Source organism: Carcharodon carcharias, chromosome 14 (assembly GCF_017639515.1).
Source record: "Carcharodon carcharias isolate sCarCar2 chromosome 14, sCarCar2.pri, whole genome shotgun sequence".
Lineage (NCBI taxonomy): Eukaryota > Metazoa > Chordata > Chondrichthyes > Lamniformes > Lamnidae > Carcharodon > Carcharodon carcharias.
In genome coordinates this window covers 95,302,067-95,374,155 of record NC_054480.1, presented here as the reverse complement: position 1 = coordinate 95,374,155, position 72,089 = coordinate 95,302,067, and the positions used below count along the sequence as shown (strand labels likewise).

Sequence of the window (72,089 nt, the reverse complement as noted above, 5' to 3'; positions counted from 1 at the left end):
AGTTCTTTTTAAGGCACTAAAAAGACAATAAAAGGTTCTGATGAAGGGCCATCAATCAAAACTTGATCTCAGTGGGCGGATTGTCCCAGATTTGCACCCAGTAGTTGGTGGGAGAAGGGGCATTTTATCCGCTGGTCACAATGGCAGGTTTTCACACCATATCATCTCAATCCTGCTTCATTGATCATGCATTCCCAAGAAGCACGCTGTTGCGCTGGCGGGTGGCCTCCAATTTGCCCTCTACGCTGTCACCTCGCCGTTTCCTCACGCTGGACGCCATGTTTGAAGTGTAGCCCTGAGCACACCTGTCAGTGCTTCCAGCCCAGGTCTGCTGCACAGAAGACTTGGGCTTGAAAGGAAAGAAGGCTGCAGCCCACCTGATTTAGTAACGCATCCCTAGGATACCTTCTGGGCATCGTTGGAGACCCAATGTCCTCTACCCCCTGCTCTGGCAGCAGGAGGCCCATCAGTCTCACCACTCCAGCTTGGGAGGTGTTGGCAGAGGTGGTCAGTGCCAATGCTGCACAGAAGAGGTCATCCATCCAATGCAGAAAGAGGATGAATGATCTCATCCGTGCCGCCAGGGTAAGGCAACCATCTCATCACTCTAAACTCACACACTCACAATCCCATCAAACATTCACTGGTATCTCACTCACTGCCAGCTCAAGGGACATCACCACTCGTTCTCTTACACACACCCTCACATCTCCATCTGGCCTCATCTCCTCTGGACACTGCCTCCTCAGCCATCTTGAGGACACTTGCACAGATCAACCTGTGCCCCCTCACACACACCCTGACACACACTCCTCCCCCAGTACAATCCTCGTCCTGAAGCCTCTTCCTTTGCCTGAGGCCACTTCCTCCCTTCCCCAAACAAGACCTAGTCATGCAGTTGTTGAAAAGCCACCCCCGCCTTATGGCTGGTCTGGTAGGTAGAAACCTGCCCGTGAGTCCCCTTAAAAGTGATGTGGTGTTGTCTGTGAAGGCTGGCGCTGATGACCATGAGTGCTACCTGAAGCAAGGCAGGCAAACAAACCTCGAGGTCCCAACCGAAGTGCAGCTCACCAGGTGCACATCACTTGTGTTCAGTTGTGAAACACACCGACATGCCCGGATGATGCAGTGTAGGGGATGATTCCGGAATGATATACAGATGTATTAAAATGAAGCTCCTGACATCCAGCAGTGGGAAGGTCAGCCCACCATTGACAGGCGGAGAATACGAGCACAAACTGGTTTCACGACGTTGTGAAGCCGATTTTTGGCCTTCCCGCCGTATCGGCTGCTCACCCCTGCCATGATGCCCGACGCCAGCAGGCACAGAAAATTCTGCCCTGTTTTTCTCTCTCCACAGATGCTGCCAAACCTGCTGAGTTTTTCCAGCATTTTATTTTTTGTTTATTTCAGATTTACAGCATCTGCAGTATTTTGCTTTTGTGTGTAACAAAATATTAATTTTTCCAAAGACTCTGAATGATGAATAATTGATCAATCTGTCTCAGTAATTAATAAACATCGCCTTCCCACTGTATTGGGTGGGGCAGGGGGGAGGGGGGGTCCCGGGGAGTGGGGGGTCCCTGCTCTTGAATATTCAGTATGGAGTTAGGTAGGCCCTCCTCACAGCTTGTGAAAAGTGGAGGTGTAAAAACAGAGACACAGGCAGTCAGTCTGTATTTAAAGTAGCAACTGTATGGAGCAGATTGAATAGGCTCAGAATTTTAGCATATGTGAGCTATTTTCCTTAAGTCAAGCAAATTGACCCACTGATGTGGGGAAGTGTATGTTCAGTATTTTGTGTCATTATGGAGGGAGAAGTTATACTGATTGAATGAAGTGATTCAGATCATAATTATTGTTTCTGAAATAAACTGCTTCATAATTCTTAATTCACCAGCTGTTTTTTGAAGAAGATTGACTTTAATGGAAATTAAAATGGGGAGAGCTATAAAAGTAGGCTCCTGGTTGAATGTCACCCATTTTACACAATCTCTCAAAGTCAGATCAACCCTACTGTGAAAAACAAGGACCTGGATTTTGAGCCCAAGTCAGGTAGCAGGAGCCGGGAAATCTCCACCCTCAGGAGAAACTCACCTGGGCTCTTTGCTCCCGGGTAGCTGCCAGCTCGGATTCAGATCAGAGGCGGTCACAGAAGGTGCTGAGTGCTGAGGTGGGCTCTTTAAAAGCTTCAAATCTCTGGGAATTTGTCCCAGTTGTTTTGTTAAATTTAGTACCTCTAACCATCACCCCTTACACTCCCTCAACCCCACATACATGCCAGCTCACTCAGTTTCCATCATGGGAAGACCTCAGGAGCCATGTTGAGATACAATAAATTTTTAAATATCTATTATAGATTTTACCATGGTAAAAAAATCTTCCATTCATGAAAGCCATTCAAAACATTTAAACTTCTCAAGTACTTAATCCCTTAATAAAAATGACAGACTTGTATTCATAACTCCACATCATAAACATCTAATCCTTTAATAAAGTCTTTGATCTGTTAATAAAACTGAATTTATACTGCCCTCCCCACCCCTCTCACCCTGCTGGGCTCATTGTAGATTGTGGAAATTTGCCAAGGGTAATGATATAATGATAGCCCTTGAGGTAATGTCGACAAACAGCTTTGTAATTGCCAGAATGTTTTTTTTCAACTCTCACTGACACAGACAGCTTTTTTTTTTAAACTGAAGGGCTAGGGATTTAAACAATTTCACAGCTTGAGTTTTCTTAACCTCGCACTGACACATTCTGTTAATTGGATCCCAAGCCAGATGGTGAAATATGAAACTAGACAAGAATCCTTTGTTTCAAAGTTGGTTTATTTACAGAATGAAACATTACATATATCTTCCTCTTACCTACCCAGTGTCCCACAAGTCTTTCTCTTATACTCTTTTGAGTATCAAATAAACAAATAAACTAATTAACTAACCACTTAAAGAGGCACTGTAACAAAAGACAAAGACTACAAAGGAAACTTATCAGATTGAAATGACCTTACTGGGGCTGATGATGGACTCCAGTCCTTGCAGCACCTATTGGTTGTGGAAGGCTTCAAGTGTACTGGTGGGCACTGCATGTTCCCTCTCCTTGGACCTGGGCACAAACATAGCTGCAGAGGGAAGGCAGGCAAACAGCCAGGTCTAACAACCCTGTGCATGGCCCGCTGCCTGGACCTGTTGATGACCACCTTGGTCAGACCAGGGGCAGGCTATGAGGAGGTATTCTTTTCTTTATACTCGTTTGAGTATCCCAATAAAGAATAAACTGATCAACAAATTAACTAATAAACAGGTTGACAGCCCCTTAAAGGAGCATCTTTCCTTATAGGTGGTCAAAGTACTTAATCAATCGATGCCTTTCACATGTGTATCATAAGCCTTGATAATACATTTGACATACCGTTGACACAGGCTGGCTGTTTTTCAATTTTTACAAGGCTGGGGATTTAAATTACTGCACAGTTTGACAGTGCTACAGCCCTTCAAGAGCATTTACATTTATTTTGAAAATTCGTAACCCCCGCTCTATGGGACAAGGCCCTTGGTGCAGTGAAAATGGGGCTGTTTGAACTCACTGCTGTGTTTGGGTTTCCCCCATGTATGAGTCATGCCCTACCCCCTTTTCTCAAACCAGCAAAAACAGGAATGGTTAGAAATGGGGGCTGGATATTGGATACGGGTGCCGCCTGGGATTTTTAATGAGCTACGGAGTCTATACAACTCCAAGAAAATCCAGGCCATGATAGGCAGCTTGTATTTCAACACATTGTTACATCTCCTGACATAAAAGGTCCTGGATATATGACAGGAATAAGGAGATATTGAATGGCAGAAAGCAGGTTCCTTAGGAAATGGGGGAAAGAGTTACTATTGATAGATTCAAATCCAAATTAGATAGATTATTGCAGAAAATAACATTTTGGGAGATAGAATATGGGTAATTTGGGACATGGGGCAGAATTGTTCGCTGAGCGGGTGGGCGTGTGCCTGATCCGCTCCAGCGTAAATGACATGCGATATTTCACTCGGCAGTCACTCGCGGGAGTCAGAGCCGCACCCGCCATTAATTATCAGGCCAATTAAGGCCCTTGACAACCCAATTGATGGGAATTTAATGTTGCCCGTGCGAGCTTTCGCTCATCACATGAACAAAATAGGCTGGCGGGCAGCCCACAACTTGCAAAACCTCAGGCGGGAGAAAGGGTCAGCAGCATTGTCAATGTGAATAGTGAAGAGTTTTGGAGATAACTTGTTGCTGATAGCTTATGAGGCTTGGTAGTTTAATCTCTGATCAGGGCTTCATTCTTAGCATTTCGAGGCTTAATTTCTGGACTCATTGGTGTCTGCTAGGCCCCCTGAGGATTCAGACCATGTGGACCCTTCCAGGTATCAGACAGCCTTCCCTTACCCTGGGAATGGGGATTGTGGTCTCTGCTGGGGGCACTTCCTCTGAGGAGGAACAGAGGTGCAGAAGGGGGAGGAAGCCAGGTGTCCAAATGCAGTTTCCAGGGAAGGGACCAATGGGAGGAGAGGCACAGGCACAAGGGGAGCAGGGCCAGCAGGAAGCCCAAGGTGGAAGGGGCCCTAGAAGGTGCCACTATCCTGCTGCCAGGATTTACAGGGCTGTCTGATACCTGGAAGGGTCCACATGGTCTGAATCCTCAGGGGGCCTAGCAGACACCAATGAGTCCAGAAATTAAGCCTCGAAATGCTAAGAATGAAGCCCTGATCAGAGATTAAACTACCAAGCCTCATAAGCTATCAGCAAATTGTGGGCAAATTGTGCAGCTACCTCAATATGTCTGAGGTGCAATGCCAAAGGAGGCTCCGCCTCTCAAGGGAAACTGTGACCTCCATCTGTCAGATGATTGGGCCTGAGATCAGCTCAGGCTGTGTGTGTGGAAACCCCATGTCAGTGGCTCTGAAGGTTACAGTGGCCCTCAACTTCTATGCCTCTGGCTCTTTCCAGGGCTCAGTGGGGGATCTGTGTGGAGTCTCCCAATCAGCTGTCCACAGTTGCTTCGAGCTCTGTTCAGGCAGGTATTGACTTTCCTTCATTTCCATGTGGACGAGACCAGCCAGGCAGAGCGAACCAGACGGTTTGCAGCGATTGGTGGGTTCCCCCGTGCCCAGGGAACAATAGACTGCACACATGTGGCCATCAAGGCGCCAGCAGATGAGTCCAGTGCCTTCGTCAACAGGAAGGGATTTCACTCCATGAAGATGCAGATAGTGTGTGACTACAGGATGCAGATTCTGCAAGTCTGTGCAAGGTACCCAGGCAGCTCCCACGATGCCTACATCCTCAGACACTCCCAGGTGCTGAGGCTCTTCAGTGCTCCAGCCTGACTGGATAGATGGCTGCTGGGTGACAAGGGCTATCTGCTGAAAAGGTGGCTCATGATGCCTCTCTGCCACCCAAGAACAGAGGCAGAGAAACTTTATAATAAGAATCATGCCTCCACAAGAGCATTGGTAGAAAGAACCATAGGTCTTCTCAAGATGCGCTTCTGATGCCTGGACTTTTCAGGGGGAGCACTCCAGTACCCCCCAGATCGTGTGTCACTGATAGTGGTTACATGCTGCGCTCTCCACAATCTGGCACTGGCAAGGGGGACCCACTGGAGGAGGAGGATGTTGATGCAGCTGCACAGGCCGCAGAGGTTGAATCCAGAAGAGGAGCACAGTAAGGAGAACGCTGAAGGCATGGAGGCAGACCACGGTAACCTCCAGGGAGGCAGGGACATCAGGGACGCCTTCGAACACTCCTTCAGCAAGGCTGGCAAATAAGAACTACCATCTCATGCTAGGGCTGCCTCCCCCATCCTGGATCACAGAAATGACCCTTTCCTTGGCCCCCAAGATACGTTCAGTGCCTCTGCAATAAAGATTCAAGACACCCACATCCAGCATTACATACTGGCCTTCTCTGCACCCACAAAATAAATGAAACATACTCAGGCCAATAACACAAAAGTGAACTTAATTGAATGTTTGAGCTCACATAGTCTTTAACAGAAAGAAACCGGTGTTGGTGGTCACATCATTAAAAAAACAAAATGGGGGAACAACTGATCACCCGTGACCAATCCCTTTTGTGCTTAATGTGCTTTAAATTTACGTTTGCGGGTGCTAAATCCAGGTTTTTCCTCCTCGCTGGCACCAGCATTGGAGATAGCCTGCTGACCCTGCTGTCTTGTTGGCCTTGATAACCTTGGCAGGCGTCCTCTGGCCAGTGGAACCCATGCTGGCACCGCCTGGGAGGGAACAGCCAGTGCTATGGCTGGCATCTCCCCAGTCGCCACAGTCTCATCAGATGCCATGGTCATTGGCAGAGGGGCCGAGGAGCTGCTTCCCTCATCCAGAGCGCCCTGAGAGGAACCCGCAGAGATGACAAGCAGTTCATGCGCCAACGTGAGGTTGCTTTGGACCTCCCTACTCATCATTGATGGACGGGCACCTAGCTGGGATGCTGGGTGCCCAATCCATCCCCCACACTGACCCTGATCAGCTGGTGTCATTGCCGGTGTGAGGGCTTGCAGGCCCAAGCACATCCCCAGAAACACCTGATTCTGCTCCTGGAGCAGCCCCTCCATGAGATTTGCCACTCTGTCCATGGAGGGGGCAGTGCGCTTGGCCATGAGGGTCTACGCAGTGCTCATGCTCTGCAAGGACTCCTCCACAACGGAGACCATGGCACTCATACTTTCATGGATCTCCGCCAGATCTTCACAAACACCTTGCTGGATTACCAGCACCTGCTGCCTCAGGAACGATTCCAGAGACACGTCATCAGCCTTTAACTGAGCATCATCTTGGTCCCCAGCAGTCCTCCAACTGCCGGCACCCTAGGCATTCTCTACCTCCGCCTGCAGCTCAAGCGAGTGTGAAGTGCCTTCTCCAATTTGCACCGAGATACCAGCCGCTGAACTAATGCCCACCAAGGCGCTGGTATTTGTGCTTCTGAGAGCAGGTGCTTGAGGAGCATGGTGGCCTTCCAGTGTCAGGGGTGGCCCTTCAGGGTCCGGAGGGTGAACGCCTGCTGGTGAACTTAAAAGGGAGAAGAAGGACATGTCATTAGTTAAGTCATCACCCTGTGCACGCCAGGCACCCTGGTGAGACAACATCGATCTGCCCACTTGATGAGGGCAAAATTCTGCTCATTACATGTGGTCAGTGCAGTAGTCTTGGGAGAGTTGCCACCACTGGCAGGTTTCCTCACCTAATGTCTGTCTCTGTAAACTCATTGGATTAATTGATAGAGATTGATGATATGATTGATCAGCAATTCATTTTTGTTGTTTCATGTAATGGCCAGAATAGTCGAAGATGATGCCTAAGTCTTTTTCTGTTTAGTAATTTCTCGGTACCCATGTGCCAGTGTGAGTCAAACCCTGTTGGGTAACCACTACCCAACCCCTTCTTGCTCAAGGGCAGCCTGCGCAGTTTAAGCTGCCCAAGCTACTCATTTTCTTTCCAACCTCCCCCATTCTGCAGAGGCAGAATGAATCCCTTAAGTGGAAGATTATTGTCCACTTGAACTCTTCAATAGGGCTAAGTGTGGGTGGGCTGCCTGGCACCTTACCCACCCCCTGTGATATTGGGGACAGGTCAGGGTGGGTGGAATTATTCTATGTGCCCATGGAATACTTCCAGGAACAGCAGTGAGTATGAAAACATCAGTATACTTCAAAAAACAATTCAATGCTGAATAGGGATGTCTAGACCTTTTGGTGGATTTGCAAAGATGGGATGAAAGAGGAACAAGTCTTGCATTTCAGCAATGAAAACAGAAAAAGCTGGAAATACTCAGCAGGTCTGTCAGTGTCTGTGAAGAGAGAAACAGGGTTAATGGTTCAGGTCTGTGACCTTTCATCAGAACTGGATTTCTGTGCATTCCTGTGTTGCATTTCACAGACACAGGCTGTCAGAAGCACTGTTTTAAGTGTAGTCACTGTTGTAATGTAGAAACACAACAGCAATTTGTGCAGAGTAAGATCCCACGGCAGCAAGAGGACATTGATATGATCTCTGTTTAGTGAAGCTGGTTGAAGGATAAACATTGGTCAGGACAAAAAGGAGAACTCACCTGAAAGTGTAAATGGGGCCTCAGTTTAACATTTTATACAACAAACAGAATTGTGAGTGTTAACTGCTGAGCCACAGCTAATGTCCCACTGGATTAATGCCATCATTTTGTGCACGAGTAATTGGCTAGACTACAGTGGGTAACTCAGTTTTGAACCACTAAAGCACACAATTTCAGTGAAGGGCCATTGCAAGTTCAGTTCAGTGCCCCAGCCCTTACACCCCGTCTCGTAACTATAACTCCCGTACCCACTACTGCACCTCGATAACCTTCTGAACAAATCTGGCTGAGTTTTACTGTTTTAAACCACAATATCTTTTTACTTAAAAATAATTATTTTTGATGAGTAAAGTGAAAAGACAATGAGTGATTAGGAGACAACATATTTAAATGTTGGACAGAATATTCTGGAAGTTCTGTCTGCAGATCCATCTGGCGTTGCAGCAATCCCTGTGGGGTAGCAGGGTTAAGCAGTGTTGCTGGGGAACAGATGTGTTGCTGCGATGACATTGCTGATTAATCCTATTGTGAGGCCACAAGCTTAGGGCCCAGTTTGCTCCCCCACCCATTCCTAACCTCCAACCCAACCCTCTAACATGAAAGGCTCGGTTTCAACAGGAAAACTGTCTCCTCCAAACCACTGGTTGTTCCACATTCCCAAGGGAGCAGCTGGAAGAGTAAGTCAATGTCTTAGGAATTTTTCCAGAAACTTTCCCTTTGCCTCACTTTGTACCAATTCCCTGGAGTCTGTATAACAGACTTCCCAGAGCAGAGAACAGTCTGCTATATATAAATACACCCAAATCAGAGCCTGTGTATATTAATCACCACTCAGTCTGGCAGAGTCCTGACATTGGGGAATGCGAATGGGACCTTGTCTTTGAGTTGGACGGTTTTAAGGATTTCTCTCGACTGCAAATCCAAACCACAAGCAGCCAGGTGTTCTTGTGTGTGAGAGTCATGAATTCTCAGTAAGTCACTCAACGACTCTGGTCCTGAGGCCCTGACCAGTCAAGGCCTTCCTCGCAGGTTGAGGTGGAGTGCAAGGTCACTGTGATCTGCAATGCTAGGTCTGACACCCTTCCTCCTCCAAACTACAGGTGAGGAGTGGAGACATTGTAATAGTCTAAGGTGGCCAGATAAGCAAGACCAATGGTGATGGTAATCATGTGCTGCTAAATCTGCAGCACACATTTTTGTATCAAACCAGGCCCCTCTTTTCTTTTATGGGGATGGGGTATCACTGACAAGGCCAGTATTTGTTGCTGATCCCTAATTGCCCATGAACTGAATGGTTTGCTATGCCATTGCAGAGAGCATTTAAGAGTCAATCACATTTCTGTGGGTCTGGAGTCACATGTAGGCCAGGCAGGAAGATTTCCTTCCCGAAAGGATTTACAACAATTGATGATAGCTGTCATGGTCCCATAACTGAGACTAACCTTATATTCCAGATTATTCTAAATTCCACCAGCTATCATGGTGTGATTTGAACCCATGTCCCCCTAGATTACTAGCCCAGTGACATTACCACTACACCACCATATTCCTCACTTATTTATTTCCTTCTAGTCAGTTAGATATTTCCAGTTAACAGGCCCCTACTTTGGTTAATCAACAGCCAGAAGTTCAAGTTTTTTCTATTTGTTTATCAGAATGCTTGCCCCTCCCAGTCCTCTGGAATTCCCCTGCTCTCTCAGACTTGGGTGCAATCCAGGTATGTTTTCACATTCAGTAAAACCAGTCACTCCCTCACAGTTTGATTGTTCATTTCCCTTAAGAGGAGTTTGATTCCCTCTGCCCTGTACCTGCTAGATCAGCCCTATCAGTGGGACAACGAAGTATCTATCTGATAGGAACCTGACCTCCCTCTTCATTAATTTCCATGGAGTGAGTTATTACAAGGCAATGAGGCCGCTGTAAACTATATCCAGGGCACTGGGCTCTGTATCCAGAAAACTGGGTCCTGTATCAGTGTGGGGTATCCAGAGCCCTAGGCTCTGTTTCCAGAGTGCTGTATCCAGAGCACTGGGCTCCATATCCAGGGCACTGTATCCAGAGCACTGGGCTCTGCGAAAGCACTGGCAGTAACAAGAACAACTTGCGGTTAATCAAAATCCCTAATCAAAAAGAGGCATAAAATGAGGGAGATATTGGGAGGGGCAGCTGAAAACAGAATCCAGGTGAGTCTTAAAGAAAGAGGGGGGAGAAGGGAGGTGTTTAAGGAAGAGGGACAGAGGGCTTTAGGGAGGGGGGAGAGTAGGAGGGAAGGCAGAGGAGACTCCAATGTGTGAGGCCCAGATGGCTGGTCACCGTGGTGGGATGAAGGGAGGATGGCACATGACAGGGGGCTCACCCTCCATCCTAGTCCAGAGGACACTGTCTGTTCCAAACCCGGCAGAAGCTGTCCTCCCTACCCGTCCCAGGTCCCCTGCTTGATTTCCACCCCCAGGTGTTCTCTCTTTCCCCAGGGTGCAGGGAGAATGATACAAAAAGGGCTTCCCTCCCTCCTCCCAGAATTGAGTCTGGGAACATTTGTGTCTAAGTCCCAGGGCAGGATTTTACAGAGGTGATGGGGGTCTTGCCTACCTGCTGGTGAGTTGGCCATGCTCTCTGTTGTCTCCGAAAGGGAGGGCCAGCAGTGGGTCTTCCCTGGGATCAAAGACACAGAGGTTGAAAGGTCCGCCCACCGAAAGCTGTTGGCCAATCAGAGACCGGCAGCTGTATTGAACGGCACTGCCAACAGGGAGGCAGTGGCTGCTGCCAGTACTACGACTACCCAAGGCCTCGAATCATCGCTGGATCCGATGTCAGAGGTGAGTGATGGCGGGAGGGTGGTCACATGGTAGGGGTTTTTCAGGGGTGGGGGTGACAGCAGCAAGGGTGAGGAGACTCTTAGCAGGCCCAGCCTCCCCAATGCTTGGCCCCTTGGTCAGGCATGGAGTGCCTTTGAACAAGGGGCTACCCTCGGGAGCCCACATGCAAATATGCCAGCATTTGCTTGTCAAGCTCCCTGCATGGTGAACCCACTGGGTTAATGCCAGTGGCAGTGGGGTTAATTGATCAATTAAGGGTCTCAGCTGATGGTGGGATGCTGCCACAGGTTTAATTAGGATGGAAGCAGGAATGCGGCAACGTCCCCACCAGTCACCCTCCTGTCTGATTAAATGCCACCGAGCCACCAAACCCACCAGGGGCAGAGGGCATTAAATTCAGGCCCAAGCCCTGCAGCATTTCTCCCAGGCTCCCAAGGGGGACAGGGAAACCCTTTGCTCTTGGCATATCAGAGATCGTGAACAAGTTACCTGATTCATAAATGAATGTGAATTAAACAGTATATAATTGGTAATTGTACAGCAAACTCACTGAGAGCTAACTGAAAATGAATGGAGTATAGTCGAGTTCAGGTCAATGGGAGTTGGGGGGACAACAGAGAGCTGTTAATTTAATTACAGCACACGGAGATTATTCAGCCCATCATTTCTGTGATAACTCATCAGCAGGAGCAGGAGCTGTCCCATTGTCTGAAGAGGCTGGGAATCATTTGAAAATTTCAAAACTCAGATTGATAGTATTTTTGTCTAACAAAAATCCTAAAGAAATGGAGTCAGTGCGGGTAGATGGAGTTAGGATACATATCAGCTCTCATTGAATGGTGAAATCAAGGGGCTGAATGGCCTCCTTCTGTTGTCCCTTGTGTTAAGATACTCCATCACAAGGACAACTATGGGTAAGGAAGACCATTACAGAATGGTTACAGTACAGAAAGAGGCCATTCAGTCCAACCTGTTTGTGCTGTCTCTGTACGAGCAACTCACTGAATCCCACTCCCCTGCTCTTTCCCCAACCTTGTAAATTCTCCCTTCAGGTGCTCATACAATTCCCTTTTGAAAGCCACGCTTGAATTTATTTCCAGTACACACTTAATGTTCGCGATCCCAAAGTACTCACTGCAAAAAGCTTTTCCTCATATCATCTTTGGCAAAAGAGCCAATCAATTGAGCCCATCTTATGTCATTCTGCCAGATGACCTCTACCCTCGGGCAGATTCTATAACAGCAAAACAATACATTTCTGTCAGATTGACAGCCAAGCGGTGAAGGTGAACACTTACCTCTCATTGCCTTGGTGGTAACTATTTCATTAACTTTTTGTCTGCTTCCAGTCTTGGTATTTTGAACATATTCTGATCTGTTATCATGGTGTGTGTTTCATTCCATTGCACTCTTGTGTAGCGGGGTGGGGGGTTTGTGTGGGGCAGCGTCTAATCAGAGGCAATAAACCAGATTTTGAGACACACAGGAGGAAGAAGCAGTGTCACAGGTAAGTCAGCAAACCAGACTAGTAAATGTTTCAAATGAGTTTGTGTGACGAACTTTGTACCTTCAGGTGAGGGTCCGCTTCCTGCCAACATCACATGACTACTCGATGGGCCATGTTCGCTTCAGCATTAGCTGTGGTTAGTATTTAGGTTTATTTTTGACATTGTGCACATATTTAGCTCAGCATTAAATATACCACGTGGCTTTGTGCATCTCAGTATTTTCATTAAAGTCTTCCATCTGTTGCGAGGCATTTCCTGTATGTCTTGGTCATTGCAAGGCACAGCGACAATCAGGGTGCCTTTGATGGGGAAGTATGACATACTACCTGAATTCAGTGACTATTTCAGGAGGGAATAAAATCTCCAGGGCTGAATCCTCAGGCAGATGCTTATCCAAGGAATCGCCTTCATCAACCCAGCCCACCTGCCCAGCCACATCAGAGGGCATATCTTCTTAACACCATTTCCCAGTACAGACTTTAGACTGAATAACAGGCACCCTTAAGGCCTAGTCTATGCTCAGTGAAGATCAGGAAGGCAGCAAACTTCTTTCCAACAGAATCATTCTAACACCTCCCAAACTGCTATTCACATTCGTATGAAGCAAGACACTAAAACCATGTTCTGGCCCTCATATAAATTTTAAAACTTTGCTTTCAACACTTCAACACTATATTTTTGATAGACAAGGGACTCAAGGGTTATGGGAGGCAGACAGGAAAGTAGAGCTGAGGCCACAAACAGAGCAGCCATGATCTTATTGAATGGTGGAGCAGGCTCAAAGGGCCAAATGGCCTGCTGCTGTGTTCCTATGTTCTCCTGACTGGTTAACTATAGCCAAGGGTGCGATGGGTGGGGGAAATGTTAGGTGTGGCCGGGGAGCTGCTTCTGACTGGTGATGTGTCTCAGGGAGGGGGTTGGGTATGGCAGGAGGGTTGGGGGTGGTGGGGGTGGTGGGGGGGGTGCATTCTGCTGAAGGTGTTGCTCTTGTTACGATCCCAGCTGATGTTAATACTAGACAAGTCAGATCGCAGAGTGAAACGCGGCTTGATAGACCCTAACTTTCATTTTTTTAAACCGTGGAGCCAAGTTACTGAACAAATTCACAGGAGTCTGCTGATGAATTCTTAACAAAAAGACTAAAACATTTATTAAACAAGAAAGCTGAACGATATTACACCAGACAAAATGGTTTGGAAGATCTCAACACAAACACAGGAAAGTGATTCAACCTCACACTATTCCTTTTACCCCAACAATGTCTTTACAGACACATAAGGCAGAATTTTACACGAAGGGATTTTACGGTCCTAATGAAGTCAATGGACTTTTGAATGGCTCACCGCATTTTATGGTCCCACCCTCATTATAATGGAGTCATAAAATTCCACCCATACAAATTCAGAAAGATAAAACAACTTACAATATATATCTTATACTCTAATATTCAGGGTAAGTACGAGGTACATGCGAATTAACAGGCAAAATGTGGTCAGACAGACCACACTCCAAAGTAAATGACAGATGCACCGAAGTAGACTCCATGGATTTCTCAACAACCCATGTAGATGCTTGTCACATTGTGAGCCAACCAGGCTCACTGAAACTTTGTCTTTCTCACGAGGGTTCCCAATCTCCACATTTGAGGCACTTGCCTTGGAATTCTCTTCAAACGTCACCCCCACTTGGATGGCTTCAGGTGGATCCATCTCCAGGGTTTCAATCTCACCTTCCAAGATTCACATGATAGAATTATCGTAACTCAATGTTTGTGTTTCTTTTTGCTCTTATACCCAATCTGTAACTCAGCGAAAAATGTCTCATTTAAATCCACAGCTCAAATGTCATCCTTCTCATTAGCTGCAATCATAATTCCATCCTTAATCTCCTTTTCCAAACTCAAACATGGTAAATTCTCACTTTGAGACAATAAGGTCAAAATGGCTTCTTTGAGCACTTACAACTCATTTCTCTTCTGATCAAAATCTCTTTTAGCTGTTTCAAGGATGTTGTTGAGATGTTTTTATATTCACACAAAAGGGTTTCAAACTCTTGCTTGGTTTGATCTTTGAACATTTTAAGATTCTGTAGTTTCTCCTGAGCCTAATTCAAATGGGTTTTATTTAACTCTGCGTAAGATCAACCACTTCCTCGCTCTAGAGTTTCATGGTTTGTTCCAATATTTTAACTCTTTTACATAATTCACGAACCATACCATTCCACTCCTCTGCACATTTAAAATTTTTCTCTTACAAACTGTCCACTTGCCTGGATTCCGGCTGCTGTACCCTGTGTAACAACACTGGAAAGCACTTGTAAATCAGTGTCTCTGGCCATTGACCCTTCCAGACCATTTCAGTCACTTCCGTTGACAATTCCTAATTCTCAATTCTGTGGCACTTCAGTTGCTTCTATTCTGCCCATTATACAAACATACTTATGAACAAATGAGCAGGAGTAGGCCACTTGGCCCCTCAAGCCTGCTCTGCCATTTAATAGGATCATGGCTGATCTGATTGTAACCTCAACTCCACATTCCTGCCTACCCCTGATAACCTTTCACCCCCTTACTTATCAAGACTCTATGTCGCTCAGCCTTAAAAATATTCAAAGACTCTACTTCCACTGCTTTTTGAGGAAGAGAGTTCCAAAGATTCACAACTCTCTGATTTTTAAACAGTGGCTTCTAGTAACAGATTCTCCTACAAGAGGAGAACACAAATAGCATCATCAGCCACCATCAATGACTGATCTGCCCCAGTGACTCCTAACATTTTAATCTGTTTACTTATTTTGTTGGAGGAGTAAGGGAACATTTCTCCCTTTGAGACAAAACATCCAGAACCTCCAGTGCCCTGAATCTCTTTAGCTGTAGTCTAGAAAGAATTCTCTTGACTATCCTGAGCCATATTCCTCTTTCTAGTAGGTTCTGAGGAAACATGTTTCACCTGTACAACGGCTATGGTTTTAAAACCTATTTCCTTTTCTGGTACAAACTTTTCTGTGGAATCCGTAAGCATTTCTATGACTGCAACCATTTTATCATTCAACTTCCAGCAATGGGCTTTTCTTGCAGCAATAAAAGCATTCTGGTTTATTTTCACCCCTTTTATTCTCTACACTATCATTTTTCTTGACTGGAACATCTTCTGCCTTCTCCATAAAGCTAAACGCTTTCACATTACTCCAGTTTCCCTATTGATTCCCATATGACCATTTCCCTACACTCTGTGTGAGATATCCTAGGTATCAGCCAAAACTGCAGATTCTTGGATCTTTGATACTTGACACTCATCTAAATAAGTCTTAATGGTTACTGGAATGCTATTTCAGAGTTCTTCTATAGCCATAATTTCCCTCACATTCTTAATTTTTTTCCCTAATTTCAGTGATCTAACCCACTGATCCCACAGCATTTCTTTTTCCCTAGCAAATACAGATGTCTGATTAGGCTTTTCCTTACCATCCTAAACTTTAATTGATAAGCTTCAAGGACAAGCACATAATCATTAAGTATTGCTCTTTTAACAACTTCATAGTCTGCAGACTGTTCTTCTGACAGACTAGTGTATGCATTCATAGCTGTACCTGTCAGGATGCTTTGTAACATTAGGGTCCAAGCATCTTTTCACCACTTCAACTTTGCAACTATCTTTTCAAATGAGGTGAAATATCTTTCAACTCCATCCTCTGTACACTTAGGCTCTAAACAAGGATTCTTAGTTAAATGAAATTCCTCAGTTGAATCAGACTTATCCTCTGAACTACTATCTTTCATTTCTTTCTTTAGTCTGAGCTTTTCTTTAAGCTCTTCATTCTGTCCAATTTCTTTCTCTCATTGAAACTCAGGCTTTCACATTTCCATTTCTTTTTCTTTTTCTATTTCAAGTTTTCTCATTTCAATTTCTTTGTCTTTTTCATGTTCAATCTTCTGTTTTTCTCTATCTCTTTCTATCTCAAGTTGCTTAATTTGCAATTGAATTCTAGCTAATTCAAGCTGTGACACACCAATTTCAGGTTTCTTCTCTTTTAATTCTAAATGCAGGGTAATAACTTCATCATCCTTATGAAATCCTACTTTTATTTCTGCCTTCAATTTATCTGATAATTCTTTTGATGTGGCCTTAGTCAAAGATTTCAAATAACCTACTGGTATTTCTTTCGCTCCCAGAAAAGTCTTAGCAACAGTAAAAGCCATTTTTGAGTTCCAAACAGTGTAATATACTTCACAGCAAATCCTGTTCCTAAGCCCAGTACCTTCACATACTCGTTTCTTTAAGCATTCACAGATCCCACATAAATTCAAGGAGTTTTGATCCCAGATGAGCCCCTACTTTGTTACAGTCCCAGCTGATGTTAATACTGGACAAGTCAGATCCCAGAGTGAAGCCTGGCTTGATAGATCCTAACTTTGATTTTTTTTTTAGAAACAGTGGAAGAAAGTTACTGAACAAATTCACAGGGGTCTGCTGATGAAATTTTAATACCAAGAATAAAATATTTATTAAACAAGAAAAATGAACTATATTATACAAGACAAAAAGGTTTGAAAGATCTCAATACAAACACAGGAAAATTATTCAAATTCACACTATTCCTTTTACCCCAGCAATATTTCTACAGACACATACAAATTCAGAAAGATAAAACAATTTACAATATATATCTTATACTCTAATATTCAGGTTAAGTACGAAGTACATATGAATTAACAGGCAAACTGTGGTCAAACACACCAAACTCCAAAGTAAATGACAGACGCAACCAGAGCAGACTCCATGGATTTCTCAGCAATGTAGATGTTTGTCACATTGTGAGCCAACAGGCTCACTGAAACTTCGTCTTTCTCATGACAGTTTCCAATCTCCACATTTTGAATAACCTGCCTTGGAATGGCTGAAGATCTGGAATTGTGCTTGGAAGGTGAAGCTTGAGTGTATCCAGAGATCCAGGTGGAAAGAATCTCGGAAGGTGAAATTGATACCCTGGAAGTGGATCCTTGTTGAAGCTGTCTGAGTGGGAGTGACATTTGGAGAGAATTGCAAGGATTTTTGGAGCAGTCCTGCCATTGAATATAATGCACAAGTATTTGGGGTGGGGGTAGGGTGGGTGAGGGAAGTGACCATGCATTAGGGAAACATGTATAAAATGACCATTCATCTGCAACTGAGACAGTTTAGGCGCAGCCACATTGATATGGTTGGAGTCAGGCATAGATTACTGCCCACTCAAGCAACACAGAAGCATCAAAGTGCCACCAAGTTCTGCAGAGCTTCCCCCCACCACCTGCCCCCCACCCCCCTTCCCCTGGTCCAGACTGCAAGTTCATGACCATTTTAGTGGACTGCAGAACAGTCGGACAACTGCGCACATTGTACAATCTCCTTGCTAAATGTAGCAGTCACTGCTGGAGGCACTCACAGCCCCTTGCAACGTCATCATCCCAGTTTGGACCAGGCTAACAGGGCAGCCAAGCAGTGCACTAATCTTTGGCCATCCATGTGGTGGCCAGCACTCTCCAGGAAACATTTTAGGGGCCGTTACACCTAACCAGGACAGGTTCTTAGTACACCCATGCTAACCATGTATCTCTGTCTTTCATCCTGAAGGAGGAGTACATCAGGATCATGGAACCTGGTGAACTAGCTGTCTGCTTCATGGCCTACATAGCACAAAAAAGACAGAGGAGAGAGCGACTGAAGCTCCTGGCTGTGCAGAGGCAGGAACAGCAGCCATAGGAAGAAGGGGCGGCTGGGGCTCCCGCACACACTGCCCAAAAACCACAGCGAGCCATTGCAGGCTAATGCCTAGCAACACCCAGGATCCATAAGCACCGCCTTTCATTCCTACAGATGACTGAGAACCAGCGTCTAGAGACCTGGTGGGTCATATCTGCCAGCTGCTGCAGGTTTTGGCACCACAGGGACATGGATGACTATGTGGGGGGTAGGATTAGTAAGGTTGCGGATGACACAAAGATTGGCCGGGCGGTTAGCAATAAGGTTGAGTGTCTTGGGCTACAGGAAGATACAGACGGGATGGTCAAATGGGCAGATAAGTGGCTGATGGAAGTTAACCCTGAAAAGTGTGAGGTGCTACACTTTGATAGGAATAATTTGACAAGGAAGTATTCAATGAACAGCATGGCACTAGGAAGTTCTGAGGAACAAAGGGACCTTGGCTTGTGTGTCCATAGATCTCTGAAGGCAGAGGGGCATGTTAGTGGGGTGGTGAAAAAGGCATATGGGACACTTGCCTTTATCAATCGAGGCATAGATTACAAAAGTAGGGAGGTCATATTGGAGTTGTATAGAACCTTGGTGAGGCCACAGCTGGAGTACTGTGTGCAGTTCTGGTCGCCACATTATAGGAAGGATGTGATTGCACTGGAGGGGGTGCAGAGGAGATTCACCAGGATGTTGCCTGGGATGAAATATTTAAGTTATGAAGAGAGGTTGGATAAACTTGGGTTGTTTTCATTGGAGCAGAGAAGACTGAGGGGCGACCTAATTGAGGCGTACAAGATTATGAGGGGCATGGACAGGGTGGATAGGGAGCAGCTATTCCCCTTAGTTGAAGAGTCAGTCACAAGGGGACATAAGTTCAAGGTAAGGGGTAGGAGGTTTAGGGGGGATGTGAGGAAAAACTTTTCTACCCAGAGGGTGGTGACGGTGTGTAATGCGCTGCCTGGGAGGGTGGTGGAGGCGGGTTGCCTCACATCCTTTAAAAATTACCTGGATGAGCACTTGGCATGTCATAACATACAAGGCTATGGGCCAAGAGCTGGTAAATGGGATTAGATAGGTAGGTCAGGTGTTTCTCAGGTGTCGGTGCAGACTTGATGGGCCGACTGGCCACTTCTGCACTGTGATTCTGTAATTCTGTGTGAGGGCATCCACTGCCGGTGATCATGAAAGTGACCGTGGTGCTCAATTTCTATGCCAGTGGCTCCTTTCAGGGCTCCAAAGGTGAACTCTGTGAGATTTCACAAGCCTCCACCCGCAAATGCATCGCATTTGCCATCTTTGCGAGGGCACACAACTTTGTGCATTTCGCTCAGGACCAGGACAACCAGGATGCAAAAGCAATTGGATTTGCCCAGATCTCAGGTTTCCCACAGGTGTATGGTGTGATCGACTGCACTCACATGGCGCTCAGATCTCCATCACAACATGGGGTTAACTATATCAATCGCAAGGGATTCCATTCGCTGAATGCTCAGTTGGTGTGCGACCACAACAAACGCATCCTGCAGGTCTGTGCAAGGTTTCCAGGGAGTGTGCACGGCTCCTACATTCTCAGTCAGTCACAGATCCCTGATGTCTTCCAGGGTCCACAGAGGCTGCAGGTTTGGCTCCTCGAGGACAAGGGCTACCCACAGAGACTGTGGCTGATGTCATCCATGTGGTGGCCTCAGACTGCAGCAGAGTGAAGGTATAACGAAGCTCATGCTGCAACTCGCACCTTGGTGGAGCAAACCATCGGGATGCTGAAGATGAGGTTCTAGTGCCTTGACCAGTCTGGTGGAGCCCTGCAATTTGTCCACAGAGGGTGTCACGTATCGTCATTGTCACCTGCTGCGCCCTTTACAACCTGGTGCTCCAACAGGCAGGCAAGCTGGCTGAGGAGGAGATGGACGAGGTGAATGTCTGCTCCGATGAGGAGGACGCTGATGGGGATGAGGGTGAGAAAGTCCTTGGAGGCGATGATGAGGGGGTTGAGACCCTTGCATTGGATAGACGAGGTAGATGCACTCGCAACTGCCTCATAGCTGCTAGATTTGTGGAGGATGATGACAACGTGCAGTGAGGTGACCCCATAGACCTCACATCACATCTGTGAACATTTGACTCCAGTCTGGCTTATGGCAGCACGAATACCCTCTGTGAGAATGCTCCTGTCATGGAGACACAGGGAGACCCTAATAGTCGCTCGATTGCAGAAGGACAATGATGACATGCAGTGAGGACACTCCATAGATCTTCACATAGCCTCTGAGAATGTCTGACTCCTGTCTGGCCGAGGGCAGCTCACTTGTGCTCTGTAATCAGGGTCATATCATAGAGATGCAGTCATGAAACTTTAGAAGCATCTGATCCTTTGTCCCCCTTCAGCATCTGAGCCCTTCAGGAGCACAGCGTCACTGGTCACAGGTGCTGGTGCGAAGGGGGCCAGCCCCACCTTAAAGGTGCTGAGAGCACACAGAGGGTATGAGAGAACTCTGTGGTGTCTGCCCACTACGTTCTGGCGGAAATAACCAGCACTGCTGAGGTGCAGACATTAGTAATGTTTCCAGGGAGTGTGAGGCTGGACCATCACTGTGGTCTGAAGGCTGCACAGAGCACAGGGAAGCACTGGACTGAGCACTGTCCTGAGACACCTGCCGTTATCTTGTGCAGAAAAGTTTCACATCTGAGTGACAAGAACACTGCTCACCAGAACAAGGAACCATATGCAGGGAGACATTTTTGGGAATTTATTGACCATAATGAACAGTATGTACAAGTGATTAACACCCGTGCCCAGGCTGTGCAGCTAATTCTCCTTAACTTTTCTAACCCTGCCGTTATGTCTTGTTGCTCCCCGGACATCCACAGCAGAGGTGGAGGCAGCCTGCTGACTGTGACGCCCTGTCTATGATGCCTTTGGTGGTCGTCCTATGGAGGGCCGAGACTTGGTGGGCCCCGGGCTGGCTTCGGGGTCCTGCTGTGTGGCAGTGGCACCCCCCTCGGCCTGTGGAGCTGGGAGTTGCTGAGGTCACAGGAAGAGGGGATTTGGATGTGCCGATCACTCCTAGAGTCACCTGGATGGATGGGCCCAGAATGTGCACCTACTGATCCTCCTCCCTACGGGTGCCCAAGGGCCCCAGGCTGACTCCGTGAGGAGTAGTGGAAGCTGGAGTGAGATCGAGCTGCCCAGCACCCCTCTCATGTACACACTGTTGGAGGCCAACTATGGCATCAGTGACAGAGTTGACCCTGCACAACAGTGCAGGAGTGAGGTTCTGGACCAAGGTCTCCATGGCGGCCATCATCCTACCAGTGTTGATCTCAGTGTGTTGCAATGCTGGCGCTATCACCTCAGCCTGAAGGCAGACGGACTCCTCCATCGTGCCTTGCAATCTGAGGAGTTCAGCAGACATACCTCCCTGATGTTCCCGAGCTTGCCTTTGCAGATCCTGCAACTGTGACATGACTGAGTCCAGAGGCTCGTCATCTGACTCAGATTCAGTAATGTTCTGGCCTCCAGCAGTCCTCCGAGTGCCGGGGACCTGGGAAGTCCCTGCCTCCACCTGCTGTGGATCAGATAGTGCAATGTGTTCACCAGATTGTGGTCCCAAGGATACTCTAAAGCTAGGTCCTACTGAGGCGTATGTCTCTGCACTGGTGGAGGGTGTGGGTGAGCTCTGTGACGGGACTTCAAGGAGGGTGGCTCCAGATTCCTCTTCCGATGTTTCTTCAGGGCTTGATTGGAGGTTCTGGGTCATGGACTCTGCCGGCAGTTTCCCAGATGTGCCTGCGAAAGCAAGGGGAGATAATTAATGCATGGCAGTGGCCTGTGAAACAGGACACAACACTCACAGCATGGTTTTCTGATGGATGTTACACTGCTGGATCCTTACTTGGTAGAGCAGCGCCAACCTCACTGTCAGCACAGGACCTGTCCCGGTCATTGCCGGCCATCTGGATGGCTCTGATTTCAAAGTCCGTGAGGACCTTGATGTCAGGCTTCCCTCCACTAGTCTGCAACCTCTCTCTCTTGTTGTGTACTAGGTTGTCCTACATGAATAGAGATGAAGACAGTGTAAGCAGGACGCCTGCCAGGCCAGATGATAAGTATACCTGGCCTGTGTGGGTGGTGAGTGGTCCCATGAATGGGATGAGGACAATGAAGGTGTGTGTGAGAGAGAGTGAAGGGTGATATCCCTTGCCTTGACAGTGAGTGAGGGCCCTGTGGATGTGTGATGGGTTTGTGAGTGTGAGTTGAAAGTGATGAGAAGAGTGACTTACCCTGGTGGAATGGAGGAGACCATTCATCCTCTTGTGGCACTGGGTGGCTGTCCTCTTTTGCAGGGCATGTGTGCTGACCACCGCTACCATCGCCTCCCAAGCCAGTTTAGTGCTGCTGCTGCCCATCCTGCAGCAGAGCAGGTGTAGAGGATACCCCAGTGAGCCTCCGCTGCATCCGAGAGGGTCTTGAGAGACGCGTCGCTGAGCCCGGGGGCTGCAGTCTTTTTCAGTTTCAGGGCCATGTCTTCCATGCAGCAATGGTGAGCTGGAAGCACTGATATGTCTGCTTGTGGCTGGAGTTAAAATGTGGCGCCCAGCGTGATGCAGCGACTGGGTGATGGTGAGAGGGTGAATGAGAGCGCGCCCGCCATGGAAACAGCATGTTTCCTGGGAGTGCATAAATAATTGGGATGATACGGTGGGAAAACCGGCCATCGCGGCTGACGGGTAAAACATTGTTTTACCCTCCCACTACCACACTTAATGCAAATCTGGGACAATTTCCGCCCTATTGTTCTGCTCCATTTGATGACTTCTGGGATCTCTTTCTGATCCCTGCCTTTGTCTCTGCCTGGGGCTTTCTTCTTGGATCTCTCCCTGTCCTCCTCCTGTACCCTGCTCCTTCTCTGTAATGGTACTTTGGTTCAGGTCACCTGACCTGCTTTTTTGTGTCGTTTCACCTCTTTATCCTTTTCCCTTTGCGAATGCGCACAGGGCTGGTTCCCAGCCTGACGAAGGTGAAATTAATGAACTGTGTATGTGCGGCTATCTCCCGTGCCATAACCGATCTAAATGTCGAGTATTGATTGAAAGTTCCCCATCACTACCATAACATTAGCTGCTCTCCAATTACAAGGTGTCCCCTCCTCCAGCCTTGGTACACATGGGTTAGACCAGCACTCTCAACCTTCTTCTTTCTGAGGCCCCCTTCTCATCTTACAAAAAATCCATAGACCATTTGGAAGCATTTTTTTCTTTATAAAAATTAAATATTTGTTTTTTTATTTTTGTTTTATTAGAATTTGACTGTATTCTCTTGGCTGAGATTCTTTGTTTTCTCCACACTGACTGACCAAACATCTCGCATAGTTATCATAATTATCCTTCCAATTTGCAAGTTCCTTGTATCTTAAGCAAGTATTTTTTTAAAATGCGTCTACAGCATAAATCACATACTGGAGAGAATTCTAATTCGCAATGGTACAGCAGATAGTAACCCTTCCCACTCTTGTAAATTCACTTATTGAATTGGGTAGGTAATGATCCACAAAGGACCATTGGAATCTCTCTATATTGGAGAGAGACAATTGGTTACATACAACTCGAGGGGCAACACTCTGCAAGAGGAGGAGGCAGCTCCCCATGAACTACCAGAGCTGATATGGGGATCAAACTCACAATTTTGACATCATTCTGCATCATAGTCTAGACACCTAGCTAACTGAGCTATTACCAAATCATAATATACAACAACTTCAAAAGGAAATCAGATAGGCAATTGAAAGAGATAAATATGCAAGGCTACAGGGGGGATAGAATAAGGGGAATGGAACTGATTAGATTGCTCTACAGTCAGCCAGCAAGGACTTGATGGGCTGAATGGCCTCTGTCTATGTTATAAATGACTCTATTCTATGACATAAAGAACATCAGTAATAATGTCCTGTCTTGCCTAATTATTTTCCAGTCAAATCCCACACCTACGTACTGACTCCAAAAACATTGTGTTTTCATGCATTGACTGTAACCACCCAGCGCGGGTTTAACCCTCGCTAGCTGATGCTTTACAATAAAAATAAAAATAAACAAGGGCCAGGTTTATTAAGTACCCTATTTCCCTCTCCCTCCCTCCCTCCCGGCTCTCCCCAAACACCAACTACAACCACAATCTCACCACAATCTGACACAAGAACCAGGTTCTCCCTCTCCACACTTCAACCTAAACCTGCGCCAACCCCCACCTCTGATTGTAGTTGTCTGTTGATGAGGAATCTGCTCTGACCTGAAACACTCTCTCTCCATAGACGCTGATTATTTCCAGCATTTTCTGTTTTTATTTCAGATTCTGCAGTATTTTGCTTTTGAAAGGAATCCCAGCTGCTGCTCGTCTAAACTCCGATTCTGATTGGTCTGTTATCATGTCAATCTTTTTAGTTTTGACAGTCCTCTTGAAACCTTCCCACAAATCCCAAGCAGCCTAGGAAACCTGGTGTAAAATCAGCTGCCCCTCGTGCCATGGTCCAATCCCCACATTTCAGGAAGAACTGTGACTGGAGTCTCCGTGTTCTCTCTCTCTTTCCACAAACTAGAATTGAACCATCAGCAACCTCTGCTATTCCTCTCCCTCTCTGACATCATTTATTTTCCCCATTCTATTCCCAAACACTAAATCACACCATGTTTGTTCAACTGGATATAGGCTATGTATAAATCATTGAAGGTGGCAGGATAGTGTGGTTAATAAAGCATACAGTATCCTGGGCTTTATTAATAACAGCTTAGAGTGCAAAAGCAAGGAAGTTATGTTAAACTTGTGTAAGACACTAGTTAGACCTCAGCTGGAGTACTGCGTACAGTTCTGGGCATCGCATTTTATGAAGGATGGGAGGGCATTGAAGAGAGTGCAGAAAAGATTCATGAGAATGGTATGGTATCTGCCCTGCTCCTCCATTCACCTTTGTGGCCACTCCTTCCCTTGACCCAGAGCTTTGGCCCAGGACGCTACCTCCTTCCTTCCTGCACAAGCCACATATTGACTTTCTCTATCTTCTGCCCCTGAATCCGTCCAGTTCATGTTGCAAGCAAAAGATTCCCAGTCTTGAGGTCTCATCTCCAATTTTATGCCTCACTCATTAGCTTCTCTATGCAAGGCCTGAACTGCACCATCTAGCTTCTGCAGAAATTGGTTTGCATTAGCCAGCTGACATGAACAATCTCTCTGCCTGAACAATTAGACTGAAGGTACATCCAATATTGGGCCTCGGGCCTCATTTATATGGCACCAGTCAGCTCACTGGAGATCAGGTTTTGAATTTTGGATCACCAAATCATCACAAGCATCTCTCAGGTAAATGTTTAACGGAGAAGGTGATCATGGCCAAAATGTTATGGTCATTGGGCGGACGCAGCAGACGGGCCCGGGACCAGCCAGGAAATGGTCCACTGCCCGCGATCAAACCCGCCCAGCATTAAACACGGCTCTGCACTGGCCGGGTAGGGCCAAGTGGAGGCCTGTCAGCCACTGGGTCCAATGGTGACTTGGCAGCCGCTTTAAGAATGGCCCAGGCAGCCCCTGAAAGGCTGCCACAGAAGAACATCTCCTGTACTCTCACTATGAATTCGAGTGCAGTTAGACATGGCAGGTGAGATGAAAGGTTGGGCGGGCACTTGGCCCCTTGCTTTTCTGACGAGTCCCTCGCCGTCCTCCTGCAGGAGATGGCAGCCAGAAGGACTCTTGTCCCTAGGGATAGGAGGTCTTGTCCCTAAGGATAGGAGGAGGAGGAGGAGGCCACCACACATCACCAAGAGGAGGTGGCAGCAATGGTGAGCAGCCATGACGTGGTGCAGCGCACCTGGGTCCAGTGCCTGAAGCACTTCAATGACCTACTGTATTCAGGAAGGGTGAGTACCATGTTAGCATGGGTCAGTGTGCAGAAGGGCTGGCTGCTCTCCCCATGGAGCTCCGGGGTGCTAGAGTGTGAGTGCCAACTTCAATGTTGCCAGAGCTGGCCAAGGGGGTGAGCCCTGGCTGCTTAGACTGAGTGCCTTGTGGCTTGTGGGCCACGACTCGGATGTGCCCTGCGAGGTGTTCCTCAGGTGGGGTTGGCCAGGCTGCAATGGCAAAGCAGGTAGAGATTGGACTAATCAATGCTCCTCTGTCCTTTCAGGAGAAGACGGCCCACAACAAAGTAGGAAAATCATGGACCGGCAGAGGCTAGCCTCCTAATCCTGTCCTGATACAAGTAAGATGCCCTGGAGCTTTAAAGACGGCACGCCTCCACATGCAACCGGGCGTGGAGAGGCTGGGGTGCCAGACGAAGGTTAGGATGCTGTGCACAGAGGTAAGATTTTCGCATTGTGCAACCATTCTAGTGTAAACTCTTCATTGATGTGAGCCTCAAACCTGGAGTCCCATTGATCATTGAAAGATGATGGCACCGTGATGCAGATCTCCATATCTCCCCTGGGTACCTGGCGTGCACAGTGACAGAGTGATGACTTTAATGACATGTCCTCCTTCTCCCTTTTAGGGTCGTCAGCAGGCGTTCGCTCTGCGGACCCCAAAGGGCCACCTCTGACACCAGAGGACCACCAACCTTCTGTTGCACCTGCATCACACCCGCTCTATGAAGCAGGCATCAGCGCAGATACCAGCACCTTGGTGGGCATTAGTTCAGTAGATAGTGTCTCAATGCACATTGGTGAGGGCATTTCACACTCAATGAGGTGCAGGCAGAGGCAGAGAGTGCCCAGGGCTCCAGCAGTCGGAGGACTGCTGGGGACCAGACGATGCTCAGTCGAAGGCTAATGATGAGCCTCTGGAGACATCCATTAGGCAGCAGATGCTGGATGTCTAGCAAGATGTGCGGGACGATCTGGCGGAGATCCATGAGGGTCTGCATGCTATGGTCTCCGTTATGGAGGAGTCCATGCAGAGCACAAACACTGCGTTGACCGTCATGACCGAGCGCACTACCTCTTCCATTGAGAGAGTGGTGTCTCATGCAGAGACAGCTCCAGTGACAGAATCAGGGGTTCCTGGGGTTATGCTTGGACCTGCATAGTTCCACAGCGACCTCACACTGGCACTCGAGCTGCTTGTTGTCTCTGCAGTCTCGTCTCAGGGTGCTCTGGATGGTGGCAGCAGCTCCTCCGCCCCTCTGCCAGTGGCCATGGCATCTGATGAGGCTGTGGTGACCAGGGAGATGTCAGCTGTGGCACTGGCAGATCCCTCCTAGGCAGGGCCAGCACAGGCTCCACTGGCCAGAGGACAACCAGCAAGGTCATCAAGGCCAACAAGACAGCACAGTCAGCAGGCTGTCTCTAATGCTAGTGCCAACGAGGGGGGAGCACCAAGTTGGAGCATTCGCAAACATAAGTTAAAGGCACCACGAGCACAAGAGGGACAGGTCACGAGTGATTTTTCTTCATTTATGTTGGGAATGTATACTGGTTTGGGAATGAAGACCAGAAACGTTTATGTAAATATTATTGAACTGTCAGAATGAGATAAATTGTGTTTTTGTCATCATGGCCTGAGTATGCTTCACCTTTTTATTTTATTGGTGCAGGGTACGCCAGTATGTAATGCTGGATGTAGGTGGCTCTGCACTTTATTGCACAGGCAGAGTGTTCTTTAGGTTCAAATGAAAGGGTCCTTTGAGATGCAATTCTAATTTCAGGAATCAGACTACCAGTTTTTGAGAGGTTTTATATTAAAATACATTAAACATTTTATTAATTTACAAGTTAAATATATACACATGGCTACAAATTACTACTATAACTTTTCACAAATTCTGAAACTAATCTCAATTAAGGCAATAGCATCCATAGACTTAACCAGACACCAGGCAAAGCATTTTCACCTTAAAAATTCAAAATGAGGTTCCTTTCACTTTGGTTCCTGTGGAGACAGTTGTAGGCTTACTGCTGCTTTGATCTTACATTGTCTCTGCTCTGCACACACGAAAACTGCTATCGGTTATATCCAATACATCTCATTGAATGTAAATTCTCATTGTATCACCTGCTTCTTTGAACTCCACCTCTTCTAACAATTAAACCCCTTTCATAGTACCAATTTTATTAGTAATATAAACAAATTGCTTGGTCTCTGCTAGCTAGGTGCCAGATTTCACCAAACTTCTTGAATGCTCTATTCAAAAAATGCAAATGCAATCTACCTCTCTTACATCTCAAAACTAGTACACATCAAAGCATCCAGACTAGCTGGCTTTAATCCAATTAAGACACACACAGACTAAACCTCTATTTTAAAAGAAAAATATTTTCCAATAATATATACGTTAATAGCTTTATGACACTGTCCTAGTGGAGACATGACTCGTATAATAACACTTCTCTGCCTCTGTTCTTGGGTGGCGGAGAGACGTCATGAGCCACCTTTCAACAGATAGCCCTTGTCACCCAGCAGCCTTCCATCCAGTCGGGCTTGAGCACTGAAGAGCCTCGGCACCTGGGAGTCTCTGAGGATGTAAGTGTCATGGGAGCTGCCAGGGTACTGTGCACAGACTTGCAGAATCTGCATCCTGTGGTCACACGCTATCTGGACGTTCATGGAGTGGAATCCCTTCTTGTTGACAAAGGCACAGGGCTGACCCTCTGGAGCCTTGGCAGCCATGTGTGCAGTCGATTGCAGCTTGGGCGTGGGGGAAACCAGCAATCACTGCAAAACCTCTGGCTCACTCAGCCTGGCTGGCCTTGTCCATTCATGTAAAGAATAAAGGTCAGCACCCACCTGAACAGAGCTTCTGGCACTAGCTTGACACAACTGTGGACAGCTGATTGGGAGACTCCACACTGACTTCCACTGACCCCTGGAAAAAGCCAGAGGCTTAGAAGTTGAGAGCCACTATGACCTTCAGAGCCACTGGCATGGGGTGTCCACCCACACAGTTGGAGCTGATCTCAGGTCCAATCCTCTGGCAAATGGAGATGACGCTCTCCCTTGAGAGGCAGAGCCTCCTTCGGCATAGCACCTCGGACATATTGAGGTAGCTGCATCGCCACCTGTAAACCCTGGCAGCAGGATAGTGGCTTCTTCTGCCCTTCCACCTTGGACTTCCTGCTGGTCCTGCTCATCTTGTGCCTGCGTCTCCCCTCCCTACAGGTTGCTCCCCTGGAAGGTGCATTGGAACAACTGGCCTCCTCTCCCTTCTGCCCCTCTCTACCACCTTGGAGGAGGTGTCTCCAGTAGAGACCACAATCTGCATTAGCAGGGTAAAGGAAGGCTGTCTGATACCTGGAAGGGTCCACACAGTCGGAATTCTCCGGGGTCCTTGGAGACACCAATAAGTCCTGAAACAAAGCCTGGAAACGCTAACAAAGAAGTCTCGAACAGAGATGAGGCTGCCAAGTACCAATAAGTAACCAGCAGCAAGCTATCTCCAAAACTCTTCACAGACGCTGGAAATGCTGCTGACCTTTTTCATCCTGCCCATGGATGAGGTTTTTGAAAATGTTGGCTGGCTGCCTGCCTGTTTTGCCCATGCGATGAGCGTGAAATTGTTGTAAGGCCCCATATAGTTCACTATTGTCCTGTAGGGAAGGGAATCTGCCATCCTTACCTGCTCTGGCCTACACGTCCAGGCCCTCAGCGATGCGGTTGACTCTTAACTGCTCTAAAGGATGAGCAACAAATATGGCCTTGCCAGTGATGCCCACAAACCACGAAAGAAAAAATAGTTGAAAGGAATTTATGTTCAAAGGAATGATGTGTTCGAAGATATGTGTGAAAATATGAACATTATAGTTGTAAAGTCTGCAGCTGTAAGTCCTTTGATCAAAATACATTGTGAAAGGAATTATGTGGTGATCGATGAAATTTTAAAATTTAAAATTTTAGCTGATCAACCAGACTGCAAGCTGACAACTGCCCTAGCATAGATGGTTCCTGCAGAGAATTCATCGCAGATGCTTGAAGGACATGATCCCTAACAACTAGCTTATGGGCAAAGAATTGTCTTCTGTTCTGTACAACAGTCCTCCTGTTCTAGAAGGTACAACAATTAGCTCTATTTTTTCTGCACATTTGAACATTTTACGTACAGCGAGATGAGCTTTCACCGAAACTGAAGTCTCTGACAAAGTTTGGAGAGCGCTAAGTCATTACACAAAACCATCTGCGGCAGAGTTTCATTCAGGAAATTTGGTGTATTATAAAAGGAAGGGTCAGTGGAAATGAAAAGACTCAGGCAATGTAATAGATTGTGAAGGTGAGACCATACTTATCATACATAGCATAAACTGTTAAGGTTTATTCTGCATGTTTAATCAGAATTAATAACAAAATTTCAGACTCTGAGCAGCTGTTGGAAGTAAACAAGGCACAGAAAGATAATGTTCTATCTAAAGAAAAGTCAGAGCAATTGCAAAGCTTAATTGGTCAGTTGAATTGGTTTGGTAATCAGACAAGATCAGATGCTAATATTGATGCACTGGACTTAAGTTCTACAATAAACACCCTAAAGTAGAGAATGTGTTAAGGGGCAAATAAAACATTAATACAATTAAATCTGGGGAAATGCGTACTTAAGTTTCCATCCTTAAGTAAGACAAAATACATGAAACTAATAATTTTTAGCAATGCTTTCCATACTGACCTTCCAGATGGGTATTCTATGCTTGTTTCATAATATTCCTGATGGAGGAAAATGTAAAATGTTGTCCTTTACTTGGCAAGAACATGAAAGTGGCTGTAAAAGTACTTTGGCTGCTGAAACACTGACTCTTAAGGAGGCAGTGGATATAGGATTTTATTTGTCAAATATTTGATGTGAGGTTCTATACACTGAGGGTACTGAAGACATTCTACACATTGAATGTTATGTAGAATTCATTGCTTATTGAAGGATAATGTACAGTCTGCAATAAGTATGGGTGCGAAATGGTTAAGGATTGATCTTGCTGGTTTGAAACTAATGCTGCAGGAAAAGGAAAGCTCTCAAATTAAATGGGTGGATGCAAATCCTCAATGGTCTGCTTTATAAGAAGAAATGCTTGTATAAAGAAACTGTTAGGGTATCAGAGGTGAGGTATCTCACAATATAATACTTTCTACAGAATATGGAAGTTTTTGATTTAATTAATTTTGAAATTTGATTCTGCATTTTAACTCCAATTTTGATTTAAGAATAGAGGACTCTCTTAATTGTAGGTGGTGCATTAACTAGAGATTCACTTAAGCTTCCCATGATCTGGGGGTTGATCAGAGGGGATTGATCCACTGGGGGGATAGCCATATTCAGAGGGGATATTTGGGTGGGGGGGATGAATGTGGAGATCAAGAGGGGGTTGTTTATAGAGTTTGATCCAGAAAGTGTTCAGGAGCGGGGATGAATAGGAGGGAGTGATTGGGTGGGGGGTTGGGTGGGGTGGGGTAGCATGAACTGGGGGGGGTGATCAGGAAGGGGGTGACCGAGGGTTGATCAGGAGGGGGCGATTAGGAAGGGGCTAACCTGGGGGTGATCAGGAGCGGGGTGATCAAGAAGGGGATGATCGGGGATGGGATGATCAGGAGGGGGATTGATCAGGAGAGGGATGATTGGGAGGGGGGATGGTGATCAGGAAGGAGATGATCAGGAGCGTGTGATGGGGCCCTTTGGGGATATAATTGGGAGGGGTGGCTGATTGGGGGTGGGTTATACGAAGGACGATGATCAGGAGGGTGGGGGGTGATCAGGAGGGGGTGATTGGGAGGGGAATGATTTGGGAGGAGGGGTGATTAAGAGGAGGATTGATCAGGAGGGGGTGATGGAGCGGTTTGGGGATATGATTGGGAAAAGTGAGTGATTGGGGGTGGCTTATACAGAGGAGGGTGTTTGGGGCGGTTGGTTGGGAGGACATGGTGGTGGGGAGGGAGTGTTTGGGGGTATGATTGGGAGGGGTGGATGATGGAGGCTGTTTGGGGGGGTGGTGATAGGGAAGGGAAGCTCAGTAGGTATTTGTGATTTGCTGACTTTGTGCCATGGTCCCTTAAAGATCCATTAGTTGGGTCATATGTTGGCATGGCAATCCCTGGAGCCGCCAATCCAACATCTGTTGAGTTTGGATGGTTAAGATGGGCATTGGGCCTTTCTTCATTTGTCCAGGTGGCCAAATGGCTGTTTTTAATGCTTGTCTAGAACAGTTTTACAGTGCATGTGCACAGGAGGTCAGCCGCTAAATTGGCCTTCGTATACCAATTGGCACTGAAAGAACCAGCTACATCCAGTGTGAATTCCTCGCACAAGCTGAGTTCAACCTTTGATTCAAAAACAGAAAATGCTGGAAAAACTCAGCAGGTCTGACAGCATCTGTGGAGAGAGAAACAGAGTTAACATTCCAAGTCCAGATGACTTTTGAAGAAGGGTCATACGGACTCAAAACGTTAACTCTGTTGCGTTTTCTCCACAGATGCTGTCAGACCTGCTGAGTTTTTCCAGCATTTTTTGTTTTTGTTTCAGACTTCCAGCATCCGCAGTATTTTGCCTCAGTCTTTGATTCATTAAGTTTCATGAATTAAGCTTATTTAGAATTTTGTTAATAATCTGAGCAACTTCAAACTGAATCACACACATAAGCATTCTGATAATGGATTTCAGGCCATTCAGTTGAATTCCCTTATGTTATGGTTTCATGACTGCAAAATAATTTCCTTATTACGGCTACCATTCTGTGTGTGAAGAGTGACAGAGTATCTCAGTGTTCAGTGTCAGCTGCAATTCAGTGACTCACTCTCAGCAGGCTTCACTACAGAGACTTGAGCACATGATATAGGCTGACACTCCTGGTGCAGTACTGAGGGAGTGCTGCACTGTCAGAGGTGCGGTCTTTCAAATGAACCGTTAAGCCTAAGGTATTAGCATGAATTGGCTAGATAGCTGGGATAAATGGATCATTTTTATGTTGGCAAACTGTAAGTAGTGGAGTACCGCAGGGACCTCAGTTATTACAGCCTTTATTAATAAGGGACTGAGTGTATTGCAGCCAAATTTGCTACAAAGATGGGTAGGAAAACACTTTGTGAAGAGGATACAAAAGGGGCAGAATTTAATCCAACCCCATGCTGCCTCCTTTGGGAAGGCCCACCGTATGTCCACATCCCATGAAAAAATAAATAAAAGACCTGTTAGCAAGGATGAAAAGTGTCATCTGCTGACAACAGACATGTTGGGCACACAAGTGAAAGCCTGATGCTTCCACAGAAGACTCATTACACTGTTCCTTCTCCTCTGCAGGAGTAGAGGGCACATGGTGCCCATGAGAAGAGGAGGAGGAGTGCCTATAGCCTTGCAATTTTCACTCTGTTGGAGGAGGTGATGTTGGAGTTGAAACCAAACCAATGGAGTTGCACCATTGGCCATGGAGCGAGTGGAGGGTGGCCCCTGGGTGGTGAGATTCCACAGGCACAGATCCATCCTGCAAAGATAGTGCTGATGTGGGGTGGGGGGTAGTGGCGAAATCTGGGGAAGGTGGCAGGAAGGGACTATTGACAGGTATGACTTTGGAGCAATACAGAATTTGGGGAGAAAACTTTGTCTCAATGTTGAGAGGGTTCAACCCTGGTTACCTTGTATTTGTTGCCCTTTCCTAACAGCCCTTGAACTGAGTGGCTTGCTAGGCCATTGCAGGGGGCAGTTAACAGTCAACCACATTGCTGTGGGTTTGGAGTCACATGTAGGCCAGACCGGGTAAGGATGGCAGATTTCCTTCCCTAAAGAACATTAGTGAACCCGATGGGTTTTAAAACAATAAGGGATAGTTTTCATGGCACCATTACTGAGATTAGCTTTATAGCAATTGAATTTAAATTCCACCAGCTGTCATGGTGGGATTTGAATATGTGATCCCAGACCATTAGCCCGGGCCTCTGGATTACTAGCCCCGGTGACATTATCACTACACCACCACCACCCTGCAAATGGACACACGGTGGTGGATGAGACATGGTGGGGGGACCTCTTGGCATTTCTGATAGTGTAACCTCTCTTCTGCCCATCTAGCACTGACATAAATGCCTCCAGGTGAGACTCCTGTCACTGTGCAGGAGACACCCATAACACTGGGGCTCTCAAAAACTCAAACAAGCAAAGGATGCCTGACAAAGTAGCAGAATAGTGAGCAGCCTGTCTCCAGCACAGCTGGCAGCAAAAGAGAGGGAGCGCCATGATATGTCACCTGGAAAAGATTGAACAAAACACCTGGCCATTCAGGGGTTTATAACAGTGACTGTATAGATCTGATTGTTATGAAAAATATTGTTTCAATTTTGTATTGCATTACTGTTGTTTGTACTTACTGCTCCAATTTCATTCATGTTTCTTGTGTGTGATGTGGTGGTCTGGATTTCGATTGAATAAATGCTCTCAGTGGAGTTTGTGCTCATGTGGACCTCGCTGACCAGTTTTGTTTGGTCCCTCACCGTTGGAACATACACAGGCAGGCCTGGTGTTGACCTTGGGAGAGATATAAAAGAGGTGATTATGGTAAAGATGGTCTTGTAGAGTGAATTGTACATTACTGGGTAAATCTTTGCATTATTGGAGAGTCCTGTGTCTCTCTGACATCCAATGTGTCCTCTACACTGGCTTCCACAGCTGGCTGGCATGACCCACCTCCCCTTATGATCAGATTCCACCCCAGACTCCTTATCAGAGAAAGAAAATAAAAACAAAACACTGCGGATGCTGGAAATCCAAAACAAAAACAGAAATACCTGGAAAAACTCAGCAGGTCTGGCAGCATCAGCGTTGAAGAACAAAGTTGACGTTTCGAGTCCTCATGCTGTTGAAGGGTCCAGACCACCACATCACACACAAGAAACGTCAACTTTGTTCTTCTTCGCCGATGCTGCCAGACCTGCTGAGTTTTTCCAGGTATTTCTGTTTATGTTCCTTATCAGAGAATGTGGCTTGCTCTGTTATATCCTTCTCTGCCAGGACCTCTTCTTTCTCTGGAGTGCTAGCTTGTGTAATGCGCAGCAGACCACAACCATCAGTGACACACGAGCAGGTGAACATTGCACCGCAGCACCTGAATGGCCCAGACATCTGATCTCATTTTAAGCAGACCAATGGTTTATTCAATGATGGCTCTGGTGGAAGTGTGGCTCTCTTTGTACTGCTTCCCAGGCTCTACGCGTGGATTTCTGACTGGGGTCATGAGCCAGCTCTTGCGAGGCTTGTTTGCAGCCCTTGTTTCCCAGAAGTCAGTCATCCAAAAGTTCCAGTGCACAGAACGTCCCTGGCACCTGGGATCGCCTAAGCATGTAGCAGTCAGACTACAAGAGCAGGTCAGAGGCTAGGAATAGTGCAACAAGTAACCCACATCCTGGCTCCCCAAAGCTTGTAGACCATCTATAAGGCACAAGTCAGGAGTGTGATGGAATACTCCCCACTTGCCTGGATGAGTGCAGCTCCCATAACACTCAAGAAGCTTGACACCATCCAGGACAAAGCAGCCCACTTGATTGGCACCACATCCACACACATCCACTCCCTCCACCACCGACGCACAGTTGCAACAGTGTGTACCATCTACAAGATGCACTGTAGGAATTCACCAAGGCTCCTTAGACAGCACTTTCCAAACCTATGACAACTACCATCTAGAAGGCCAAGGGCAGCAGATGGATGGGAACACCCCCACCTGGAAGTTCCCCTCCAAGTCAATCACCATTCTGACTTGGAAATATATTGCCGTTCCTTCACTGTCGCTGGGTCAAAATCCTGGAACTCCCTCCCTAACAGCATTGTGGGTGTACCTACACCACTTTATTTTTCATTCATTCACCAGATGTGGGCTTTGCTGGCTGGGCCAGCATTTATTGCCCATCCCTAATTGCCCTTGAGAAGGTGGTTATGAGCTGCCATCTTGAACCGCTGCCATCCATGTGGTGTAGGTACAGCTACAGTGCTGTTAGGGAGGGAGTTCCAGGATTGCAGCAGTTCAAGAAGGTAGCTCACCATGACCTTAAGGGCAATTAGGGATGGGCAATAAATTCTGGTCTAGCCAGACATGCCCTTATCCCATGAAAGAATAAAGAAACACTGACACTCTGACATTTAGGGGTAGGTCATCCTCAGCCTGTAGGCAGGATTGTGTCTTCAGCTAACTGGGTCTGCCTGCCGATGTCTCTCCTCTGCAGGCCCATGTGCAGTAGCTGGTTCCTCATCCTGCTGAACCACAGGAACTCCCTCCTTTTCCTCCTCATTGGAGGGGGAGCTCCCCCAGTACGGACTGTGCCCTGGGGGACAACAGTCTCCAAGTTTGGACCAACATTGGGTCTATAAACTTCAGTTTAGCCGTGTCTGTTTAATATCCCCTATTGCAGGTTGAAACAATTGAATGAATGAACTTAATTCAGCGGGAAACTCTCCTACTGTCACTAGCAGAGTATTCTGCTGAAAGCTGCCATAGTTCTGCTTGTTTCTTGAAAATGGCAGGTGAGTTGTTCATCTTGATACCCAATTTCCGAGCCAAGCACAGATAAGTGACTCTTAGTGAATCCCCCCTATGCTGTTAGTTGAGAGACAGCTTTCTTCATGCATACAAAATACAGTTAAATCAACCAAAGGATCAAGAAGACATAAAGCACTCAACTCATACAGCTTTATTAATGTCATTCCAGCAACACTAGTGTTAATAATTATAATAGCATAAAGACTGGTACGGGGGAAGATACAGATCTTATTTTCAGTTATTCATTTCCTATCTCTGTCCAAAAGCAGTAACTACAGACACATAGGGTCATCTTGGCTTGTGAACAACTCCTGGTCTCTGCTCAAGGTGTGTGTGTATGAGTGTGAGTGATTGTCTGAATGTGTGTGTGCGTTGGGTGGGGATGGGGGGGCGGGGTGCAGGTTGATGAGTCTGAAACTGAGTGTTATTTAGGGTGTGAATTTGTGTGAGAGTGAGAATTTGTGTGGGCGTGTCTGTGGGTGTTTGAATGTGATTGTGTATGCATGTATGTGTGAGTTTGTGTGTGTGTCTATGCATGAGTATATTTGTGTCTGTGTGAGTATGTTTGAGTGTAAGTGTGTGTTGCTGTGTCTGTGTGACTGAGTGAGTGTGAGTGTGTTATGTGTGAGCCTGTATGTGTGAGTGTGAGTGTGAGTGTGAGTGTGAGTGTGAGTGTGAGCGTGAGTGAGTGTGAGCGTGTGTGAGTGTGAGCGTGTGTGAGTGTGAGCGTGAGTGAGTGTGAGCGTGAGTGAGTGTGAGCGTGTGTGAGTGTGAGCGTGTGTGAGTGTGAGCGTGTGTGAGTGTGAGCGTGTGTGAGTGTGAGCGTGTGTGAGTGTGAGCGTGAGTGTGAGCGTGTGTGAGTGTGAGCGTGTGTGAGTGTGAGCGTGTGTGAGTGTGAGCGTGTGTGAGTGTGAGCGTGTGTGAGTGTGAGCGTGTGTGAGTGTGAGCGTGTGTGAGTGTGAGCGTGTGTGAGTGTGAGCGTGTGTGAGTGTGAGCGTGTGTCAGTGTGAGTGTGTCAGTGTGAGTGTGTCAGTGTGAGTGTGTCAGTGTGAGTGTGTCAGTGTGAGTGTGTCAGTGTGAGTGTGTCAGTGTGAGTGTGTCAGTGTGTTTGAGAGTGTGTCAGTGTGTTTGAGAGTGTGTCAGTGTGTTTGAGAGTGTGTCAGTGTGTTTGAGAGTGTGTCAGTGTGTTTGAGAGTGTGTGTTTTAGTGATTTGACTTTCCCTGAACCATCAGTCCTGGTTTTGAAATCCTCATTCCCAGATCACTAAACCCCTAATTAAACTCCAGCACCACTCTCCAGCGAGTGACTCTGGTCCTGGAGACACTTCATTCAAAGTCAGCCTGCAACAGCCAATTGACCATTGAGAAGAACTCTCAACTGATCACCACTCATAAACAAATAAGACTTCCCTCAGGTTGGAAAATTATTCCACAGTCTGTTCTCAAAGAAGGCATCGTCTTTTCATAACTTTACAACCTTCCCTTGGAGAACAATTGAAACTAATGGATGATTTCACAGACTGATTAATGTGGCAGACTGCGACATAAAGACTCCTTCGAGGGCTGTATCCACCGCTATTCCAGGCATCAGTGAGGTTAGTGCTATAATAGTGGTGGCATTTTCGATACAATCTAAGGCAGGAGCATTTACACCCACTGAAGATAAGAATCCCACTGGATTTCAAGCTGGTATTCACAGTCAGAGTTTCAGTCTCCACAGGCCAGGACAGTCTAGAGTAAGGTTTAAACTCAGGTTTAAACTCATTCCATCTAGATAGTTCCAAAAAAAACATGAAGACCAATAATTAAACATTCTCATTTCAGATTCGCATATAGCATTTGAAATTAAGAGACAACACAGTAGATTACCGACAACGATCAACATGTCATGATCGCAGGTCCAGGAAACAATTCTTTGACAGAAGATGACTCTGTACAAATTGTCTTTTCCATTTGATCTTGCTATTTGTCTCACCTGCTTTTTGAAGGAGTTAAATCTGGCTGGAGCCTGATTCCTGCCAGTCAGCAGTTTACTCTCAATACCTGTCCAGGGTGATTAACATTCATACATGGCCCAAGATTGCTGAGTCTTGCAGACAAGTTAGGCATCAATGCTAGTTCACCCTGTATTCATCTATTATTAACATTGACCTTTTATTCATCTGCTACCAGTACAGGTTCAGCAACACCAAGTTGTATCCCACGTAGCACCTTTAACATAGTAAAACATCCCTCATCACAGCGGTGTTATCAAATCAAATTTGACCAATTCACATAAGGGTCAATTAGGACAGGGCCAAAAAGAAAGTTAGGGTTTAAGCCACTTCTTAAAGGCAGAGAGGTTTCGAAGAGGTGTGGAGAGGTGTGCGAGAGGTGTGCGAGAGGTGTGCGAGAGGTGTGCGAGAGGTGTCGAGAGGTGTGGAGAGGTGTGCGAGAGGTGTGCGAGAGGTGTGCGAGAGGTGTGCGAGAGGTGTGCGAGAGGTGTCGAGAGGTGTGCGAGAGGTGTGCGAGAGGTGTGCGAGAGGTGTGCGAGAGGTGTGCGAGAGGTGTGCGAGAGGTGTGCGAGAGGTGTGCGAGAGGTGTGCGAGAGGTGTCGAGAGGTGTGCGAGAGGTGTGCGAGAGGTGTCGAGAGGTGTGCGAGAGGTGTCGAGAGGTGTCGAGAGGTGTGCGAGAGGTGTCCGAGAGGTGTGCGAGAGGTGTCCGAGAGGTGTGCGAGAGGTGTGCGAGAGGTGTGCGAGAGGTGTGCGAGAGGTGTGCGAGAGGTGTGCGAGAGGTGTGCGAGAGGTGTGCGAGAGGTGTGCGAGAGGTGTGGAGAGGTGTGGAGAGGTGTGGAGAGGTGTGGAGAGGTGTGGAGAGGTGTGGAGAGGTGTGCGAGAGGTGTGCGAGAGGTGTGGAGAGGTGTGGAGAGGTGTGGAGAGGTGTGGAGAGGTGTGGAGAGGTGTGGAGAGGTGTGGAGAGGTGTGGAGAGGTGTGCGAGAGGTGTGCGAGAGGTGTGGAGAGGTGTGCGAGAGGTGTGGAGAGGTGTGGAGAGGTGTGGAGAGGTGTGCGAGAGGTGTGCGAGAGGTGTGCGAGAGGTGTGGAGAGGTGTGCGAGAGGTGTGGAGAGGTGTGGAGAGGTGTGCGAGAGGTGTGGAGAGGTGTGGAGAGGTGTGGAGAGGTGTGCGAGAGGTGTGGAGAGGTGTGCGAGAGGTGTGCGAGAGGTGTGCGAGAGGTGTGCGAGAGGTGTGCGAGAGGTGTGCGAGAGGTGTGGAGAGGTGTGCGAGAGGTGTGGAGAGGTGTGCGAGAGGTGTGGAGAGGTGTGCGAGAGGTGTGGAGAGGTGTGCGAGAGGTGTGGAGAGGTGTGCGAGAGGTGTGGAGAGGTGTGGAGAGGTGTGCGAGAGGTGTGGAGAGGTGTGCGAGAGGTGTGGAGAGGTGTGCGAGAGGTGTGGAGAGGTGTGCGAGAGGTGTGCAGAGGTGTGGAGAGGTGTGCGAGAGGTGTGGAGAGGTGTGCGAGAGGTGTGGAGAGGTGTGCGAGAGGTGTGGAGAGGTGTGCGAGAGGTGTGGAGAGGTGTGCGAGAGGTGTGGAGAGGTGTGCGAGAGGTGTGGAGAGGTGTGCGAGAGGTGTGGAGAGGTGTGCGAGAGGTGTGGAGAGGTGTGCGAGAGGTGTGGAGAGGTGTGCGAGAGGTGTGGAGAGGTGTGCGAGAGGTGTGGAGAGGTTTCGAGAGGTGTGGAGAGGTGTGCGAGAGGTGTGGAGAGGTGTGCGAGAGGTGTGGAGAGGTGTGCGAGAGGTGTGGAGAGGTGTGCGAGAGGTGTGGAGAGGTGTGCGAGAGGTGTGGAGAGGTGTGCGAGAGGTGTGGAGAGGTGTGCGAGAGGTGTGGAGAGGTGTGCGAGAGGTGTGGAGAGGTGTGCGAGAGGTGTGGAGAGGTGTGCGAGAGGTGTGGAGAGGTGTGCGAGAGGTGTGGAGAGGTTTCGAGAGGTGTGGAGAGGTTTCGAGAGGTGTGGAGAGGTTTCGAGAGGTGTGGAGAGGTTTCGAGAGGTGTGGAGAGGTGTGCGAGAGGTGTGGAGAGGTTTCGAGAGGTGTGGAGAGGTTTCGAGAGGTGTGGAGAGGTTTCGAGAGGTGTGGAGAGGTTTCGAGAGGTGTGGAGAGGTGTGCGAGAGGTGTGGAGAGGTGTGCGAGAGGTGTGGAGAGGTGTGCGAGAGGTGTGGAGAGGTGTGCGAGAGGTGTGGAGAGGTTTCGAGAGGTGTGGAGAGGTTGCGAGAGGTGTGGAGAGGTGTGCGAGAGGTGTGGAGAGGTGTGCGAGAGGTGTGGAGAGGTGTGCGAGAGGTGTGGAGAGGTGTGCGAGAGGTGTGGAGAGGTGTGCGAGAGGTGTGGAGAGGTGTGCGAGAGGTGTGGAGAGGTGTGCGAGAGGTGTGGAGAGGTGTGCGAGAGGTGTGGAGAGGTGTGCGAGAGGTGTGGAGAGGTGTGCGAGAGGTGTGGAGAGGTGTGCGAGAGGTGTGGAGAGGTGTGCGAGAGGTGTGGAGAGGTGTGCGAGAGGTGTGGAGAGGTGTGCGAGAGGTGTGGAGAGGTGTGCGAGAGGTGTGGAGAGGTGTGCGAGAGGTGTGGAGAGGTGTGCGAGAGGTGTGGAGAGGTGTGCGAGAGGTGTGGAGAGGTGTGCGAGAGGTGTGGAGAGGTGTGCGAGAGGTGTGGAGAGGTGTGCGAGAGGTGTGGAGAGGTGTGCGAGAGGTGTGGAGAGGTGTGCGAGAGGTGTGGAGAGGTGTGCGAGAGGTGTGGAGAGGTGTGCGAGAGGTGTGGAGAGGTGTGCGAGAGGTGTGCGAGAGGTGTGGAGAGGTGTGCGAGAGGTGTGGAGAGGTGTGCGAGAGGTGTGGAGAGGTGTGCGAGAGGTGTGGAGAGGTGTGCGAGAGGTGTGGAGAGGTGTGCGAGAGGTGTGGAGAGGTGTGCGAGAGGTGTGGAGAGGTGTGCGAGAGGTGTGGAGAGGTGTGCGAGAGGTGTGGAGAGGTGTGCGAGAGGTGTGGAGAGGTGTGCGAGAGGTGTGGAGAGGTGTGCGAGAGGTGTGGAGAGGTGTGCGAGAGGTGTGGAGAGGTGTGCGAGAGGTGTGGAGAGGTGTGCGAGAGGTGTGGAGAGGTGTGCGAGAGGTGTGGAGAGGTGTGCGAGAGGTGTGCGAGAGGTGTGCGAGAGGTGTGGAGAGGTGTGCGAGAGGTGTGGAGAGGTGTGCGAGAGGTGTGGAGAGGTGTGGAGAGGTGTGCGAGAGGTGTGGAGAGGTGTGCGAGAGGTGTGCGAGAGGTGTGCGAGAGGTGTGGAGAGGTGTGCGAGAGGTGTGGAGAGGTGTGGAGAGGTGTGCGAGAGGTGTGCGAGAGGTGTGCGAGAGGTGTGCGAGAGGTGTGGAGAGGTGTGCGAGAGGTGTGGAGAGGTGTGCGAGAGGTGTGGAGAGGTGTGCGAGAGGTGTGCGAGAGGTGTGCGAGAGGTGTGCGAGAGGTGTGCGAGAGGTGTGCGAGAGGTGTGCGAGAGGTGTGCGAGAGGTGTGCGAGAGGTGTGGAGAGGTGTGCGAGAGGTGTGGAGAGGTGTGCGAGAGGTGTGGAGAGGTGTGCGAGAGGTGTGGAGAGGTGTGCGAGAGGTGTGGAGAGGTGTGCGAGAGGTGTGGAGAGGTGTGCGAGAGGTGTGGAGAGGTGTGCGAGAGGTGTGGAGAGGTGTGCGAGAGGTGTGGAGAGGTGTGCGAGAGGTGTGGAGAGGTGTGCGAGAGGTGTGCGAGAGGTGTGGAGAGGTGTGCGAGAGGTGTGGAGAGGTGTGCGAGAGGTGTGGAGAGGTGTGCGAGAGGTGTGGAGAGGTGTGCGAGAGGTGTGGAGAGGTTTCGAGAGGTGTGGAGAGGTTTCGAGAGGTGTGGAGAGGTTTCGAGAGGTGTGGAGAGGTTTCGAGAGGTGTGGAGAGGTTTCGAGAGGTGTGGAGAGGTTTCGAGAGGTGTGGAGAGGTGTGCGAGAGGTGTGGAGAGGTTTCGAGAGGTGTGGAGAGGTTTCGAGAGGTGTGGAGAGGTTTCGAGAGGTGTGGAGAGGTTTCGAGAGGTGTGGAGAGGTTTCGAGAGGTGTGGAGAGGTTTCGAGAGGTGTGGAGAGGTTTCGAGAGGTGTGGAGAGGTTTCGAGAGGTGTGGAGAGGTTTCGAGAGGTGTGGAGAGGTTTCGAGAGGTGTGGAGAGGTTTCGAGAGGTGTGGAGAGGTTTCGAGAGGTGTGGAGAGGTTTCGAGAGGTGTGGAGAGGTTTCGAGAGGTGTGGAGAGGTTTCGAGAGGTGTGGAGAGGTTTCGAGAGGTGTGGAGAGGTTTCGAGAGGTGTGGAGAGGTTTCGAGAGGTGTGGAGAGGTTTCGAGAGGTGTGGAGAGGTTTCGAGAGGTGTGGAGAGGTTTCGAGAGGTGTGGAGAGGTTTCGAGAGGTGTGGAGAGGTTTCGAGAGGTGTGGAGAGGTTTCGAGAGGTGTGGAGAGGTTTCGAGAGGTGTGGAGAGGTTTCGAGAGGTGTGGAGAGGTTTCGAGAGGTGTGGAGAGGTTTCGAGAGGTGTGGAGAGGTTTCGAGAGGTGTGGAGAGGTTTCGAGAGGTGTGGAGAGGTTTCGAGAGGTGTGGAGAGGTTTCGAGAGGTGTGGAGAGGTTTCGAGAGGTGTGGAGAGGTTTCGAGAGGTGTGGAGAGGTTTCGAGAGGTGTGGAGAGGTTTCGAGAGGTGTGGAGAGGTTTCGAGAGGTGTGGAGAGGTTTCGAGAGGTGTGGAGAGGTTTCGAGAGGTGTGGAGAGGTTTCGAGAGGTGTGGAGAGGTTTCGAGAGGTGTGGAGAGGTTTCGAGAGGTGTGGAGAGGTTTCGAGAGGTGTGGAGAGGTTTCGAGAGGTGTGGAGAGGTTTCGAGAGGTGTGGAGAGGTTTCGAGAGGTGTGGAGAGGTTTCGAGAGGTGTGGAGAGGTTTCGAGAGGTGTGGAGAGGTTTCGAGAGGTGTGGAGAGGTTTCGAGAGGTAGAGAGTTTAGCGAGTTTGAGAGGTGGAGAGTTTCAGAGAGGTGGAGAGTTTCAGAGAGGTGGAGAGAGGCTATTCCAGAGATTAGGACTGTGGCAGTGAAGGCATGGTCAGTAAGTAAAATTGGGCAATTCAGAGTGGGAAGTAAAATTGTTGCAGGAGAATGCAAGTCAGTCCTATTGTAATCTGAGGCCAGTACTCCAGGGACCGAGCACAAAAATCAAGGTTAGCACTCCAGTGCCATACTGAAGGAGTGCTGCAATGTTGGAGGTTCAGCTAATACGCTAAAGCATGGTGGATGTAAAGGATCTCATGGCAGTATTTGGAGAAGAGCACAGGAGTGGTGCCCTGGCAAATATTTATCCGTCAATCAACATCATAAAAACACATTACTGTATCTGTCTAGTTATTATCACTGCTGTATGTGGGAGCTTTCTGTGCTGAAACTGGCTGCTGAGTTTCCTACATTAGTGACAACACTTCAAAAAATGCTTCATTGGCTGTAAAGCCCTTTGTGAGATTTGGTGGTCAAAAAAAAGGCACTATATAAATGGTCATCTGTCTGCCTAGCCATGGTTACTGCTGTCTGCCTAGCCATGCTGTGGTGAGGTGGAACGCCTATTGCTACCTCTCTCCATACAGTCACGGGATTTATGAAAGAGGGAGGGTCAGAGCAATCACATGACCCAGGGGCCAGGACATTGTAAAACATGGATAGTGTGGCCAGTGCTGAAACTGGAGTTCAGGCAAAGGATCAGCAAGAGCTGGGTGGGAGTAGAAAGGAAGAAAGAATGGAAGAGACAAAGCTCTTTCAAAATTATCAGTTCCATCCAGACTACTTGGCAACTGGTTACCATAGCTACAAGATAGGACTTGCAAACAAGTTTAATGAGAAGGTCAGAATCAGATTGATGAGACACTCACCCTTCTTCGCTAATACAAGCACCGCCCCTGTTGCGATGTTATTCTCTTCCAGCGTCTCATTTTCTCCAAGTTGCTGACCTTTATAGGTGAAATCCATCTTCCAAGATGTGACTCCTTGTCTCACTAGGTAGAGACGGAGACGCTTTATGGTGTCATTTGGTCTCACTCTAACTGTGACCATCCTCTGACCATCAGGGAGCTGGACACTGAGCTCGCATCTCATCCACTGAGACCGAAGTTTTTGCACCGCGTACATTGCAGTTCAGTCAGGTCCTGGTGAACTGTCAGTTCCTGAGCAGACAGACACTGAGAGCTGACTGGATTTTAACTGTGATAAATAAGGAGTCTCCCTGCCCTCTCATTTTACATCTGACAATCTCAAGCAAGAATTAGGAACTGGTTCTCCAGCATTCCCTCACCTATTTACCAGTACATGCATAACTTTAATTAACAAAGCAATTACTGGCAGTACAAGTATTACACGCAAACCTACTGGAGCCTATAACCACCCCAACACCTCAGAAAAACTTTCAGTAAATCAACCATGAACCAAAGAATGCCAGCTCTGTGTCTTCCCAACATACGAAGTTTGGGTGACCAGACATCCTGGTTTTGCCGGGACAGTCCCAGTTTTTTGCTAAAGGTTCTGGTGTCTTGTTAGTTTGCTCCAAATTTCTCAAATGACCTGGTATTCAGCTCACCTGAGTCCAGTCTTCCTTAACCTGACCCACCCCCACCGCTGTTCCAGGGCTGTCATCAAATCCCAGAAAACTCCTCTTGCGCTGCACTGCATTGAGAATCGGAATATTGCCCACTCACCAATCATTAAGCAGCTGCACTGGGATGCTCCAGCATGCCCAGAAATCCCCCCTCAGTCTGAGCTGGGAGGCAATTAGCTTCTGAATGATGATAGAAGATTGACAGCGGTATCCATCAATCACAAGCCACATTTGAAGAGATAGTCAAATGGCACTCATTAGTAAACCACCAATCAGTGCTGAGGAAGGTGGCAGGCAAGTTTGGTTGAGCATGACATGTTCAATCAAAAGATCACTTGCTTTCCTGCTTGCAGCCCTGAGTGCAAACAAATCTCCCACACCTGAGGCAAGTTCACTAGTTAAAAACCAGCTTCTGGCTGAAATCACCTAATGTTAGAACCCAATGTGCAGATAAAAATAAACAAGGTTTTTAAATGGAGATTGGTCTTACCATTGTGCAGTGCACAATAATGTTAGAGTAGAATAGAGGATTCTGGTATCTTGTGACAGAAGCCTTGGTTTAGTATTTTTTAAACTAATGAGGCAGAAATATTTGAAACAAAAGTCTGTGGTTTGTAACAGCTGTCTTCAATGATTGAGTACTTGGCTTGCCAGCTCTGACTGGACATATTCCAGGAGATGTCATCACATGACCTCCTACCTTAAACTGCCCCTATCCCAGGGTCCTGTCTCCTGCCATTCTTTGTCAACATGTCAATCATTATGGAATCCCGCCTTACCAAATCTTTTCAATGTGTCCCGGCTTAGATTTTTAAAAATCTGCTCACCCTATGCATAGTGAACACTACAACAAGCAAGGATAGTCCCACAACAACCCCTTAACCACTCCAACAACCCATTAACCACTCCAACAACCCCCTTAACCACTCCAACAACCCCCACAACAACCCCGTTAACCACTCCAACAACCCCCACTGCAAACCCTTTACCACTCCAACAGCCCCCTTAACCACTCCAACAACCCCTTAATCACTCCAACAATCCCTTAACCACTCCAAGAGGACTATCCTGGTAATTTTACACATACTGAAGACACCACCTCCTAACCAACTGTCAACATATTTCAAGAAATTACCCTATATAGTGACATTCAGAGTACATATGAACATGCAAACAAATGAAATAGGAGCAGAAGTAATTCATTCAGCCCCTCAAGCATACTCTGCCATTCAATAAGATCATGGCTGATTTCTTGTCTTTCAATTTCCACATTGCTATCCACCTCCAATAACCTTTGATTCCCTTGCCTAACAAGAATCTATTTACCTCCACCTTAAAAATATTCAATGACCCCTCCTCCACCGCCTTCCGAGGCAGAGATTTCCAAATACACACAACCTTCTGGGAGAAAAAAATTCTCATCATCTCTCTCCTAAAAGGGCAGCCCTTAATTTTAAAACAGTGCCCCCTAGAAAGGAAACATCCTTTCCACATCCAGCTTGTCAAGACCGTTCAGGATCTCATGTACTTCTAAACTCTTCCAGTGGAAACAAATCTAGCCTGTGCAACCTACCCTCATAGGTTGAGAATGTGCTCATTCCAAGTATCAATCCAGTACATCTCCTCTGAACCACCTCCAAAGCATTTACATCCTTCCTTAAATAAGGAGACCAAAACTGCACACAGTTTTCGAGGTGCGGTCTCACCAATGCCCTGTATAACTGAAGCATAACATCCTTACTTATATGTTCAATCCCTCTCCTAATAAAGGATAGCATTCCATTAGCCTTCTTAATTACTTACTGTACCTGCATACTAACTTTTTGTGACTCATGCACTAGAAAACCTAGATCCCGCTGCACATTGGAATTTTGCAGCTGTTCTCCATTTAAGTAATGCTCTGCTTTTTTATCCTTCCTGCCAATGTGAACAACTTCACATTTTCCTATGAGATGTGTACAGTGAGATATAGAGTGGATATTATACATGGAGATATCCAGAGTACACACAAAACCAAAATACTGCAGATGCTGGAAATCTGAAATAAAAACAGAAAACACTTGAAAAACTCAGCAGGTCTGGCAGCATCTGTGGAGAGAGAAACAGAGTTATTGGGCTGGGTTTTGCCAGATGCTTCAAGACTCCACTATCAGGATCAAATGGGGATCTTGAGCCCAGATTTGCTGGGAGTGAGACTGGCAGTGCATTCTTCCCAGAAACTGCCTCCCAATTGGCTGCATCCATGCTTGCCCTCCCATTAAGGATGGTCAGTGGACTCTTGATGCTGCCAACCCAGAGGGCGGATAGCTCTCAAGACTCAGCAGCTCAACCAGGGCGCTGCTGAGGCAGGTTGGAGACCGCAAGGGCTCAACATCGAGCATCCCTCACTGGGATCATCATGGAGTAAAACCAGCATCTAGACCAGGATGCCAAGCTGTTTGGAGGGGAACCCCTTCCACCAGATTGATCTTGATCATCACTGCGGAGCCCCTCCTAATGGCATGGAGCCAACAGCTGGCATTCAAATACAAAAAAGACATATTAGAAAAAAGTGGGGGCAGAGGTTATAATCTAAAATTGCCCAGAAGCGTATAAAGTATGTCACACTCTGTACAAGTGTGAGGATATTGGATATTGCGGACTGTAAGATCATACTTTGTGAAAGTGGCCAGAATCTCTTAAAATGGCAGCAACATAACATGTGGCTATGGACATTTAAACTGTGGTCAGGATTCGATTCTGTGGCCAGTATTTAGTTAACCATGGACCTGAATAAGGGAACTTTGCAGCCACCTGTGAAGTTTAAACATCTCATTGTTTAAAGGGGAACCTGCGTTTGAGGAATATGAGATGTCTAGACTATTGGCCTCCAAGTGCCATATTGAACAAAGGAGAGTATTTGAGTTTAAGTTGAGGCAGAGATTGTCAACTGCTAGTGTATTGTGGTGGTCTGGATTCCAGGTGTGTTAACCTTGCAGTCATGTGACTGAAACTGACTGTCAGAGTCTGCAATGTAATACACCCTGAATAAATGTACATATGGGTGAGAGACATCTGAAACACCAGGAAACACCTGGAAGAGCTGAACCATCATTGCTGAAAGCCTTCTAACGCAGCCAATGTACTATATTTACTCCAGCTTCCAACTCTACCTGAGAACCAGTCTCCTGGCCATTCATCTCCAGAGGCTTCACAGCTTCATGAGAATCCTTTGTTTCTAAAAGATCTTCACTCCAACTAAGTTATCAACTCAACCAGGAAGACATTGGGCCTGCATCGATAAAAAGACTAAGTTATAAATTCCACTTTTATAATCACGACTTTAATTTCACCTGTATCTAATCTTCACATGTGATAGTGTGAGTGAGATGAATGATTGAGACGTTATGTTCAAACATCCAGGGCAAGTATGTGATAATAAATAACGTTTATTTTAAAAAATTACCATAAGGCCGGCTGCTGGAATTTATTTTAAATTATGAAAAAAAATCACTCAGAGAGTAGGTTACTATACACACCTTGCACACAAACATCCTGATTATGGGCTGTTCAGGACCACACAAATTCTGACCTTAACAAGTGCCTCATGTTTAATCCCCATTAGGATAGCCTGAGGCCTCTCTTCTTCTTCCATAAATGGAGGTCCAACCAAATGCCAACTCCCACCTCCATCCTCGATCTGGCTGAACTTGTTCTCACATTATGACATAAGAAATAGGAGCAGGAGTAGGCCATTCAGCCCTTCGAGCCTGACACGCCATTTGATAAGATCATGGCTGACCTGATGGTGGCTTTAACTCCACATTCCTGCCTACCCCCATAATCCTTGACTCCCTTGTCAATCAAAAATCTGTCTAACTCAGCCTTGACTATATTGAATGACCTAACCTCCACTGTTCTCTGGGGTAGAGAACTCCAAACACTAGTGATTCCCTGAGAGAAGAAATTCCTCCTCATCTCCATCTTAAATGAGACAGCCTTTAATTTAAAACTGTGCCCCCTCCTTCTAGATTCCCCCACAAGTGGAAACATCTTCTCAGTATCCACTCTGTTGAGCCCCCTCAGAATCTTTTCAATTTCAATAAGATCACCTCTTCTTCTAAACTCTAATGAGTATGGGCCTAAGCTTTCTTCATAAGACAAACCTTTCATCCCCGAAATCAGCCTTGTGAACCTTCTCTGAGCAGCTTCCAAACCCAATATACCCCTCCTTAAGTAAGGAGACCAAAACTGTACACAGTGCTCCAGGTGTGGTCTCACCAATGCCCTGTCCAATTGTAACAACACTTCCCTACATCTATACTCCATCCCCTTTGCAATAAAGACCAACATTCCATTTACCTTCCTAAGTACTAACTTTTTGTGTTTCATGTACCAGGCCGCCCAGATCTCTCTGTACTGCAGCACTCCGCAGTCTCTCTCAACTTCAATAATATTCTGCTTTTCTATTCTTCCTGCCAAAGTGGACAAACTCATTTTTTCCCACATTATACTCCAACAGCCAATTTTTTGCCCACTCAATTTATATATATCTTTTTGCAGACTCTGTATCGCAACTTGTTTTCTTACCTATCTTTATATTGTCAGTAAAATTAGCTACGATATACCCGGACCCTTCATCCAAGTCATCAATGTAGATTTTAACTAGTTGAGGCCCCAGCACTGATCCATGCAGCACTCCACTAGTTACAGTTTGCCAACCTGAAAATGACCCATTTATTTTGACATTCATGCTAATATATCACCCCCACAACAATGATCTCTTATCTTGTGCAATAACCTTTATGTGGCACCTTGTCAAATGCCTTTTGGAAATCCAAATACACCACATCTACTGGTTCCTCTTTGTCAGCCCTGCTTGTTAAATATTCAAAGAGCTCTAACAAATTTGCCAAACACAATTTTTCTTTCACAAAACTGTGTTGACTCTGCCTGATTGTATTGTGATTTTCTAAGTGCCCTGCTACTACCACCCTAATATTGGACTCTAGCATTTTCCCAATGATAGACATTAGACTAATTGGTCTACAGTTTCCTGCTTTCTCCCTCCTTTCTTGAAAAGTGGTGTTACATTTGCAGCTTTCAAACCCACTAGGACCTTACCAGAACCTTGGGGATTTTGGAAGATTACAACTAATGCACCTCTGCAGCTACTTCCTTTAAGACTCTAGGACACAGGTCATCAGCTCTAGGAGACTTGCTAGCCTTTAGTCCCATTAATTTCCCCAGTACATTTTCTATAATGATTTTGATTGTTTTAAGTTCCTCTCTCCCTCTTACTCCTGATTTTTTACTATTCTTGAGGTGCTTTATGTACCTTTGACTGTGAAGGCAGATACAAAATACTTGCTCAAAGTCTCTGCATTTCATTGTTTATCATTATTAATTCCCAAGATCAACCTCTAAAGGGATCAATGCTCATTTTAGCTAATCTTTCCTTTTTCTATACTTGTAGAAACATTTGCTGTTAGATTTTACAGCCTGAACTTTTTGCTTGGGGGGCAGGCTCGGCAGGAGCGATTGCAAAGCCGACTGCTGCCCGTGATCGGCTCTGTGCCGCCATTTTACATGGGTGGGCCAATTAAGGCCCATCCAGCTTAAGATGCGAGCGGTAGCACTCATTACCTGTTCGGACAGGGGGAAGAGGGAGAGTCGGGGCCAGTGCTGTTTCGCGCATTTTTATTTTATTTTTAAATTTAATTAATAAAAGCTTTAGGAAACCTCATCCTGCTCGTGGATGAGGTTTCCTAAAAAATGTAAAGGCTGCTTGGCCTTTTTGCCTGCCCACTAACTGTAAGGTTGGAGAGGCAGCATAAAGTTGACCTTAGTCACTTCCTCAACGCTCTTAATAGGCCTTTTAAATATCGACGAGTGCGCAGCCGATTCCGGCGCTCGCCCGCTGGGTGAAATATCACGAGAAAGTGCGATGACATCGGGATGCATGCCCCACACACTGACTGAAAAGTTCAGGCCTATATTTCTTGCTAGTTTTGTCGCATACTCCAATTTTTTTGTCATCCTTTACAGGTTTCCAAAACTTCCCCAATATTCTAGCCTACCACAAATCTTTGCAGCATTAACATCTTTTCTTTCAATTTGACACCATCCTTCACTTCCTTGGTGAGCCACAGATGGTGCATCCTTCTGGTAGAGTCTTTCTTCCTCAATAGAAAATATCTTTTGAGAGTTTTGAAATATCTCCTTAAATGTCTGCCTCTGTTCCTCTACCATCTTACCTTTTAACGTATTTACCCAGTCCATTTTAGTCAATGCTGTCTTCATACCCTTGTAATTGCCTTTATTTAGTTGCCTCATTATGCATTCTTGCTGGGGAGCCCAGAAATCTATTACACTGTTGAAACAGCTAAGCCCCAGAGGAAAAAAAGTGCTTAATTGAAAGCCCTGGGTTCCTGATCTCTGCCGTCAATTTCACAATGTTCATTCACACAAGATAAAGAGGTTTCAAGTGCGTGCAGTTTCTGCTATTGATACGTTAAAGGGTCTGGATGATTGACACTTTTATTGGCCTAAAGTGCAAAAGGAAGTTGTTTCTTAAGAAAATGGAAAGTCATCAATGAATAACTGTTTTTTTTTATTCGTGTCACTATAGGGTTCATTGGTTCTATACAGTGTCTAGAGGGTGAATAAGAAATGAAGCATTATATCTAGGCCTGGGGGCATGAAGGGCCATGGCAGGTAGGTGAGGGCATACCTTAGCATGTGGGGCATGAGGGGCCATAGGGGTAGGTGGGACCATCTCTTGGCATGGGGAATGAGGGGCCATAGGGTGTTACCTTTCAAAAGGTTCCCTTATGCAGAGCATGGTTCACGACACCACTGAGGTGCTATGAACCATGATTCTTTGACTACCTGGCCCAACTCCATGAAAATTGTGAAGGGCATATCTATCTCTAAAATGAAGCCACCAGGTCAGGAGTACAGGGTGTGCGTTCCCGACTCAAACCTGCCTGCACACTTCAAAGGCTCTACTGAAAATCAGAAACCCTGAGAATAGGGTTAAGAATCCTGTATATTCTGAATATCGAATTCAACAACTTTAGGTCTTGAGCTCCCTCCTCCATCCCCACCCCCTTTCTGTTTCCCCTTTCCTTTTGTTTTTTCCAATAAATTATATAGATTTTTCTTTTCCCACCTATTTCCATTATTTTAAAATATTTTTAAATCTTTTATGCTCCCCCAACCCCCACTAGAGCTATACCTGCCTGTTCCCCTGACTTCTGAATCTCTTATGGCCATGTGAAGGTGTGAGAAAAATGGAAATTAGAAGCAAAGACATTTTTCAGTTTGGGGTGAGAGCAGGAAATGACACCCATGTAGGGTGGCTATTCATCTGGGTTTATACTGGACAGTTCAGTTTTTAGCCAGTCTGGCCACTGTGCAGTACCAGGTGCCTTAATGTGCAGCATATTCACAAATGCAAGCAGTTCTGGTGCATGATGACATCATTCCCCCCAGTGCAGTGCTGTTGCTATACTAGAGCCCTACCATCCATTCTTAATTAGCACATTTGTTTAGATAATATCACCAACTTTAACACCTATGTGTTCTTTTGTTTTGTTTTTGTTCTGTTGTCTGTGACATCTTTTGACGATCTGCTTCTATCACTGCTTGTTTGTCCCTACAACCACACCAACCCCCTCCACTTCTCTCCCCCAACCCAAACCACCACCCCCCCAACACCTTAAATCAGCTTATATTTCACCCCTTTCTTGGATTCACTCAAGTTCTGTCGAAGTGTCATGAGGACTCAAAACGTCAACTCTTTTATTCTCCGCCGAAACTGCCAGACCTGCTGAGTTTTTCCAGGTAATTCTGTTTTTGTTTAAGAATCCTGTAATTGGGTCCTGGCTGCCATTTTCACTCCTCAACTGAGTCTCCCTGACTCCATGAAAATCCAGCCCTATATCTTGATCATCTGAACCAAGATCATTTCTCACTATTGAACGGAATCCATCCATTATTAACAGAACCACCCCATCTCCTTTTCCTTTCTTCCTGCCTTTCTGAATGTCAAGTGCCCATGAATATTCAGGTCCCACCTTGTACCCCTTGCAACCATGTCTCTGTAATGTCTATCATATCATACTCATTTATTTCTACTTGTGCTATCAATTCATCCATTTTGTTATAAATGCTGAAAACCATTGAGATAGAGTCTTTAATTCTGGCTTTTTACCCTTTTGCCTACTCGGTCATTATTTGCTGGTGGTCTCTTATATTTGATCAACTTTTCCTTTAACTCTACTCATTTCCCCCAAATAAAAGGTGTTGCCAAGGGTACCTACATAGATCCTAGCTATGCCTGTCTTTATAATGTGATTAGTGTGGCCAACACCAGACCCAACAGCACTGCACTGGGGGGAATGATGTCATCATGCACCAGAACTGCTTGCATTTGTGAATATGCTGCACATTAAGGCACCTGGTACTGCACAGTGGCCAGACTGGCTAAAAACTGAACTGTCCAGTATAAACCCAGATGAATAGCCACCCTACATGGGTGTCATTTCCTGCTCTCACCCCAAACTGAAAAATGTCTTTGCTTCTAATTTCCATTTTTCTCACACCTTCACATGGCCATAAGAGATTCAGAAGTCAGGGGAACAGGCAGGTATTTCTGTGCCTGCAGATGTGAATCCAGGATATTGTGTTTCCTCCCTGGTGTCAGGGTCAAGAATGTCACTGAACAGCTGCAGAACACGCCGAGGGGTTTGGGAGGGTAAACAGCCAGCAGTCGTGGTCCACATTGGTACCAACAACATAGGCAGAAAGAGGGATGTGGTCCTTTAGTTTGAATTTAAGGTGATAGGTAGAAAATTAACAAGCAGGAAATTATCAAAGATAATTATCTCTGGATTACTCTCGATACAATGCACAAGTGAGTCCACAAACCGGGATAGATGAAGTAGGTGAAAGCATGGCTCGAAAGGTGGTGCAGGAGGGAGGACTTTAGATTCTTGAGATATTGGGACTTGCCCTGGAGAAGCTGGGAGCTGTACAGGCCAGGCAGGTTGCACCTAAGTAGAACCGGGAGGAATGTCCTTGTGGGATGTTTTGCTAGTGCTTTTGGGAGGCTTACACTAACTTGGGAGGGAGATGGGAACCAGGAGATAATATTAGAGAGGAAATCTGCACAAAGAATTGTGAGAGGCTGATAGCAGTAGAGTAGGAAATAGGAAGGTGGGGTCAGGGTAAGAGGTAGTGTAATGAGGTTGAAATCAGGTTTACTGTGCATGTATTTGAATGAATGGTGTGTGGTGAATAAGGTTGGTGAGCTGGAGGCACAGATAGCCACATGGGAATATGGTGTTCTGGAGGTAATGGAGACATGGCTTAAGAAAGGACAGGACAGGGTACTAAATATTCCTGGATACGTCCAGAAGGACCCTGATGGTAAGATACCCATGCAGGAGACATACAGGAGCATTAATACCCACATAATCACAGAAGTGGCTGAAAACAGAAAGCTCGAGTTTCAGAATAGTCAGTGTTTGAAACAGGAGGGAGTAAACCCAGCTGTCTGAGGAGCTAGAGGACAGGCTAGTAACCTGGTGTGAGAGAGCAACATTGCTCCCCTTCTAAATGGCAGGGAACCTGTCCACCATATACACAGCTCTTCAGAGAGCAGACTGGGCAAACAAGTCCAACACATGCCACCTGTTGCCCCACATATTCCCTCCCATCCATTGAGTCCTAACCTGCTCTCCAACACTACAGCCCCACTCACTCCCACCAGTAACCCACATACATTCCCCTACCACTACCCCCAGATTTGTTGCCCCACCCCAGCCCCCTTCCTCACTGCCACTCGGACAGTACCTCCACCACCTTCTCAGCCCCAGACAATTGAAGAACAGGAACTCATAGGTATTATCTCATGATCCAGAGTGCAGATTTACAAGGTGGTGGGGGGAGGTGGAATAGTGAAATCTTTCTGGCGGTTTGTTTTTTTTATTAAAAGAAGGTCCTGACCAAGGACAGGCTGCGTCTGAGACAGAAATGTTGTGCTGCTGATGAGTGTGTGGACTGGGAGTGTCAGCTGCTCATCTAATCAGCAGCTCAATGAGCAAAAGTCCAATAATTAAAGACAGGCAGGTGGGCGGGAGACAGACATTCCACAGCTATGGTTACCACGGAGACACGGTCTCATAGATCAGGAATGAGCCAGGGCTGTTGGGTACAGCGAGCTGGGAGCAGGGCTCCAATACTTAACCAAGGCCAAGAGAGTTACATTGTGGAAGCAGGGGTCATTTGTTGGGTCAGTTCTGAGGGTCAAATTCTCCCACAGTGTGTGGTTAGGATCTGGAGTGTACTGCCTGACAGTGTGGTGGAGGCAAGTTCAATCGAGGATTTCAGAGCAAATTGGATAATTATCTAAAAAGAATAGTTTTGCAGGATTACAGGAAGGGACAGGGATTGCGTCTAGCCAATTATCTCTTACACAGTGTAGTATATTGCAAGACCTGAGCATTTTGTTGTGCTGCCCTCTCTGTTGGGGAGATGTAATTAATGTTAGTTCAATAATGAATGCCTGCAGCTGAACATGTGTTAGTCTTACTCAGTGTAACACACAACAGAGGCTGGGATAGAATTGTTTTTATATTTCATTTGAGAAAGTAAGGACGGAAGATCATTCTGACACACTTCTCAGAAATGTTAGTATGAAGGTGTTAACAGATGGGATAAGCTAATGTATGATTTATATGATGATGTATCACTGACATCAGTCAGTCATATGTTAGACTCTCTTTTGAGAGAGGTTGGATCATGCCTAAGAGCTACGTGCCTACCCTGTAACCTGTTTAGATCTAGTACCAATAAACAAGTGTTAAGCAGATATCAGAGTATGATTACAATTTGCCTAAGAGCCAAGTGCCACGCCTAGAGTCCAAGGTACAAGGGCCCAATCTCAGAACATGGTGGCAGCCATGGAGACATCGATAAAAAAGACATCAGTGTTATCAAATGAACCACAGAGTGAAGAAACCTTTGAAAGCAGCTCAAAAAATTTCTGTGGTAGAAGGAGGCACACAGGAGAGAGGTAACAATGACTACAGCTGGTGAGCAGTCCCTGCCCTTGCCCCACCAGTGTGACTGCCTTGCAGAGAGGCCAGCAGTGGAAGTTATGGAAATGTCATTTTCTCTAGTATGGAGTGGTATCATGTCTTCACAATAAAGAGCCAAAGCTTCAAGTCAGTTCCTTTCTTTATGCTGTAGGTCCAGTAGCAGACGACGTTCTCCTGGGACAGGGTGTGCTGGAGACTGCAGAGGATTTTGACTTTTTATTAAAGCCTTTGGCATCTATGTTAGCCCAAAGCAAAATTTAATAATTGAACAAGCACATTTTAACCAGCGCTTGCAACAACCTGAGGCATTGATTGAATTATTCCTAACAAACCCACAGTTACTTCTTGCGGATATGGGGTGCTGAACGTGCAAACATGTGAAATAGGAGCAGAAGTAGGCCCTTTGGCCCTTCGAGCCTGCTCCGCCATACAATAAGATCATGGCTGATCTGTTCGTGTTTCGATTTCCACATTTCCATCTACCCCCGATAACCATTGATTCCCTTGCCTAACAAGCACCTATCTACCTCTGCCTTAAAAATACTCAATGACCCCACCTCCACCACCTTCTGAGGCAGAGAATTCCAAAGGTGCACAGCCCTCAGAGAAAAAAATTCTCCTCATCTCTGTCCTATAAGGGTGACCCCTAATTTTAAAACAGTACCCCCTAGTTCTGGACTCACCCACAAGAGGAAATATCCTTTCCACATCCATCTTGTCAACACCATTCAGGATCTTATAAACTTCAATCAAGTCACCCCTCACTCTTCTAAACACCAGTGGAAACAAGCCCAGTCTGTCTAACCTCTCCTCATAAGACAACCCACTCATCCAGGTATCGATCAAGTAAACCTCTTTGCATTCTTCCTTAAATAAGGAGACCAAAATTGCACACAGTATTTGAGATGTGGCCTCACCAATGCCCTGTATAACTGAAGCATAACATCCTTACCATTATGTTCAATTCCTCTCGTAATAAAGGATAGCATTCCATTAGCCTTCTTAATTACTTGCTGTACCTGCATACTAACTTTTTGTGACTCATGCACTAGAACACCTAGATCCCTCTACAGCTCAGAATTCTGCAGTTGTTCGCCATTTAAGTAATACTCTGCTTTTTCATTCTTCCTGCCAAAGTGAACAACTTCACACTTTCCCACATTATAGTCCATCTGCCAGATTTTTGCCCACTCACTCTGAAGGGCGAGCTAATCTGTAATCGCATTGTCGTGGGTGTCTGGTATGAGAAACTTTCCAACTTTCTTCGGACCTTAGATGAACTTACTTTGGATCAAGCGGTCAAGTGTGTGAGGCAGTCCAAGCTTAGAGAAGTTAATCAGGCTATAATTCATGGCAACTCCAAGGCTTCACGTAACCCCATAGATAGGGTAAGCCCATGGGCAGTTGTCCCACCCATATGAAAACATGCAAACACAGTGAAAGGGCCGGAGCCATTTTGAGATTCTCGTGTTGCGGCGTGATAGCCCAGCATAGATGCCAGGACTGCCCAGCTGGGGGTGCAGAATGCTTCCAGTGTGGCAAAGCTGGACATTTTGAGCATTTCTGAAAATCCAGCAATTTTAATTGAAGTCACAGACCAGCAGTATTTATAAAAGATGTTCGTTCCAACAAATGGAAAGTCCAGCAATGACCCTACAGACAACCTACAGTCTTCTCTGCTCCAGCGAAAACAACGCAAGTCTATCCAATATCTCTTCATAACTTAAATGTTTCATCCCAGGCAACATCCTGGTGAATCTCCACTGCACCCCCTCCAGTGCAATCACATCCTTCTTATAATGTGGTGACCAGAACTGCACACAGTACTCTAGCTGTGGCCTCACCAAGGTTCTATACAACTCCAGCATGACCTTCCTACTTTTGTAATTTATACCTCGATTGATAAAGGCAAATGTCCCATATGCCTTTTTCACCATCTCCGTCTTCAGAGATCTATGGACACACACGCCATCTTCCTTTTGTTCCTCAGAACTTCCTGGTGTCATGCCGTTCATTGAATACTTCCTTGTCAAATTACTCCTTCCAAAGTGTATCACCTCACACTTTTCAGGTTAAATTCCATCAGCCACTTATCTGCTCATTTGACCATCCCGTCTATATCTTCCTGTAGCCCAAGACACTCAACCTCACTGTTAACCACCCAACCAATCTTTATGTCATCCGCAAGCTTACATAGTCATCTGTGTCGTTTATATAAATGACAAATAATAGGGGATCCAGCACAGATTCCTGTGGAACGCCACTGGACGCTGGCTTCCAGTCACTAAAGCATTCTTCTGTCATCAACCTCTGTCTCTTACAACTAAGCCAATTTTGAATCCACCTTAACAAATTACCCTGTATCCCATGTGCATTTGCCTTCTTTATAAGTCTCCCATGTGGGACCTTTTCAAAGGCTTTGCCGAAATCCATATAAACTACATCAACTGCACTACCCTCATCTACACACCTGGTCACCTCCTCAAAAAATTCAGTCAAATTTGTTAAGTATGACCTCTGTCTGACAAAGCCATGCTGACTATCCCTTATGAAACCTTGCCTTTCCAATTGGAGATAGATTCTGTCCTTCAGAATTTTCTCCAATAGTTTCCCTACCACTGATGTGAGATTCACCTGACCTGTAGTTCCCTGGCTTATCTCTACAACCCTCCTTAAATAGCGGAACCACATTAGCTGTTCTCCAGTCCTCTGGCACCTCCCCCATAGCCAGAGAGGAATTAAAAATTTGGGTCAGAGCCCATGCGATCTCCTGCCTTGCCTCCCTCAGCAGTCTGGGACACAAATCATCCGGAGATTTGTCCACTTTTAAGCCTGCCAACACCTCCAATACCTTGTCACTCCCTATATCAATTTGCTTAAGAACCTCACAGTCTCTCTCCCCGAGTTCGATACCTTCAATGCTGCTCATCATTTGAATGACTCACTGTCTTAAATGCAACAATCTTTAACCTTTTATTTAGAAGTAGTGGAAATTCAGCCTTCAGAATCTCAGGAAGTTTATACACTCAGCAGTAAGTCCCTTTCTTTCACAGAGACACCTCCCACTAGAGCCAGGGCAGACTTGGAAGATATGAATCTCTGTGTTACTCATGAAGTAAGTCCAGAGGTGGAGGATACGGAAGGCACTGAAGCAGACAGTGACCATCTCATGAAGACCTGCTGGACCTGAATTGGCTCTTCCTAGAGAGTGAGGAGGAAGAATCCCTGCAGTGCTGAGTGATCCCCTGGAGGTTGAGGTCCTCGAGAATGATTCAGCTTTCCGATTGATGAATGCACGTTATGAAGTTTCTGTTGTCTTTTCAGCAGAATCAGCTGTGCTTTTAGTGTCTAAGCAGTATTCAGATCTCAGTGGCAATCTATTGATCTCCTGTCGTTCATGAAGAGTCTTCCATTGAGAATGCTTTACCTGAGTCCAGGTTAGAATCCATAGAGGATCACACTGTTAGAGAGCTGGGATCTTCCCAGGGTGAAAGTCATGTGACACCCACACTTCAGTCCCAGCTGAAAGTCTTCTTCCCTCCAGAGCTGGAAGTCAGCACAGAAGCTGCTGCAGAATGTTCAACACTTCTGAAGCTGCAGAATCCTGAACAGCAGCCTTGTCCCTGAATTGATAGTCTAGAGGAAATTGATCTTCATTTTGTTGTTGAAGTTCATCCCCAGTGCAGAAGCTGAGTTTGTCTCATTTCCATATCTTCAGCAATTCTTCCCATTGCCCAGAACGGAACAGCTTCACACAGAGAACCTAATGGTTCTCTTACCACTGTCCACAGAAAGTAGGCATCCCTTCTGAAATATCATTGGGAAATCATCTCTTCTCCTTTTCCCGAATGGCCCACTGGAATTTTGTTGTTTTTTAGTTCATTGTCTAAGTTCACATAAATGTCAGATCTTCAATGCCTTTTCAGTCTTTGGTCTAACAGTGGAAGTTGCGATAGTCTTCCCTGGAGTTGAAGATCATTCTTCTTCTGAAGCTTCTTCTCAGAGTCCTTCAAGGGAGCAACAAGTTCCTTGGAGTGACCCGAGTTCTTCTCTTCTAGTCCCAGAGGGTCCAAAGTTCAATTGTCTTCAGTTTTCTCTTTTGGATCAGATTTTCACTGAAAAGTCTTTGTTATCCTTGAAGTTCAGTCATCCTGAAACCTACACTCAGCTTCCCAGCTATGCTGACAGCAATTATGCTAAAGTGTTGTCCCATTCTGCAGTTAATGTCCTACCAGATGCAGAAGAAAGCTTTCATGTCTCCAAGCTGTCTTCCGTAAGGGCTGAGAATACAGTGGGGGATTGAATCCCCCAGAACTGTGACATCAGAAGGGGAAGAATAGAGGTTGGAGTTGGGTAGAATCTGTAGTTGTTAAATTGGAGTCACAGAAATGTAATGTAAATAGTTAAGGCTTTAGGTAGAATCAACCCAGAAATTGGCAAAGCCTAATATCGGGCAGAGAAAGCAACATTTGACCTGCCAACGACAATGACCACAAGACCATAAGACATAAGAACAAAAATTAGGCTATTCAGCCCATCAAGTCTGCTCCGCCATTCAATCATGGCTGATAAGTTTCTCAACCCCATTCTCCCGCCTTCTCCCCATAACCTTTGATCCCCTTACCAATCAAGATCCTATCTTAAATACACTCAATGACCTGGCCTCCACAGCCTTCTGTGGCAATGAATTCCATAGATTCACCACTCTTTGGCTAAAGAAGTTTCTCCTCATCTCTGTTCTAAAAGGTCTTCCCTTTACTCTGAGGCTGTGCCCTCGGGTCCTAGTCTCTCCTACTAATCTTCCCCACTCTATCCAGGCTTTTCGGTATTCTGTAAGTTTCAATCAGATCCCCCCTCATCCTTCTAAACTCCATCGAGTATAGACCCAGAGTCCTCAAACATTCCTCATATGTTAAGCCTTTCATTCCTGGGATCATTCTCGTGAACCTCCTCTGGACCTTCTCCAGGGCCAGTACATCCTTCCTGAGATACGGGGCCCAAAATTGCTCACAATATTCTAAATGTAGTCTGACCCAGAGCCTTATAAAGCCTCAGCAGCACATCCCTGCTTCTATATTCTAGTCCTCTCGAAATAAATGCCAACATTGCATTTGCCTTCCTAACTACCGACTCAACCTATAAGTTAACCTTAAGAGAATCCTGGACTAGGACTCCCAAGTCCCTTTGCACTCCAGACTTCTGAATTCTCTCCCCATTTAGAAAATAGTCTATGCCTCTATTCTTCCTACCAAACTGCATGACCTCACGCTTGCCCACTTTGTATTCCATCTGCCACTTCTTTGTCCATTCTCCTAACCTGTCCAAATCCTTCTGCAGCCTCCCCGCCTCCTCAATACTACCTGTCCCTCCACCTATCTTTGTATCATCTGCAAACTTAGCCAGGATGCCCTCAGTTCCTTCATCCAGATCATTAATGTATAAAGTGAAAAGTTGAGTTCCCAACACTGACCCCTGCGAACTCCACTAGTCACCAGCCGCCATCCTGAGATGGACCCCCTTATCCCCACTCTTTGCCTCCTGCCAGACAGCCAATCTTCTATCCATGATTGTAACTTGCCTCTAACACCATGGGCAGTTTTTGCCGTCGTATTGTGCAGCACTTTGTTTAAAAAATGCAGAGGCACAGATTTCACGTCAGATTGCTGGCGGGCGGCCTCCAATTTGCCCACACCACCAATCTCAGGCCTTCAGTAATCCAGGCACCACATTTAAAGGGTGTCCCTGCACAGAGCTAGCTCCCTCTAATGGATTGGAAGCTGCTGCAAAGTCATAGCTGCCAAAGGGAGGAAACGTGCTGCCCCCAAATTTAGTGACACCTCCTTTGAGCGACTATTGGACTCAATGGAGGCCCATCGCGAAGTCCTCTACCCACCCCCACCTCCATCCCGCCCCGACCCCCGGGTGAAAGCCAGTGAGCAAGGTCACCAATCCAGCATGGGAGGCGGTGGCAGCGGTGGTCAGCGCCAATGCCCTGCAAAAAAGGACAGCCACCCAGTGCCAAATGAGGATGAACGATCTCCTTCATTCCACCAGGGTAAGTCACTCTTCTCATCACTCTCAACTCTCACACTCACAAAACCATCACAGATCCACAGGGTTCTCACTCATTGTCAGTTCAAGGGACATCATCCTTCTCTCTTTTTAAAAGGACATAGACAGTTGGTGGAATGGGCAGACAGGTGGTAGATGAAGTTCAATGCAGAGAAGTGTGAGATGATCCATTTTGGTAAAAAGAACATGGAGAGACAACATAAAATAGAGGATACTATTTTAAAGGGTGTGCAGGAGCAGAGAGACCTGGGTGTATATGTGCATAATTCATTAAAGGTGGCAGGACAGGTGGCGAAAGCAGTTAATAAAGCATACAGTATCCTGGGTTTTATTAATAGGGACAGAGTACAAGAGCAAGGAGGTTATGCTGAATTTGTATAGGATGCTAGTTAGACTTCAGCTGGTGAATTGTGTACAGTTCTGGGCACCACACTATAGGAAGGATGTGAACGCATCGGAGAGAATGCAGAATAGGTTTACAAAAATGGCCCCAGGAATGAAAAACTTCAGTTATGAGGATAGATGGAGAAGTTGGGACTGTTCTTCTTGAAGAGGAGAAGGCAAGGGGAGATTAGATAGGGTGTTCAAAATCATGAGGGGGCTGGACAGAGTAGATAGGGAGAAATTGTTCCCACTTGTAAAAGGATTGAGAATAAGAGGGCACAGGTTTTAAGTGATTTGCAAAAGAAGCAAATGCGATATGAAAAAAACTTGCACACAGCAAGTGGTTCGGGTCCGGAACACACTGCCTGGAAGTGTGGTGAAGGTAGGTTCAGTTCAGGCATTCAAGAGGGCATTGGATGATTATCCGAATAGAGTCAATGTGCAGGGTTACGGGGGAAAGGCAGGAGAATGGCACTGATTGACAATGCCCATTCGGAGAGCTGGTGCAGACACAATGGGCCAAATGACCTCCTTCTGCACCGTAACAACTGTGATTCTGTGAAGAGACACGTGGGTGCACTCGATGGTACCCTGCACCTGTGGGAATCTGGGAATCTGAGCAAATCCCAGTGTTCTTGCTTCCTGGTGATGTGCCTACGAATGTCAGCTCTGTGGGTTCATCCTCTGTGTGTGTGGAGGAGGCTGTGCTGCCCCTTGATCTTCAGGGTTCTGCTCCTCCCTTTGGTGAGCCAGGCATCTCCATCACATTCTTCTCCTTCTTCTCTCCTGCCTATAAGCAATCAGGCAGACAGCGAGATCACCAGACTCCATGTTCCTGGTGGCCTCCTCACTGCAGTATCAAAGACCGAGATGCAAAGGTCTCCAATTGTCTCCTAAGGACCACTTTTGGTCAAATCATCACCTGTGGCTTCTTCTCAAGGCCACTTAACACATGCCGGAGAGTCAAGGCTGCCATGGCTCACCATGCCCACACCCTAGTACCGCCCCACACCACATGACTGAGTGGTGGCAGCTTCAGCTACTCGACTGCATCCTGAGCTCTCATCTCAGGCACAGGCATTGTCCTAACCTGCATTCCAAGGCTTTGTGGTTTGCTTGGACCATGAGGGTAGCTTTTCAATGTCAACTGAAACATAATACAAGGGATGAGGAGCACACAACTCTGTCAGTGTTTGATGGCCATCTTTCCCAACTGGATCCTCAGGATTGCCCAGCTCTGCAGCACCACAGCTCTGATTCCAGTTTGAAGTGTGCACGTGAGGGGTTAACAATAATTGGCAGTGTGAAGAATTAGTGCTGCTTGAGTGGGCACAATTGCTTGACTAGGCTGACTCCGAGCCTGTCAATTGAGCTCAAGTTAAACACTCTCAGCTGTGGCGGAGTGCTCATCCTGGACATGTTTTGCCATTAACCCGGCCATTTTCTTCCCTCCACCCCACACACCCCAGCATTTTTGTGCTTGAACTTCAGTTGGCACTGCCATGATGCCCTGGCACATTCACCCTTGCCCCGAGGTTCCCTTCTTCCTCTTCTCCCTTTGCACTGTCACCCTTTCCTCAAGGCTCCCTTCTCACCGTTTCCCCCTGGCACTGTTGCCTTGCCCTGAGGCTCCATTCTCCCCCTTATCCTTTTATACTGTTGCCCTTGCCCCAGCACCACAAGCCAGCCATGAAAAGCTGCTGCAGAGACTTGCCTGTGCCCCCCCAAATCCGCTGAGCCACTGGGATCATGCCAAGCGCTGCACAAAGTTGTGTGCACTCACCACCAAGTCCCCCTTGAAGTTGAGGCTGCTGGGCTCAAGCCTTTTAAAGATAGTTGTAAATTACATGGGATTTAAATTTGATGTGGGGGGGATGATTCCAGTGTGTGAACACAATAATTAGATGCAAATTTATTACAATTAAGTTCCCGATGTTTAATGGCCCGCCATTGATGGGGAAAGGGTACAATCACATCCTGGATTTATGGTGTTGGGAAATGCAATTAGGGCCTTCGTGTGAGTTTCTCTGATATTGCCACCGAACGTACCCACCAGGAGTGGGGGCAGAAAATCCTAGCTATAGTTTCATATTGTTGTTAAAAAGGATAGCATACTGGGAAGGGGAGTGTAGTATAAAGGGTGAACAGATGAGATATGCTAATATAAGGCATAGATGATGATGTAGCACTGACACTAGTCAGTCATGTGTTAGACTCAAGATAGTGATTGGAATCATGCCCAGGAGCTGCATGCCTGCTCTGTGACCTGTTTAGATGTGGTACTAATAAACAAATGTCAAGCAGTTACCAGAGTATGTCCACAGTATGTCTAAGAACCAAGTCCCACACCTCGAGGCCAAGACAGAAAGACCCAATCTCAGAACTCAAAATTTAATGTTGGAGGTTTGGGCAGTTTAAAGGGATTGTATTCAGGCACACATTGAGTACAGCACATCATGGAAACAATAGCATTGAAGGCATATTTGGAGACAATGGAGGAATAAAGCCCACACAAGGACAACTGCAGTAATATAATCAAAGGTTTCACATTTGGCTGAAAGCAAATAAAATAGGCAATGAGGTTAAAGTAAAAGTTTTCCTCAGCTTGATGGGGTCAGATACTTATGATGTAAGTTTTAACCAGTGTCGCCAGTGACATCCCAGCACTATGGAATATCCAGAAATTGATGAGATTCTGGATTTATATTCTGGCACTGGGATGGATTGCACTGGGAGTTACATTCTGATTACATTGGGAATTAGATTCTGGTTTCACTGACAGTTGCATTAACATTGCACTGAAAGTTACATTCTGATTACACTGAGTTACATTGTACTTATACTGGGAGTTAAACTGATATTACTGCTTATACTGATTATACTGAGAGTTAAATTCTGATTATACTGAGAGTTACATTCTGATTGCACTGAGAGTCTCATTCTAATTACACTGAGTTACATTCTGATTGCAATGAGATTTACATTATGATTACGCTGAGAGTTACTTTCTGATTATACCAAGAGAGAAATTCTGATTACAATGAGATTTACATTCTGATTACACTGTGAGCTATATTCTGATTGCACTGAGACTTATATTCTAATTACACTGAGAGTGACATTCTGATTACACAGAGGTGCATCTGATTTTTCCTTATTCATCCATGGGATGTGAGCTTCACTGGCTGGGCCAGCAATAAATGCCCATTCCTAGTTGTCCTTGAGAAGGTGGTGTTGAGCTGCCTTCTTGAACCACTGCAGACCATCTGGTGTAGGTACACCCACAGTGCTATTAGGAAGAGATTCCAGGATTTTGACCCAGTGACAATGAAGGAGCGGCGATATATTTCCAAGTCAGGATGGTGAGTGACTTGGAAAGGAACTTCTAGGTGGTGGTGTTCCCATATACCTGCTGCCCTTGTCCTTCTAGATGTCAGTGGTCGTAAGTTTGGAAGGTGCTGTCGGAGAAGCCTTGGAGAATTGCTGCAATGCATCTTGTAGATAGTACACACTGCTGCTACTGTGCATCAGTGGCAGAGGGAGTGAATGTTTGTGGATGTGGTGCCAATCAAGTGGGCTGCTTTGTCCTGGATGGTGTCAAGCTTCATAAGTGCTGTGGGAGCTGCACCCATCCAGGCAAGTGGGGAGTATTCCATCATACTCCTGACTTGTGCCTTGTAAATGGTGGACAGGCTTTGGGGAGTCAGGAAGTGAGTTATTTGTCACAAGATTCCTAGTCTCTGATCTGCTCTTGTAGCCACAGTATTTATATGGCTGGTCCAGTTCAGTTTCTGGTCAATGGTAACCCCCCAGGATGTCGATAGTGGGGGATTCAGTGATGGTAATGCCATTGAACACCAAGGGGCGATGACTGGATTCTCCTTTGTTGGAGATGATCATTGTCTGACACTTGTGTGGCACGAATGTTACTTGCCACTTCTCAGCCCAAGCCAGGATGTTGTCCAGGTCTTGCTGCATTTGGACATGGACTGCTTCAGTATCTGAGGAGTCGCAAATGGTGCTGAACATTGTGCAATCATCAGCGAACACCCCCACTTCTGACTTTATGATGGAAGGAAGGTCATTGATGAAGCAGCTGAAGATGGTTGGGCCGAGGACACTACCTCGAGGAACTCCTGCAGTGATGTCCTGGACAGTTTTTCTAGGGCTCCTTCATGCCACACGCAGCCTTGATGTCAAGGGCAGTCACTCTCACACACCTTGGAGGTTCAGCTCTTTTGTCCATATTTGAACCAAGGCTGTAATGAGGTCAGGAGCTGAGTGGCCCTGGCGTAACCCAAAATGGGCATCAGTGAGCAAGTTATTGCTAAGCAAGTGCCGCCTGATAGCACTGTTGATGACCTCTTCCATTACTTTAATGATGATTGAAAGTAGACTTTTGGGTCAGTAATTGGCCGGGTTGGATTTGTCCTGTTTTTTTTTCGTACCTTCAGCCATTTCTTGAGATCAAATTGGCTGAAGCCTGGCATCTGTGATGCTGAGGACTTCCGGAGGAGGCCAAGATGGATTATCCACTCGGCACTTCTGGCTGAAGATTGCAGCAAACGCTTCAGCCATGTCTTTTGCACTGATTACACTGAGAGTTGCATTCAAATTACACTGAGAGTTACATTCTGATTACACAGAGTTGCAATTTGATTTCAGAGTTACTTTCAGATTGCTACTTTCTGATTGCACTGAGAGTTACATTCTTCTTACACAGAGTTACATTCTGATTAAACAGAGTCACCTTTACTTATTCTGATAGTTGCATTATCATTGGACAAAGTTACATTCTGGTTGCTCTGACAGCTATGTTCTGATTATACATCATTAGAATCTGATTATACTGAGACTTAGAGTCTGATTGCACTGAGAGTTTCATTGTTATTACACTGAGATATACTTTCCCATTACACTGAGTTAAATTCTGATTACACTGACAGTTATATTCCGATTACACTGAGAGTTATATTCCGATTATGCTGAGAGTTAGGTTCTGATTACACTGAGGCTTACATTGTGATTACCATGAGAGTTACATAGTGTTCACATTGAGTTACTTTCTGATTACACTGAGAGTTACGTTGTGATTACACTGAAAGTTACATTGTGATTACACTGAGAGTTATGTTGTGATATCACTAATAGTTATATTATGATTATAATGAGATTTACATGCTGATTACACTGAGAGTTACATTCTGATTGCACTAGGTGTCTCACTCCTATCTGAGAGCTACATTGTGATTGCTCTGAGAATTATACAGTTACATTTCATTACACTCAGTTTTATATTCTGATGACGCAGAGAGATAAATTTTGATTACGCTGAGAGTAACATTCTTATTACACAGTTACATTTTGATTAAATAGAGTTACATTCTGATTACCCTGAGAGTTACATTCTGATTGTACAGAGATACATATATATATGCTGACTACACATAGTTACATTCTGATTACACTGGGAGTTTCATTCAGGTTACACTGAGAGTTCCATTCTGATTACACAGAGTTACATTCTGATTACACTGAGATTTATATTTTAATTATGCTGAGAGTTACATTCTGATTTCACTGGGAGTCACATTCCGATTACACTGGAAGTTGCGTTCTGATTGCATTGAGATTTATGTTGTGATTGCGCTGAGCATTACATTCTGATTACACTGTGAGTTACATCCTGATTACACTGTGAATTATCTTCTGATTACACTAAGAATTACATTCTGATTACAGTGGATATTGCCTTCAGATTACACTGAGAGTGACATTCTGATTACACTGAGATTCACATTCCATTGCACTGAGAGTTCTCTTCTGATTACATAGTTACTTTCTGATTACCCTGGGAGTTACTTTCTGATTGCACTGTGAGTTACATTTTGATTACACACTGTTATATTCTGATTACACTAAGAGTTACATTCTGATTACACTGTGTTACATTTTGATTACACCAATAGTGACAATCTGATTAAACAGTGAGTTACATTCTGAATACACTGAGATACATACTGATTACACCGAGTTACATTGTGATTACACTGAGTGTTTTGTTCTGGTTTCACTTAGAGTTACATTCTGATTATCCTAAGAGTTACATTCTCAATACACAGAGTTACATTCTGATTACACAGAGAGTTATGTTCTGATTACATAGAGTTACATTCTGATTACACTGAGTCTTACAATCTGACTGCACTAAGAGTTGTTTTCTGATTGATCCAGGAGTTACATTCCGAATACACTGACAGTTATATTCTTTTTACACAGAGACTTTCATTCTGATTCCACTGAGAACTACATTCTGATTACACTGAGAATTACGTTGTGATTACACTGAGATTTACATCGTGATTATACTGAGAGTTATGTTGTGATTTCACTGATAGTTATATTATGATTACACTGAGATTTACATGCTGATTACACGGAGAGTTACATTTTGATTGCACTAGATGTTTCATTCCGATCACTCTGAGAACTACATCGTGATAACTCCGAGAGTTGCATTCTCATTATACAGTTACATTTCAATGTACTGATTTTCACATCCTGATTACACTGGGAATTACACTCTGAATGCACTGTGAGTTATATTCTGATTACACAGAGTTACATTCAGATTACACTGAGAGACACATTCAGCTTACACAGAGAGTCACATTTTGATTACACTGGAGGTTACATTCTGATTACACTGAGATTTATAATTTGATTATGCTGAGAGTTACCTTCTGATTACACTGGGAGTAACATACTGAATGCATTGAGAGGTGCATTGAGAGGTACATTCTGATTGCACTGAGATTTATGTTGTGATAGCACTGAGCGTTACATTCTGATTGCACTGGGAGTTACATTCTGCTTACATTGGAGGTTACGTTCTGATGACAATAGGGCTTACATTCTGAATACACAGAGTTATATTATGATTTCACTGCGAGTTACATTCTGATTATTCTGAGTTAAATTCTGATTAACCTGGAGTTACATTCTGATTACACCGAGCATCTCATTCTTCTTACACTGAGAGTTATATTCTCATTACACTGAGAGTCACATTCTGATTACAGACAGTTGTATTCTGATTACACTAAGATTTACATTCTGATTAGACTAGGAAGTACATTCTGATTACACTGAGAGTTACATTCAGGTTCCACTGAGCATCACATTCTGATTACACAGAGTCACATTCCCATTGCACTGAGGGGTACATTCCGATTACTGACATTTGCATTCTAATTACACAGATTTATATTCTGATTACACTAAAAATATACAAAACATTACATTTCCAGTGTAATATCTTGATTAGGCTGATAGTTACACAGGGAGTTATGTTCTGATTTCACTGAGAATTACAGCCTGACTACATTGAGAGTTACACTGTGATTACACTGAGTTACATTCTGATTACACTGATAGTTATATTGTGATTACACTGAGATTTACATGCTGATTACACTCAGAGTTACATTCTGATTGCACTGAGAGTTGCTTTTTGATTAAACTGAAAGTTTTTTTCTGATTTCACTGAGTGCTATATTCTGATTACACTCAGAGTTACATTGTGATTACCCTGAGAGTTATGTTCTGATTTCACTGATAGCTACATTCTGATTACAATGGCCATTACATTTTGATTGCATGGGGAGTTATATTCCAATTACGCTGAGAGTTACATTGTGATTATGCTGACAGTTACATCATGATTACACTGAGAGTTACATTCTGTTTCAATGAGAGAGACATTGTGATTTCACTGAGAGTTACTTTCTGATTACACTGAGGGTTACATTGTGATTAGACTGAGAGTGATGTTGTGATTTCACTGATAGTTATATTATTACACTGAGATTTACATGCTGATTACACTGGGAGTTACATTCTGATTGCACTAGGTGTTCATTCTGATCATTCTGAGAGCTAAATCATGATTTCTCTAAGAGTTGCATTCTCATTATACAGTTGCATTTCATTGCACTAAGTCTTACATTCTGATTACACAGAGTTATATTTTGATTACGCTGAGAGGTATATTCTTATTATAGAGTTACATTCCAATTACACTGAGTTTTACATTCTGATTACGCAGGAAGATATATTTTGGTTATGCTGAGAGTTAATTGCTTATTACACAGTTACATTCTGAGTAAACAGAGTTGCATTCTGATTACACTGAATGTTATGTTCTGATTACACATAGTTACATTGTAGTTACACTAAGAGTTACATTCCGATTACACTAACCATTACATTCTGATTTCATTGGGAGTTACATTCTGATTACGCTGAGAGTTACACCATGATTACACTGAGAGTTACATTCTGATTAGAGACAGTTGCATTCTGATTACATGGATTTATATTCTGATAACACTAAGATTTACATTTTGATTATGCTGGGAATTACTTTCTGATTGCATTGCGAGTTATATTCTGATTACATCAAGTTACATTCTCATTACACCAAGAGTTACGTTCAGATTACACTGAGAGTTGAATTCTAATTGCACTGATTGTTACATTCAGATTCCACTGAGAGTTACATTCTGATTGCACAGAGTTACATTCTGATTTCACAGTTACATTCTGATTACAATGAGAGTTACATTCAGATTGCACTGAGGGTCACATTCCAATTACACAGAGTTATATTCTGATTAGAGACAGTTGCATTCTGATTAAATGGATTTATATTCTGATAACACTATGATTTACATTTTGACTACACTGGGAATTACATTCTGATTGCACTACAAGTTATATTCTGATTACACCGAGTTACATTCTCATTACACTGATTACATTGAGAGTTGAATTCTGATCGCATTGCTTGTTACATTCAAATTCCATTGAAAGTTACATTCTGATTGCACAGAGTTACTTGCTGATTACACGGACTTACATTCTGATTACACTGGGAGTATAATTTAGATTACACTGAGAGTTACATTCTGATTACATAGACTTACATTCTGATTACAATGAGAGTTACATTCAGATTGCACTGAGGGTCACATTCCAATTACACAGAGTTACATTCTAATTGCCCTGAGATTTATATTTTGATTATGCTGAGAGTTAACAGCATAAGAGTTCTGATTACATTGGGAGTTACATTCTGTTTGTATTAAATGGTACGTTCTGATTACACTGGGAGTTACATTCTGATTACACTGGAGGTTACATTCTGTTTACACTGGGACTTACATTCTGATTACACAGGGAGTTATGTTCTGATTCCACTGAGCATTACAAACTTATTACATTGGAGGTTACATTGTGATTACACTGAGAGTTACTTTGTGATTACAC

At 46.0% G+C, this 72,089-nt stretch overlaps 1 protein-coding gene across 2 annotated transcripts; it reads right to left on the bottom strand.

Moving 5' to 3' along the window:
* Positions 1-34,467: 34,467 nt before the first annotated feature.
* LOC121286720 (putative ubiquitin domain-containing protein TINCR) lies at positions 34,468-44,802 on the bottom strand. Of its 2 annotated transcripts, none has more exons than XR_005945034.1 (2): positions 44,498-44,802; positions 34,468-34,616 (listed from the first exon to the last, which is right to left on the bottom strand). XR_005945034.1 is itself a non-coding variant. In XM_041203738.1 (2 exons), the coding sequence occupies exons 1-2, from the start codon at positions 44,751-44,753 to the stop codon at positions 38,321-38,323; spliced, it is 327 nt and encodes a 108-aa protein (XP_041059672.1). In that variant the 5' UTR covers positions 44,754-44,802; the 3' UTR covers positions 37,906-38,320. The 2 variants fall into 2 exon arrangements, 1 of the variants encoding a protein (XP_041059672.1); XM_041203738.1 differs by lacking the exon at positions 34,468-34,616 and adding an exon at positions 37,906-38,391.
* Between the last annotated feature and the right edge of the window lie 27,287 nt (positions 44,803-72,089).

What these genes read in the sequence shown, in the direction of transcription:
- LOC121286720 (XM_041203738.1), bottom strand. Translation starts at nt 44,753, where the DNA reads ATGTACGCGGTGCAAAAACTTCGGTCTCAGTGGATGAGATGCGAGCTC. An exon ending in GCTTGTATTAGCGAAGAAGG is followed by an intron (nt 38,392 to 44,497) that starts GTGAGTGTCTCA and finishes GGAACTATCTAG; the next exon opens with ATGGAATGAGTTTAAACCTG.